Below are 67430 nucleotides of genomic sequence, written 5' to 3'. Positions count from 1 at the left end.
CTACAACATGATGATTGGACTAATATAAACAAGAGAGTGCCTGATTAATCCTCCTAACGGTAATGACACTTTTCTCGTGCTTGAGATATACAAAAACGTATAAGAAAGATGAAAAATAACACTGATAAGTAGATAGATTCCATTATACACATCCATTTATGTTTATAACAAGTTTGGCTGTTGAATGCAATTCGTTGCGAACAAATCGGTAACGACAAGTGTTTGAAAATAAGTGATCATTTTGTATGTGTTTTGCGCACACAGACATAATCTCAATTCGTTCAAGTCCTTCATCTTTGGGGTGAACATATAGGTTTTACCTGGGTGGTGCGGATAGAATCGATTTGGTTGTCAAACTGAAGCCAAAATTTTCTATTGTGCCGGAGCCAAACATTGAAGATTGTGGTTATGTTCGTTTCGGATCTTTTATTGAGGAGTATTGTTATTATTTTGGGAAAAAATAAAAATAAACTATGTTTGAGTTTTGTATTCTTTGTAACAAATATTCTCACATTATATTTCGAGTGGAAAATTAGTGAGAATGCAACTAAAAAGCACTCGTTACGAAATTTCACGAGATTCAGCAGCTGATTGGAGCATGCATGTATGTAAACAATCGTAAAGTCATGTAGAGTCTAGCGCATTTGTGTGCCCTCATGCAGCGTGGAAAGAGAAATTCGAAAAGCGGGAAATGTTTGACAGCCAAGTAACTGCAAAATAATTTTGTTCATGGGAGTGATTTCAAAATATCCTTCTGCTCGCTTGAGCGCAGAAAAGCGGCTCTATCCGCAGCACCCAGGGTTTTACGTGCGCTTAGTGTTCGCCAAGGAAAAAACGGACCTCCTTAGCTATTTCAAGAATTCCTTGGTGATCTATTCCATCAATCCAATGAAATTATTGAATAAAACATTCTCAGAGAAAGTACACCCAAAAAACAAATCTGACAATTATTGTATAAAATCTGGGCATATACAATTCTGTATGCTTTTTTTTACAAATATTGTATAAAAATAATACAAATATGTATTATTTCAATACAATAATTGTATAAAAAAAACTTACAGAATTGTATATGCCCAATTATTATACAGTTTCTGTAAGGTTCTTATGCAGAACTGTATAAAAAACTGTCATCCGCTGGTTGGGTGTAACGTTTTGATTGAGCATGAACATGAGCTATTGATTTTTCCTTTTCCACTTCCCCCAGTATACCTTACATCATTTTATGTTTTGAATAACCATGCAACAATAGTACATGTAATAATCACGGAAGTGAATATTAATGCTCCACATAAAAACCATTGAAACATTTGATTTCTTATCATTAATTTGCAGTTCTAATCTGCAAAAATAGATCTTAATGGCATAACAGTTCTTAGCATTTGAATCTGCGCGGTTATATGAGATGGATCTATAGCAGATGCTAAGAAAATGCACGTTTCAGATTTATATTGAAAATGAACAATCAAAATCACTACCGTTTCAACTCTTACGGACATTTTGGAAATAAGGGACACACATGCTACTACAGTCGAAACCAAACATATTACGTATAAAAGTCGTCCTCACATTAGAGATAATATTCTTCCTAAGAGTATAAATGTGGTATAATGCCAACACTACCCAATTAGTTGATACCGTAGAAAACAATTGTTATCAATTCTGTTTCATTGGAAATCTTTCTTAATTGGAAAGCATTGACGCATATCTTGTTTTGCGAGCTCACTCCCACCTGGTTTGCGCTAGTTGGTTCTCCCGTCAGTAGAAATAATAAGCTTCTCTCCTGTGCAAACAACTCATTAAGGGTCTATAATAAGACTTAGAAACGTGTAAATAGATAGAGTATGGGTAGGAATATTTCCATGGTTAAGGATATATGAAGTGATAATGCTATTTTTCTGCTCTTCTTAACTCGCGTGGGTTGATTTTCGTAAGTTCAGTAGCATAATCATTTCATATAATGATTTCGTATAATGACATAAAGAAAACATACAAGGTAATGACTGCTATTCTTTCCAAGGATTCCATTTCACACACAGACTCAAAAGTAATTGTAGTGAAACCAATTCTACGAAACTCCATTAAAATCCTTTATACAAACATGAACTGAAATTCGTTATTGTTGGATGAGTAAAGCGCTATAGCGTATCGAAAAAACATCTAAATGTGCTGTATGTGACATTACACACCTTCAGTAAACTCGCAAATAGGATGGGACTCGAAGAAAGTTAAACACATTAAATAGTTAAATTGTATAGCATGCTACAGATATACATTATTTTTAAATCTATTTACATGAAAATAAATGTATGTCTGTCTATCTGACCCCTATAGACACGGAAACTACTGAACCGATCAGCGTGAAAATTTGTATGCGGGGTTTTATTGAGCCGGGAAATATTCTTATGATAGTTAAAGACCTCTACCCCGTTGGAAATGGGGGCTCCCATACAAAAAATACCTAACCAGGGAAACCAGCTTTGCATGCGCAGTTCACAACTATGCAGGACAACGTCTGATGGAGAGAAGCGTCGCGCAAGAAGGATTCTGTGGCCGGTAAAATTAAGCCAATTTGGCTACACAATACACATAAGCACACGCACAGAACGTCACATTTAGAGCACAATCTTCACGCCTTTTTTCGTTGTAACTAACGAGGAGCGATCAATGTTTATTAAAGAATAAATTATAATTAACGTCACTTTGGAAAACATTTTTATAACACAAAATTAAAGGAATAGCAAACGCGGACACTTCCAACTTCTTCACTGATCACAATCGAAAAGATCCTCAGATTAAGGAAGGTAGACTCGGACATAATTGGAATTATGTCATTTCCTGACTCCCTTCGTGTGATAGATAATTCACACGATAGTTGTGCTGCTTTGCATTTCCTACCTTTTGAGAAAAACAAACGTCCTCGACCATGAAGAGCTTGACCAATTGACGAATGCCCGCTAGCCTATGTCAAGGGAAAATACTCATTGGCTATTTATTTACAGATTGCCTTTCTTGTAATTTATCTTACGTGAACTATTTACAGATACCATTTTCAGAAAAAAATATTTAAAAATTTAATAGATACATGCCGTTGTAAAAAAGTATAATTGACATAGGTAATCATATAACATCTTGTCGAACAAACCAAATGTAGCATTATTTATTCTTTGGGTTTTATAAATTGTATGACATATGATTGCTTGCTTTCGATAAATAAATCGCAGCAGAAAGTACATGACGTTACTCATCGCCTGTATTTAGAAAATTTGTCTAGACATATGACTTATCCTGTGTTTGCTATCTTATATGGTTTATTAAATATTTGCTCCATTTCAGTATTTGGAGTAGTTTGTTTACATGATAAATTCGCTCTTGTACTCGGTAGACATCCAGGCTCCTGTTGATAACTGTTAAGTTTGTCTTCACGGAATCCGGCTTCGGATGATCACATAGAGCAGAGGGGTATTAGTACTGAAAATGTTCGTTAATATACTTAATAGGTTAATATAATAATAGATTAAAAATTATAGAAACTTAGTGTTCGGAAGGTCTCGAACAAAGAGCATAAAATCGACCTTTTTGACACTGGCGGATTATCAGCAAGAAATGTGATTTTTGTTATAAAGGATATAGTATTATACTCTATGGCAGCGGTTCTCAATCTGGGGTACATGCACAGCAGATATATTACAATTATTATTCAATCTTATTGATAAAGTTTTGACAAATGTTTTTTTTTATTTCAAAACTTTGTTTCGTACATATCTAATATGTATAGCGATCAGCAAATTAAAGCCAATTGAATCATTCCCTTCACAACCAGCAAAGTGTATGAAAGGCTATGGGATAAAACTAATAAATCTAGAGCAACATTTGAAAAGGGCGTAACAGCCAAAATTTATTCCTTCTGGTTCTTGGTCTACATATCTATATCTTCTATCTATCTTCTTATTCTTCTTATATATACACCCGATTCTGTTTTTACACGGATTTTTTTTACACGGCCGTGTAAAAAAAATCCCATACAAAATTTTTGCAAAGTTGCTCCATTTTGCATGATTCGTCGAGAAATCATAAAACTTTTTTTACACGGATTTTCAAATTTTGAACTGAAAACTTTTTTTACACGGAACGCATTCTTCTTCTTCATTGGCATTACATCCCCCACTGGGACAGAGCCGCCTCGCAGCTTAGTGTTCATTAAGCACTTCCACAGTTATTAACTGCGAGGTTTCTAAGCCAAGTTACCATTTTTGCATTCGTATATCATGAGGCTAGCACGATGATACTTTTATGCCCAGGGAAGTCGAGACAATTTCCAATCCGAAAATTGCCTAGACCGGCACCGGGAATCGAACCCAGCCACTCTCAGCATGGTCTTGCTTTGTAGCCGCGCGTCTTACCGCACGGCTAAGGAGGGCCCCTCACACACGGAACGCATCCCCCGTGTAAAAAAAGAATCGGGTGTATATATATATATAAAACTCAATGTTTGTATGTTTGTATGTATGTTCCAGCATAACTTCTGAACCCATTGACCGATTTCAACCAAATTTGGAACACACATACTTTATCTTAAGGAGACGACGATAGGGGGGTTAGGAATGCTATTTGGAAAAGCGGGAAGGTGTGGGGGGGGTGTATTGCTTAGTTATCGATCAACTCTGTGTAACTTCTGAACCCCTTGGCCGATTTCAACCAAATTTGGAACACACATTCTTTATCTTAAGGAGACGACAATGGAGGGGGGCTAAGCATGTTCTTTGGAAAAGGGGGATGATGTGCGGGGAGGGATATTGCTTAGTTATTAGTGTAGCCTCTGAACCCCTTGGCCGATTTCAACCAAATTTGGAACACACATTCTTTATCTTGAGGAAACGATGATAGAGGGGTTAGGGAAGCTCTTTGGAAAAGGGGGAGGGTGTGAGCAGGGGTATTGCTAAGTTATTGATCAACTCAGTGTACCTTTTGAACCCCTTGGCCGATTTCAACCAAATTTGGAACACACATTCTTTATCTTGAGGAGACGATGATAGGGGGATTATGAATGCTTTTTGGAAAAGGGGGGGAGGTTTGGGGGGAGGGGTATTGCTCAGTTATTGATCAACTCAGTGTAACTTCTGAACCCATTGGCCGTTTTCAACCAAATTTGGAACACACATTCTTCATATTAAGGAGACGACGATAGCGTGATTAGGGATGCTCTTTGAAGAAGGGAGGGTATGGAGGGAGGGGTATTGTTCAGCAATCGATCAACTAAATGTAAGTCTTGAACCCAATGACCGATTTGAACTAAATTTGTATCAAATATTGTATGTCCTAAGGAAACAACTTAAGTGGATGTGGGTATTTAATTTAATATTTAAGGGGATGGTGTGAGAGAGGGGTATTGTTTAGTTATCCATCAATTCAGCATAACTTTTGAACCCATTTACCGATGTTCACTAAATTTAGAACCAATATTCTCTGTTTAAGGAAGACTATATCAGACTGGATAGGAGTGTCATAGCTGAATGAGAGAGATGGTATATTTATTAAACGAACAGTTTAGTATACCTTTTTACCGCATGGGTCAATTCAAACCAATTTTGTAAAAACATATTCTCTGCCCAAAACTATTATATAGAGGCTGGGAGAAACTTTTGGAATGCAGGAGGTTGTTGGGGTTAGGTATTGTTCAGAAAACGTCTTAATTTAAAATCCCTCTTATCTAGTTCATTCAATTGTACATTGTACAATGCTCCGAAAACAAATTTCCCGAATTCCTTAAAAATAGCAAATCCTCGACAATAACATTTTCCCGTTAATAACATTTCCCCAAAAATGACTTCAACTTCAACTTCCCTGAAAATGACATATCCCTGAATGAAGCAGGCCATTAACATAACAATATTTGGCTTAAGGTCATTTGACATGAAGGGCATTTGGGATAATTATGAACAGAATCAGAAAAATCTTTCATAGGAAGCATGCATTTGCTGGGTATAGGACAATGATTATTGTTACCCTTCATTGGAATCATGGTTTGCCCAGTGAAAAGCAATAATTAATGAGTTTCCTTCTGGATGGTGGATGTGATTGCTTCTTTAAAAGTAGGCATTTGCCCGGAAAAAGGCAATGGTGAGTGTGATTCCTTCTTTAACAATGGGCATTTGCCCGGAATAAAGCATCGGTGGATGTTTTTCCTTCTTTAGCAAATGACGTTTGCCAGGAATAAGCCTATTCAAACCAACGATCCCTTTTTCTAGATCAGTCAATGCTTCCAAAAGCCTTCTATTAGTCAAATGACGAAGTATCAATAAGTTAACACAATTACTCTGTTGACCAATTGGTTTTATCTTTTTCTGATTGTAACAAACTGAAAATCAAACTGGCAATTCCGAGCAAGGCCGGGTACATAAAGCTAGTATAGCTATATATGTGGACAAAGAATCAGAAGGAATGTTCAAATGTTGGCCTAGAAATATATAAAATTCAACTAATAAAGGAGTTATAGCGCTTGCCGCAGTAACTTAAACTAAATGATTGGAATATTGTTATCATTTAGTCTAAGTTACTAAAACTATACTGCCGCTAACCGCAAGTCGAGCTTATCAGGAAAAACGTGCAAATGAAAAAACCGCTTGCAAAGTTTTTGTAATTTTTCTCCTCAAAATTGTGTATAAGTAATTTTGATCAGCTCTAAACGTCACACACCAAAGATTATTTGAATATTTAATGGAGCATAGTGGCTACAAAGTGAAAAACTCACTTGCCGTGTTGGAAATCGCAATGTGACTGACTTGCGATTACTTTTCATCTCAATGAGAAAAGTAACCGCAAGTCAGTCACATTCCGTCGAGCAAAACTCAAATTTGTAAAAAAAAATATAATGCTCTAATAACAAACATGGTGAAGCATGCAATCTAAACATTTTAAAACTCTTGGATGCTTTGAAAGCCCACATCGCAGATTTTCGTGATATCGTGATGATAGTCCGTGATAGGCAAATATAAAATCGGTAATGTAGTATCGATATCAAAACTCAACAAGTATTTCTTTCCGCAACATTATGCAAGTATTTCATTTCCCGCTTGAAGGAAAACATACCTATATGCTACACACCTTTGAACAAAAACTTTTCCACAAAGTTTTATTACTAACAAATTTATTAAAATCAATTATTTAAAAATCAAAGGATAAACTGATAATCGTGAAGGTATCCAGAATTTTAAAGAAAGTATTCTTTTCCAAAAATTTTTCCTGACGGTCCGGAAGGATTTTTAATCCAAGAAAATTTCTAAGTATTTCTAATCCAAGAATGTCTAGAGGCTCAGGAACCAAGAATGTTTAGGCTTTCCAAGAAATTAAATGTTTTGATGGCAAGGATGTTATGGATCATTTAGTAATCTGCGTTCGACCATTTAGTAGTTTGTCAATAACTCTGTAAAATGGGTCTTGTTGGGGTCTCCAAAATTCCAAGCTTAAGCGCCAGACGGTTCTTATCGTCTGCGAGGAATTGCGGATCGAGTTGCCCAGCTAGCCGTTGTTCAACCCCACAGCAAGACGAATCTACCAGACCTTAAACCCTTATCCCTAACAGGGCGAATCACCAATCCCCAATTTCAGATATTTTATTATTTAATCAGACTAAGGTCGCGGTGTGAACGATGGATGGTTCTCCCAACAGCTGATGCAATTCGTGGTTCATTCGCATCCTCCACGTACCGTCCGCCATCTGCACCCCACCATAGATGGTACGCAGCACTTTCCTTTCGAAAACTCCAAGTGCGCGTTGGTCCTCCACGAGCATCGTCCAGGTCTCGTGTCCGTAGAGGACTACCGGTCTAATTAGCGTTTTGTAGATTGTCAGTTTGGTACGGCGGCGACCTCTATTCGATCGGAGCGTCTTGCGGAGTCCAAAGTACGTACGATTTCCAGCCACTATGCGTCTCCGAATTTCTCTGCTGGTGTCATTTTCGGCAGTCACCAGTGAGCCCAAGTACACAAATTCTTCTACCACCTCGATTTCGTCACCACCGCACAATGGGGAAATCCGATTTCAAAGGTGGAAAAAATTGATAACTTTCTTCACGAACAACTTACAGAAGAGATCAAGAGCTTATTCGAAAGGGAATTTTGCAAAGAATTCAGTGAGTGCTGTTTCATGGACGTGGAATGCTTCTGTATGTAGTTATTTAGCTCGTTTTGCCCTAATGCCCCATATATCGCGAGTTTCCAAACTATTTGTCATTTTATCTTTAAGACATTGTTCTAAAATTGTGTTTATCTCTTCACTGTGGATCCACAGAAGGGCACTAAATATATATTGTTGGTAAAAGTTGGAAATTTAAGGGATTTTGGGGTCAAATAAGCATCAAAGTGCATTTTATGTGCAATTTTCATGTATTCTGTAAAAAATAGTAATATTTACAGATAAGTGCCAATATTATTGTCTCAAAGTGTTGAACAGATGTTGACAAATGTTTGCCGAACAAAAATCAATGAAGTAAATCGTTTCACAAATGTTTTATTTGGTTATTTATTGAGTAAAAAACGATTTTTAAAAACTTTTGAATAGCACCGATGCCAAACATTTCCAAACCATACCCGATAGCACAACTAGACAAGAATAGTCATATGTTATGAGTCTTGATGTGATCATAGATAGGAGGTGATGGGAGATACTCTTTTTTCTTACCTTTTTGCCCAAATTCCCCTATGAAATAATATAGCTCAATGATTCTGAGCAAGAAAATGATGTAGTAATGTTAATTTAATTAATATTTTCTAATGATTTAATGAAAATAACAAATAATCATATAAGTCATTAAAAATATTGAATTATAGGGGATTTAGGGGTCATACAGCTCATTTAATGTAACTTTTTATACAAAATGGGATAACTTTTCTCACGAGCGACTCACAGATAAGGTTTAGGGCTTATTCGAAAGCAAACTTTCCAAGAAATTCAGTGAGTGATGTTTTATAGACATGAGACACTTCTGTATGTAGTTATTGAGATGGTTTTGCCCCAATGTCCTATACACCAAAATTTTTCATATTTTGGTGCTTTTATCTTTTAAAAATTACACTGAAATTCTGTTTTCCCCTTCATTGTAGATCCAAAGATATCACTATACATATTTTGTTGGAAGAAGTTGAAAATTTAAGGGATTTTGGGGTCAAATAATCATCAAACTGCATCTATGGGAATTTTTCATGTATTCTGTAAAAATAATGATAACCAAGAAATCATTTGCACTATATTACGTCGAATAATCATTTAGGGTTAATATACGGTGATTTAAAAACTTGTAAGCATTGATGTAGCTCTTCTTCTTCTTCTTATTGGCATTACATCCCCACACTGGGACAGAGCCTCCTCTCAGCTTGGTGTTCATTAAGCACTTCCACATTTATTAACTGCGAGGTTTCTAAGCCAGGTTACCATTTTTGCATTCGTATATCATGAGGCTAACACGATGATACTTTTATGCCCAGGGAAGTCGAGAAAATTTCCAATCCAAAAATTGCCTAGACCGGCACCGGGAATCGAACCCAGACACCCTCAGTATGGTCTTGCTTTGTAGCCGCGCGTCTTACCGCACGGCTAAGGAGGGCCCCTGATGTAGCTCTACATATGGTCAATTATGGCGAAATCTACAGTCTATTGATTGTTCAGATATTAATAGATAATAGTTGATATTATTGTCATATTTTTTTCAACAGAACTTGATACCATAAAAAAACAAATATCCATATATTACATTAAAGATGGATTTTTAAGGCATTTTGGGACAAATAAGTGAAAAAATTAATTAATTATGTATTTAAAAAAATGGTTCTGAGCCCTGAACCCTTGGATTTTTTTTTTCAATGCAATCTACGAATATTTGTTATTTTTATAGTATCATTGACTGAATCAATGTTACCATTATTTCTTAACCCAGAATCATTGAGATATATTATTTCATAAGGGGAATTTGGGTAAAACGTCATGAGAAAAGAATATTTCCTATCTATTCCTATCTATTATCACATCGACTAATATATTTACTCTCATATAGTTGTGCAAACGGGTATGGTTTGGGAATGATTGGCATCGGCACTTTTCAGAAGCATTTAAAATAGGGGTTTTACCCTATAAATCACAAAACAAAACACTTGCAAAATGATTTACTTCATTAGTAATTGTTTCGCAAACATTCAAACATCAATGTCTGTAGAACATTTTGGGAGGATGATAACATTTTTATTATTTTTACAGAATACATGAAAAGTTCACGTAAAGTGCAATTTAATACTTATTTGACCCCAAAATCCCTTAAATTTAAAACTTTTACCAACAAAGCATGATATAATAGCAAAATATGATAAACTGTGATGTATGGGGCATTGGGGCAAAACCATCTCAATAACTACATACAGAAGTGTCTCATGTCTATAAAACATCACTTACTGAATTTCTTGGAAAGTTTGCTTTCGAATAAGCCCTTAACCTTATCTGTGAGTCGCTCGTGAGCAAAGTTATCCTATTTTGTATAAAAAGTTACATTAAATGAGCTGTATGACCCCTAAATCCCCTATAATTCAATATTTTTAATGAATTATATGATTATTTGTTACTTTCATTATATCATTGGAAAATATCAATTAAATTAACATTACTACATCATTTTCTTGCTCAGAATCATTGAGCTATATTATTTCATAGGGGAATTTGGGCAAAAAGGTAAGAAAAAAGAGTATCTCCCATCACCTCCTATCTATGATCACATCAAGACTCATAACATATGACTATTCTTGTCTAGTTGTGCTATCGGGTATGGTTTGGAAATGTTTGGCATCGGTGCTATTCAAAAGTTTTTAAAAATAGTTTTTTACTCAATAAATAATCAAATAAAACATTTTTGAAACGATTTATTTCATTAATTTTTGTTCGGCAAACATTTGTCAATACCTGTTCAACATTTTGAGACAATAATATCAACACTTATCTGTAAATATTACTATTTTTTACAGAATACATGAAAATTGCACATAAAATGCACTTTGATGCTTATTTGACCCCAAAATCCCTTAAATTTCCAACTTTTACCAACAATATATATTTAGTGCCCTTCTGTGGATCCACAGTGAAGAGATAAACATAATTTTAGAACAATGTCTTAAAGATAAAATGACAAATAGTTTGGAAACTCGCGATATATGGGGCATTAGGGCAATACGAGCTCAATAACTACATACAGAAGCGTTCCACGTCCATGAAACAGCACTCACTGAATTCTTTGCAAAATTCCCTTTCGAATAAGCTCTTGATCTCTTCTGTAAGTTGTTCGTGAAGAGAGTTATCAATTTTTTCCACCTTTGAAATCGGATTTCCCCATTGTGCACCGATGCAAACTCGTGGTGGGTGGCTCACATTGTCGAACTCTCGAACCTCTTCCTATCATGTACTTCGTCTTCGACGTGTTGATGACTAGTCCGATCCGCTTAGCTTCCCTCTTCAGTCTGATGTAGGCTTCCTCCATCTTCTCAAAGTTACGTGCCATAATATCTATGTCGTCGGCGAAACCAAATAGCTGGACGGACTTATTGAAAATTGTACCACTCGTGTTAATCCCTGCTCTTCGTATTACCCCTTCCAAAGCGATGTTGAATAGCAAACACGAAAGACCATCACCTTGCCGTAACCCTCTGCGGGTTTCGAAGGGACTCGAGAATGCCCCTGAAACTCGAACTACGCACATCACCCGATCCATCGTCGCTTTGATCAACCGTGTCAGTTTATCCGGAAAACCGTGTTCGTGCATTAGCTGCCATAGCTGGTCCCGATCGATTGTATCATATGCGGCTTTGAAGTCGATGAATAGATGATGTGTGGGCACGTTGTATTCGCGGCATTTCTGCAGTACTTGGCGAATGGCGAACACCTGGTCCGTGGTGGAGCGTTCGCCCATAAAACCGCCTGGTACTGCCCCACGAACTCCCTTGCAGTTGGTGCTAGTCGACGGCATAAAATTTGGGAGAGTACCTTGTAGGCGGCGTTCAGCAATGTGATTGCGCGGTAGTTGCTACAATCCAGCTTATCGCCCTTTTTGTAGATGGGACACACGACACCTTCCATCCACTCCTGCGGCAAAACTTCCTCATCCCAAATCTTGGTAATGACCCAGTGCAGCGCTCTAGCCAGTGCCTCACCACCGTGTTTAAATAGCTCTCCTGGTAGTTGGTCAACCCCAGGGGCTTTGTTGTTCTTCAGCCGGCCAATCTCCTCCTGGATTTCCTGGAGATCCGGAGCCGGTAGAATTATGTCCTGTGCGCGTTCTCCCAGGTCCATCACCATACCGCCATCTTCGTCTGCCACATCGCCATTCAGGTGTTCTTCGTAGTGCTGCCGCCACCTTTGGATCACCTCACGCTCGTTCGTAAGAAGGTTCCCGTTTATGTCCTTACACATATCATTCTGTGGCACGTGGCCCTTACGTGAACGGTTTAACTTCTCATAGAACTCATGAATTTCAGATAATCTAATTCAAATAGCATAAACGAAATCTACGGAATCAATTGCAATATATTCATCTAATTCTTTATTGGTGAAGTAACAAAGTAGTAGCTTTGCAATTACGAACAAAGTTTAAAAAAAAGAAAATCATCTATCCACAGGCATTTTAATTCTAATTTGTTCCTAGCTCTTTAAACAATCTCTCTCTGTGCGTGCATTTCAAAACATATCTGTCCCTAATAGTGACGTCACTGATCGTGCTTTGGTGGTCAAGAGTTGCAAAGTTATCTTACTTCTAGAATTCACTTGTATAGGTGGTGGTGTACTATTACATTCATGCGGTGTACTTACAGCGTCTCGGCGTTAACATGCACTATTTCTATGGCACCGAACAGACCTGCCAGGTAGCTGTCCGGCAGTTGGCCGACATGCCGGATGGGTTATACAGGACGCAGACGTGCAACCGCCGGTCGATCGAGCGGGCGACGATGTTGGTAGTTGTACGCCGGTGCTCTACTCTCCAACGCTGCGGTTCTAGGTATTAGCGTTGGTACCTGCTGGACGACGCTTCTTCGGTGCATGCAAATTTCTCCGCGATGAAGGCTCGGTGATGGCTACTACATGCAACCCGCGGCGATGTGTGTAGCAATATCGAAGTTTGGCTCACCGGCGGTCGTTGAGCAGCGAGGCTGAGTTTCGGAGCAACGAATCGAGGTTTGACGCTGGCGCGGTATCGTTGGTTGGGTAGCGAGGTTGAGTCTCGGAGATGTTTGACGCTGTGCTCGTTATGGAAGTACGTGAGTCGATCGTGGGGCAATCTCGCTGGCGAGGCAAACTTTCCCTCCTAGTACGCTCGCTAGGTAGAAACCACCGAAGGGTAGTGTGGCAGTGCGAGGCCGAGATTTTTACCGTTGGCCGTCGCTCTCTAAGTGGACCATTACGGCGCGCAGCCGCGAGGCTATGGTTCGCACCCAGGGCGATTGCCCAATCTTCCAAGCACTATAATTTCCGCAAATTGAGAATCGACGATCTTTCGATGCCGACCCAATGCCATCCCAAACCTATGGGACACCTAGGCACGTGGTGCTGTACACAAATTCTAATTAGAATACACTCGCATCTTTAATAAGTTACACCACAATTTACCTTTGCATCAAATATTACTCGCACAGCAGCTACTAGTTATTGAATTTTGATAACTATTTCTGTTCTTCGACTCAAATTGCCTGTTAAAATTATTGGTTTAATTTTCATGGAATACATTTAGGTTACCTAAAACTCACTAGTTTGTAACTCAATTATATCGCACTACTCACGAATTGAACTGTATAATTGGTCATAAAACACCCCTGGAAAACATAATTTTCGTTATTACTTATTGTACGTTATTGCGTACTTTAGTTATTACTTGCTAATTCTTCCATTTTCATACCATTTACCACTTCACTTGAAATTAAACTTTTTCTCCTGAACTTATCCACTCGGCTGACTAGAAGGGAAAGATCGTTTGCGATTTTTCTTTCAGCCAGGGACCCTATAGATTTCTTTTTTTTAGTACTATCTCGTATTACGTCATACTTCCGGATTTCTTGTTCCATATTCTTGGTTCTAAATTCATTGCTGGCCCTAATCAGAAGATTAGCCACCCAGATGCTGATCTTCATTATCTCTATGTTGCACCACTCGATTCGAGCACTATCACTGCAAACTATCATTCTATATTTTGAAACGACCGTTGCTCGTTTCAACTCATTACAGAGGGTTAATTTCAGAATCTGTTATAAGTTGGTCTTCTAGCGCCAAGTTTTATCTACAACTCTGACTAACAGTTCGTTGTTTAAATTCCACTATTTACAGAGCTACAGCGTTAGTAACAGTAGCTTATACTAAATGATTGGATATTTTGTTATCATTTAGTATAAGTACAGCAACTAGCATTTTAACTCCTTCAATAATGTCGAATGAATTCGAACGTCGACTTGTTAGGCAGAGTTGAAGAAAACCCATTACACTAGAAGTCCACCATACAACACATTTTGAAATTAAGCCTTTGTAACGAGTTATAGACAAACTACTAAATGAACACAGATTACTAAATCAACCATAACATCCTTATTTGATGGTTTTATGGTTTTCCTTAAGGTTATTAAACATTTCCAGGAAGTACGCAATGGTTTCTTTTTAAAATATTTCTGGATTCTCGAAAGAATGTTTGGAATTCTATATGACTTTCTGTAGAAAATAAAGATTGTTGAAATCTGCTAATATGATTAAAACCATGTTTATAAAAAGTCTTAGTTATAAATTCTACCAAGTTTAGATAAATTGTTAGAAGTCATTGTAAAACCATAATCATCCCTAATTCCACATATCTTGTCCGAAATAAGACCCGGAACTTTAGAGCATTCTTGAACGATCATAAGATTTCTAAGTAATTTGCAATTCGATCCATATACATTTCTGAGGATTTCTGAAAGGTAATGATCATTTCTTGAAATTAGTGGCTTTGAACTTCTGTGGTTCATGATAATAGCTTGCAGGATGTAATTCATGCTTCTTAAGAATCCCGCTACGTCATGTCTGCTACTTGTCATTTTGTCCCAAGGCCCACCCATGTTTTGGCACGTGGACGTGTCTATAAGCATAACTATCATTAGTTTTTACTCTCTTTGGGAACCTGCTGAGAATACAAATAGTAGCATTTTTACTGTAAATTAACTGGTGAATCTATTGATAAAATCATTCTCAGATTTCAAAAATGTGCTCACCGAGCAACCCGCTTGTGATTTTGAAGGACAGCATCGCGACTCATATGAATAACATTCGGAAATTGGTTGATTGCGTCTTATTCTCATCATTTAATTTTATTGGGTAAATGGTGACAAGCAACGTGTAACTGTATCAAAGCCCTGAAGTAAATCAGTTTAAAATCCAACTCATTATATGGGTGAGAAATTAGAAAGATTTCATTGGTTAATAAGTAAAATGGGAAGTAAACATCACCTTAAAAAAAATATTTATTATCATAATCCAAAACATATTCGAAAGAACAGTTGCTATATGTAGCGTGCAAGTTTCAACACGTTATATTGTGAAAAAAAGTGAAACGATGGATAGCGTACTTAGTACAACGTATATTCCACTATCCATCAATCTTCATTCATATTCAAATTCAACCTAACTTCCAACCACAACATAAACTTAAATGTGTACACAATTTTCTTCCGCATTTTTCTTTCGAAACGATTTGTTTTTGTATTTGAGAGGTGTTCTGAGCACATGTATTGAACAGATATGAACAGATTGTATGACATTTTACGAAGGGAGTATACTTTTACTAGATGTGACTAAATTGCGGTTACTTTTCCATATGGAACAATTTGACTTGGTATTTTTTTCCACTTTTCTAGAACAAACTTCTTGCGTTGAATAGCATAACGCATAGTACATATGAAAATAAAGTGATACATGATAATTACTCAAAATTGCCAAAAATTCAGATGTGCTCGACTTGCGGTTAGCGGCAGTATACCTCCGTTACTTGTGGAATTCAAACAACGAACCATTAGGCAGAGTTGTATAAAAACCTTTGCACTAGAAGTCCACCTTACAACATATTTTGAAAATCAGCTTTTGGAATGAGTTATTGACAAACTACTAAATGATCGAATACAAATTACTAAATGATCGATAACATCCTTAAGAGACCGCCTTTCAAGAGGTTCCGGCCCTCTTTCAAGAGACCCGGAAGCCTCCTTTCAAGAGGCCCGGAAACCTCCTTTAAAGAGGTGCGGAAGCGTCCTTTCAAGAGAGCAGCAGCCGCTTTTCAAGAGGCCCGGAAGCCTTCTTTCAAGAGGCCCGAAAGTCTCCTTTCAAGAAGCCCGGAAGCCTACTTTCAAGAGACTCGGAAACTCTCAATAGTCAGCCCAAAAGCCTCCTTTTCAGAGACCTCCTTTCAAGTGGTTCAGACCCCTCCTTTTAAGAGGCTTGCAAGCCCCCTTCCACGAGGGTCAGAACCCTCCTTTAAAGAGACTCGGAGGACTCCTTTCATTCATTACATTTATTCAGACTAAGACTTGCAACATTGCAAGGTGTGGCGTTTCAGCTGTGGTGTGTGTCGGCACATTGCCGTGCCGTGGTCCTTATTGAGAGTTGAGAGCCGATTGGGGGTGGTGGTCGTGTGGAGCGTGACTATCAGTACGTGGTGGCTGGTGATCGCGTCAGCGGTGGATGCGGTCGTCGGTTCATATCATCGAGTACTGGTGGCTGTGTTGGTGGTGAACATAGTCATCGGTTGAGCTACCACTGGTGGCTGTGTGGTGTGTGCGCACAGCTACAGCAATATTGACTTCTCCAAAGCCAGAATCACCAACACCAATGTCACTGTGTAGGATGTGTAAAAAGAGGCCCGGAAGCCTCCTTCCAGGGGCTCGGAAGCCTCTTTAGAAAAGGCGCGAAAGCCTACTTGTGTACCAATCGACTCAGCTCATCGAACTGAACAAATGTCTGTCTGTCCGTGTGTGTGCTCACGAAAACCGGAAAAAAATATTAGACACTTTTTCATATAGTAATTCTAGATTTTCTCGCAACAAGTTGCATTTGACGGGGGACAAACCCTAGTTGATCACTATTGAATATAACCGTGGTCATTGCGTTCAAAAATTAAGATGAAAATTGTGTGTTGCACCATATAAGGTTGGTTGGTTGATACGCTATACAGCGTTTGCAAGAGCCATAATGTATGCAATTATTTATTATGTGTATCACACTAAGGGGCAAGTCGCGACTCACGTAAAAGAATAACAATCATTATCAACAGGCTGTCAAAGTGTACTGTTGCGTCGCGTCGCGTCGCATCGCACGTTGCGTTCACTCTGGCTTGCCCCTAAGCCGAAACCAAACGATTGAGTCGAGAAAGGCATTGTCACGGCAAGGCGGATTAATCTGGGTTTCTTGAATAATTTCTTTGGAATAGGTCCCCAAGCAATTCTTATAAAAGCTAGCGGAAGGCTTATTTCGTCTTCTCGAACACTTAGTGTACGTAAACTCTATAGGGGAAGGTGGGGAGACTTGATCATCCCCTGTTATTTTTTAGTGTAGATCCTCTAGACCAGTGGTTCTCAACTTGGGGTACATGTAGTAAAGATACCCCTTTACTAGCCCTAGGGGGTACCTCGAACAAAGATTAGTAATGGCGGACGGATTACAATTCAAGACAAAATTTTCAAAACGACTTGTCTGCTTTTGTAAACAAATATTCGAACGTCGATGTGACGAATCTGAGAGCACTCCCACGCAAACCAACGCTATTAAAAGTAGATGAAGGTTTCGGTTACCTGTTGATGGCGTTGATTTGCGTCGAAGTGCAATCAGATTCGTCAAATCGGCGTTTGAATCTTTGTTTACAAAAGCAGATAAGTCGTTATGAAAATTTTGTCTTGAGTTCCAATCGAAATTCATAGATAAGGTTTTGCTAATCGTGTATTTTTTTGTTTTGTACATAATATGTAGGACGATTGGAAAATCCAATAGAATTCTGCCCTCCACAACCAGCACAGCCTTTTCCAAGCAGCTCGAAGGCCTTCTTACAAGATACTTGGAAAACTCCTTTCAAGATGTTCAGAAGCCTTTTTTTAAAAGGTTTGGATGCTTGGAAGTCTCCTTTTCCCGTTACGCTGGGATATGATAAACGTTTGAATCTTTGTTTACAAAGCAGATAAGTCGTTATGAAAATTTTGTCTTGAGTTCCTATCGAAATTCATAGATAAGGTTTTGCTAACAGTGTATTTTTTTTTTCAAACTTTGTTTTGTACATAATATGTATGACGATTGGTAAATCCAATAGAATACTGCCCTCCACAACCAGCACAGCCAGATACTTGGAAAACTCCTTTCAAGATGTTCAGAAGCCTTTTTTTTAAGGTTTGGATGCTTGGAAGTCTCCTTTTCCCTTTACGCTGGGATATGGATACTCTGAAGTAGTGCGTAACGGTGTAAATCCGGCCATATCGCCAGGCTCGGTACAAAACTGAAGCTGACAATATGACGTCCCTAACCCCGAACCCCGTGCCGAGGGGATAAATGGCCTGGGGGGTGAAACAATTAGCCAGGCAGTTAATGGAGCCTGTAATGTTTGGTAGACACTTTTTCGTGCTGCATTACGGATAAAGATCTACCACACTGTGCTCTAGTTCTTACTATTCTTGTAATACTTATGAGTGATGGTCGGAAGAGTATGGAACGACTATAATTTGCTTTTAGATGACCCACCTTTTGCTCATTTTGGATGGAGTCAATGGAGTAAATTATAAAAACGTAACTCAATCTTAGGCTGGTTTCGAAGCCGACGACATGAATCTTCAAGCTCCAGAGCGCTTGGTGGATCTGCTGAACCCTCTGACTAATTAGAGCTCTGTGTAAAGGTGAGATTCAGAAATGCCAAACGCAATGAAATCAGACCTCTGTACAAAAACGAATTCGGAACTCATAACAAGCAAAAATATGTTTGAACTACAGTACCGATGCATGGTCAAAATCAGTATTATCTCACTTATTGTTGAGCCGAAACTGATTGAGGGGCGCGCCTTTGAGAGTTGGTATAAGCCGATTCTCGAAGGGTATAAATGGCGGTACCTTAATCTAAATAGGCCTTACATTAGTGCTGTCCAATGAGCAGCTCGAAGTAGCTCGAAGTTGTTCCCGTCCTGCTCGCTCTTTTTTGCCAACAAATGGGCATGAGCAGGACAGGGAGAAACTTCGAGCTACTTCAAGCTTTCATTGGACAGCACTATTAAGTTTGAGAAATATCTGAATAAAAAACGACTTCTTCATTTCTTCTTAATAGAAATGGAGCAGAAAGACATGCACTAAACAAATGACACGGGTATACTACAAAAGTTCAATGAAATGGAAGCAGTGGTTCATCCCGAACAAAAAAAAAGTCTCCTTTTAGAGGCCTGGAAGTCTTTTTTTAATAGGCCTGGAAGCCTCATTCAAGAGGCCTGGAAGCCTCCTTTAAAGAGGCTGGAAGCCTTCATTCAAGAGGCCTGGAAGCCTCATTTCAAGAGGCCTGGAAGCCTCCTTTCAAGAGGCCTGGAAGCCTCCTTTCAAGAGGTCTGGAAACCTCCTTTCAAGAGGCCTGGAAGCCTCCTTTCAAGAAGCCTGGAAGCCTCCTTTCATAAGGCCTGGAAGCCTCCATTCAAAAGGGCTAGAAGACTTCTTCCAAGCGGCCCGGAAGCTTCCTTTCAAGAGGCACGGAAGCCTCGTTCTAAGAGGTCGAGTCGAAAGCCTTCTTTAAAAAAGCTCGGAAAGCTCCTTTCAAGAGGCTCGGAAAGTTCCTTTCGAAAGGATAGGAACCATACTTTCAAGAGGCTTGAAAGCCTCCCTTCAAAAGGCTCGGAATTCTACTTTCAAGAGGCTTGGTAGCGTGTTTTCAAGAGGTCCAAAAGCGTTCTTTCAAGATGCAAAAGAAGCGTCATTTTTAAGTGGATCGAGAGTAGAGTTTCCATCCCGTGACAAAAAATCCCGGGATTTAGGAAAACTCGGAATTTCCCGATTCCCGAGATATTATTTTTGAAATCCCGAAAATCGCAAACAGTGTTATGTTTCTTCTTACAAAAATTAATTTGTTTTGAACGCGAAACCCAACTTAGGTGATAAACTCATACCATATTTTATACCTCCCATCAGACATGATTTTTTTCCATGTTCGTTTATTTGGTAGGCTCAGGCATGTATACATTGTGTCAGATGTGCCCAAGGTTCTTTGTGATGCACAATAGATATCATCTTATTATTAAATTAGTAAAAGAAGAACAAACATGAAAATATCGGAGATAGTTAATAGAACATCTTCATAAAAATATTAGATTCCCCTATACCACTCAATGGACTGGTACTTTTTCCAGAAGCTACAGCTCTCTAATAATTAAACGACAAGTATCTACAGAACAAGATCAGCTCCATTTATTTGGCACCTGCTTCCTACCCATTTCCCGTCTACAGCGAGGTTGTGTACACGAGCTGATATTCGCCTTGCTAATCTCTTCGCGCCATCCAACATTGAGTCAGTCTTCCTTCTTGCCTCCAAAACAATTCTAGATCCAATTCATGTCCTTTCAAACGACTTTCGTACAACAAACTTTTTAGAACATGCGCAAGTACAAGTGGTCCGACCCCGATGCTCTGCCTAATTTTTTTGGTGTGTTGCTTCGATCCAAATAAACTTTGGTCAACAGGCTGCACATTAGGGTGGTTCAAAAATTCTATTTTGCTCCACAGTGCTCATCTATTTCTTTACCATGTTCTGAGTGTCCTCTGAAAATTTGAGCTCATTTGGATTAAAACTGATTTAGCACAAGCCGTTTCAAGTTTGCATGCAAATTAGTATGGGGAAATTTATTTTTTCATTATACTGTTAATGACGTTTCCCCATTAAGCGCAGGTTAAAAGAAAACCTACATAGCTAAAAGGGATACTCAACAGCTTTCACCCAACGAAAATCGCATGTTGATTAACCGCCCCAATAATTAGTAATCGATTTTAAGACAGGTTGCGAATCTTTAGTCATGATCGTTAAACTTCTTTGAGGGCATCACTGAAATGTGCAGTGCAACATAGTAGCCTGAATTTGTGTGTGCTATCTTTCGCGCCACGAGCAGCAATGTTGCCTGTTGATGAGTTATGCAATTAGCTCCAGAGAACCACGGTATAGATTAAATTCGATTACTAATTATTGGAATGATTAATTGAGATGCAGTTTTCACTGAGTGAAAGCTGTTGAGTATTCCTTTTAGCTATGTAGGTTTTCTTTTTACCTGCGCTTGATGGGGAAGCGTCATTAACAGTATAATGAAAAAATAAATTTCCCCATACTAATTTGCATGCAAACTTGAAACGGCTTGTGCTAAATCAGTTTTAATCCAAATGAGCTCAAATTTTCAGAGGACACTCAGAACATGGTAAAGAATCAGATGAGCACTGTGGAGCAAAATCGATTTTTTGAACCACCCTACTGCACATAATTTGTCCAGTTCTCGGCTTCTGTCAAAATTGTATACCAACTTTAATCGCGTAATCTATTACCCCCATTACCGTTAATTATCGAAATAACTTACGTTAAATTATCGAACTCCGATAATAGTTGAGTTGATTCATCTTTTTTTCGCAGCAAGCGATTACTTTGAACACAATAACCTTTATCGGCGAGGCGATAACGGTAAATTAACGATTAACATCAAGATTACGAAGTGATCTGTTCAAAATTAGGAAGAACTGCAGCTCTTGGCAGAAATATCAATTAGTAGCCTGCCATGGGTTGAAGGATACTCTAGTACAGTAGCCGTTCGATAACTGCAAAATGTTTGCTTTTCAGTTAACGAATGCTGTTCGATAACTGCAACGCATTCTAGACGTCAAACGATTGTCAATCGACGTCAGATGCAATAAAAGTGCATCTAAATGTGCAGCGCAATGCAGCTGTCATTGAGTCGATAACTGCAAAATGTTTACTTTTCAGTTAACGAATGCCGTTCGATAACTGCAACGCATTCTTGACGTCAAACGGTTGTCAATCGACGTCATATGCAATAAAAGTGCATCTAAATGTGCAGCGCAAAGTTTTTAAAAAGCATTGCAGTTAAAAGACTTGCAGTTATCGAACGTCTACTGTATTGTGTTTTCTTTGTGAGGGGGTTCCCATATATCCAATAGGTTATGGGCCCAGTACGATTCTACTGCGCATCTTCCATCTATCGTCATTAGGGTATTGAATGCAATCCCAGCAACTGTCTAAACCCAATGCATATTCAAAACAATGCAAACAGTCAAGCCGACTTCAATCGCCAGCGAACCCATCTTCTCGGACTCGGCGAGCATATATTCCAAAAGGGTACTCTACCTTTCGAGAAAAACGTGAATATTGTTTGCTTCTTGAAGTCGTTTTTTTTTCAAAAGAATCAATTCAAATTAGAATTGAATTGAGTTCCAATTTGAAATCTGTATTATCTGGCCTTTCTAAAATATGAATTTTACCCCTGAACATTGAATAAAATCATTTTTAAATTAAAAAAATAAGTTTTCTAAGGAAACATCGAAAAATCCCGGGATTTCCTGGGATATACGAATAAGTTCATCCCGAATCCCGGGACAACGAAAATGGCCGGGAAATGGAAACTCTAATCGAGAGTTGCCATTGAAGAGGTTAGGAAGCCTCTCTAGAAGAGAGCTTCATATAAAGGTTCTTTTCAAACGGATCAGAAAGCTCTTTACAAAAGGCTTGGAAGCCTCCTTTCAAGGGATCAGAAAGCATCGTTTTAAGAGGTTTGGATGCCTACTTTTAAAAGACTCGGAAGGCTCCTTCAAAAATCTCGGAATGCACCTTTCAAAGGGTTCTAAAGATTTCTTTCAAAAGGCTCAGAAATATCCTTTCAAGTATTTCTACATTCAAGATGCTTGGAAGCCTCTACAAGAGGCACAAAAACCTATTATCAAGAGACAAGGAAGCCTACTTTCAAGAGATTCAGAAGGTCATTTCAAGAGGCTCGGAAGTTTCCTTTCAAAGTGCTCGGAATTATTCTTTCAAGAGGGGGTACCTCAATTAATGCAATAGTTCGAAGGGGTACCTCTCAAGAAAAAGGTTGAGAACCGTTGCTCTAGACAAATGACCTTTATGTGGTGAGTTATTTTTTTGGACAACCTTATTTATTCGCAGGGCGGTTTGTATGTTTTGACGTTCCCAAAGATTTTTTCATTGGCCACGCAAAATTTGAATAACTTTCCATAACAATGACCAAATACTTTCGTTTTTTGATAGCACAAAGCCATAAATACGCTTAATGATCTGTACTGATGAAAATGTCAACATTCCATCAAAGTTTTAGGATATCTGGTTTTGAAGTTATTGCCTCAATATGGGGACACTTGATCCTCCATTATTCACCCATACAAAAATTTGGCGAAAAAATTCAAAAAATATAAGTCTGTTGCTTCTATTTTTTTTGTAGATTTGATGAAGAGTTGGCAGGAAAAATTATTTATTGCATAGATACCATAGAAAAGGAATCAAGCCTCCCCAAATTAAAAATTGCATGTGCTGTCGAATTCAATAACAAAAATGGTTCATGTATTCCTACAGCAATTCAAAAATTCCGCGTACTTTGAAGGAAAAATGTTTTAAAAATCTGAGGGCACCTTTCTAATTTTATCAAAGCAAGTTCTTGGAGAGGGATCAATTTCCCCCGAATATTTTAAAAGTCGATGTATCAATGTGTCAATGTATGATGATGTATCAATAACAACAATAGTTTAAGGACTGTCATGTATCAGTAAAGTGAAATACTATATTTCTTCGAGAGTCTGTGTGGAAATCGCGTATGATTATTTATTTTTGGCTGTGATACATCGGAAATCAGAAAAGGGGATCAAGTCTCCCCAGTCTCCCTTTTCGCCCACAGATGATTCTCTTTTTTAATCTTTATTAATGTGACCCAAAGATGAACTTTTAAGGGAAAAATGGGACATACAAGGTTATAAACTAATTGACTCAGTTTTGCGAATTAAGTTGATGTCTGTGTGTGCGTGTTTGTCTGTAATTTTTAGACACTTATCCCGGACCCAGTCTACTTGTCTTGCATTGCCAGGCGTTCCGGAAAACGTTCCGCATTCCGTGATGAATCTGCTAAGTCTGAAGAATCTATGAAATTTGTAGCAAATGGGATGTCGCTAACATATCCGCATAATCAGAAGAAAAATGGAAACCCTAGGCGACCTAGGGGGTCTATTGAATTTGGAGAATGAAGGTTTGAATAATTTTGAAAATCTAGACAACATCTGTAAGTATTAAAAAATGTAGGCATTCCGAGATATCAACAGTTGAATTGATTTGTCAGACTCGAACATATCTGCTAAAAGAATGACGAAAATCCATTCAGCCCAAGATGAATACAGTACTAGGTGCTCCAATCTGCCAAGTTTGTGGAAGAGAAGAAGGCGGGGGTGAAAAATTCATTTTTAGTGCAAAATGAAAACAAACCGGCTGGCTCTCTCATATTAGAATCCAAGATGGCTAACTCGTGAATTTGGCAGATTGGAACACCTAGTGGTGTATTCATCTTGATCCAGCCGTTTCGAGTTATGCGGATACGAACACAGACCATTTCATTTATATATATACAGATAAGGTGTCCCGGATTGGCCCAAATAAAATCTAGTCACTTTACCGTAGAACCAATTTCTAGAGCGACATTTAGGTACTAAAATTAACACAATCATCATTTCCACATCCATAATACCTTTTTAATTGGAAATGTTATTTCACTGCAATTTCCAATTTTCCGACCACCTGTCATTCGAATGACTTGTATCCGAATGAATCGCCTGCTTTGAGCGTGCTTACAGCGGCACACTAGGAGTTAACTTTCTGAAATCAGTATGGCGAAAGGCATCTAAGGTTCGATTTCTCAAAATTAAGCACCTTCATCGAAAAAATATTTGGTAGGCGTAGTAGCGGACACCTTTCTACATAACCGGTACCAAATAGTTTTTCATGAAAAGTTCCCAATACACCCAGGTTTTTTTTTACACGGTTGGATTTCATTAATTTCTCGGTTAACCTGAACTTTCACAGTTTTTTAAATACCCCCTGAATTTTCTTTGATTTTTTGTGAATTTTTTCGTGGGGTTAACTCATTGCTTCATTGACGCTGAAGGTCTTAAACGACCAAAACCAAACCGTGTAAAAAAAAACCTGGGTGTATTGATAAAACCCGCATTAGATGTCTTTCGCCATACAAATTTCTGGCGGATAACTCCTGCTGGCTATTTTACGCATATACTATAGCGCCTGGATGTGGTAGCGGCGAGTAGAAAATCAGCCACTGCCAATAATTCATTGATGGAAAAAAAATCTCCACTGCTCAATGAATCGCCTGCTTTGAGCGTAATTACAGCGGCACACTAGGAGTTAACTTTCTGAAATCAGTATGGCGAAAGGCATCTAAGGTTCGATTTCTCAAAGTTAAGCACCTTCATCGACAAAATATTTGGTAGGCGTAGTAGCGGACACCTTCCTACATAACCGGTACCAAATAGTTTTTCATGAAAAGTTCCTAATTTTGAGAAAACCCGCGTTAGATGTCTTTCGCCATACAAATTTCTGGCGGTTAACTTACGCTGGCTATTTGCGCATATACGATAGCGCCTGGAAGTGGAAGCGGCGAGTAGCAAATCAGCCACTGCCAATAATTCATTGAGACAGCATGGAAAACGACAGGGGAAAATGGCTGACTAGATTTACGTTTCAGCTTACAAATGGATGAGCAGTGCTACTAACTTGTCATAAGGCAAGTGATGATTAATAAACATGAAAACAAAACAAAATAGGTACCAATTCTCAAATTTAGTTTTATTTAAATATAAGTTCTTGTCAACACTATTCCTAATAAAAATAAACCTCTTCAGCCTGAGTGAATTATACATTTTTGTTCTTAGACGCCGAAAATACACACAAAAAGCATTGTTAATCCACATCATTCAAACATGGAATTCTAGTTGACGATTAACAGTTTACTTAGTTTTATCACATTCGTTGTTCAAACCAGAATCGTCCAACTTCGATTTATCGCCCTACAATCGAAACAAAAGGAAAAATTTAAAAACAAATATGAACTGATGAAACTGCAGTGATTTACCTTAATTTGGTTACGCGCCTTCAAGGCCCACGATAAGCTCATTAACCTGTAGCGTTCCTTTATGCGGCCACGTAGCTTTTGCGGGACTACCAGCATTGTGGTTGTAGTATTTCCGATGAACAGGATCAAGAATAATAAGCTGAGAACCGGAATCTGTATTGAAGAAGTGGAAGTTAAAAAAGTGATCATGCTTACACCGAACCTATTAAGAAACGCACCTGCCAGGGTGCATCTGGATGCTCGGCCAGTTTGTACAACGTCCATGCATTGTACGCTTGAAATATGTAACCCATAAAAAGAAACGGGATTAAGAAGCTTAACCCGCGCCACATCCACGAATGGAAGCCTTCAATCGTGATATCCATATCATGTCGTTCGCCAAGAGCTTTAAGTCTGTAGAGTACTCCTTTTTGATAACCGAACTGCAAGTACTGCACCAGGCTGATGTACACGTTGAAATACATAAACTGCGCACGGAAAAGCTGCCAAGTTTCACCTTGAGGCCAAACTAGTAGCACACCCGCACACACCGTAGATATAAAATGATGCAACCTCCACCATCCTTTAATACGGGATCCATTGACCTACGATGAAAACGCAATTGAATGTAACACGTTTATCGTTTAACGCATTTCACGCTTATCTTTTTTTATACATAACTGATAGGTAAAACGTTTTGAATTTTAGTGATAATTCAGTCCAATTTAGTGCAATAAACCTGGGCGACCTAGGTTCAGAAGATTCGATTCCCGACAAAGCTTGAGTGCAAAACGAACATTTGTTTGTTGTCAAATCGCCGATTAAAATTACTTAATTCGATATCTTTTCGATCGTTTTAACGGTTAAAATAACAGGTCGTATAGCAGAAAAATCTTACTGTGGCATCAAATCGAAAACATTTCTTGCTATCGATGAGAGCAAATCAAAAACTTATTTTTTATTGGCGTCCGATAAACAAATAAGTACACAGTTTGATGTCATATCATGTGATTTAGAAATCTACAGAAAACGATATCAAAATATGTAATCAATCATAATGATTCATATTTGAAAACAAATTATGATTTCAATTTGATTTCAAAATCAAAATATGTTTTCTATATGCTCTCATTATCTTTTCAAACTTTGCTCGGGTTCCTGAGCAAAGTCTGATATCATAAATAGAGCAAATTGAAAACATACTTTGATGTCGACATCAAATTAAATTCATGATTTGTATTCAAATTATAATTTTCGGGATTGATTATATCTTTTGACGTAGAACTACGTCTGTGTTTTCTATATTGGGGTACACTTTACGATTGCAAAAAATTGAAAACCGTCACGAAAATATGATAGACTTCGATCGTTAATATCTCAGCCGTTTCTCGATGGATTTTCAATTTTCTTGGACCATTCGATCAAGGAAGAGTCAACGCTTCATACCTGATGTACACTGAAGTCGTTTGTTACGCGGTAATTTTTACAGGAATAGTTTTTTATGCGATTTTTTTCACGCGAGTTTCTGGATTTCCGCGGTTCCTTTAGACATACTTACGGGATTTACGCGTTTTTTTACGTTGTTTTAATTTACGGGGCCCATATCTTCCGCGTTAAAACCGACTCTAGTGTGTTACAATGTCTATGTATAATAATATTTACTATTAAAAACTTGCTAACAGTTTATAGCGCTTGGTTTCGGTGAATCAGTCAATCTCGTAAGTGCATCGCAAGCTTCTTCTTCAATAGCACTACATTCCAACTAGAACTTGGCCTGCTTTTCAACTTAGTAATTTATTAGCATTTCTTTAGTTATTCATTAAAAGTTTTTTTTTTATGTCCGCCATTGCAGGGCTTTTAGCTGGTGCAGTTCGTTTATGCTAACTTAAATGTGCGTTTTCCTTGGAAAGTTTAGGGGCGTTTGACGGTAGCTTTTTGCTTACGTCTGTTGATGCCAGTAGAGGGGCTCGGAATCTTCTTCGCTGTTGCAGTGAATGCGTTCTGGTAAAATTTCTTTGGCTCGTTTTGCTGATTCGTATGTGTCTGCCGGAGTAAACGCTAAGTCCGACGCAATTCACGTGAAGGAATAATTATTATTATTAATAACGCCGTTGACAGCCCCGCTTTCGCAATGGGTTTTTCTGTAATGAGCCACCAGGAGTTTAGACTGACTTAGCGACGGGTGGTAAGTCTCTGTAGCAGTTTGCGTCGGTGATGGTTGCAGCTGTACACTATCAGCCAGGCTTGTGCTTTTCAAATTGTGTAATCGATTATCATTTAAAATAATGTAAACCTAATTAATACCAATTTAATGTCAACAATTAAGTTCAATCGGATTTTTGGCATTGTTACCAATGCTTCGAATCGAGATACAATTATCGAATGATTCTTACTCTCTAGCGAGTTTTTATCAATTGGTAATTTGGATATGTGAACGCTTGAGAGTATTGTTCATCCTCGAATATTTGAAAATTTTATTTTTATCCTCATTTTCAAATGTTGGTCCAAAAATTATATACATCACCAGTTATGCTTGTTTGGTCTGCATTCACCTTAAATAGATATGATACCTATCGCTTATAGCATCCCACCACGTGTTGGCTTCATTCACGACGAGCGCCCATAAAGGACACTCTCATATGACGATGGTTGACAACGAAGTAGGCGAGGCGCGAAACACGCTCACCCAGCATCTCTATCGTAAACGTCAACGGAAGCACACGTTTGAGTAAGTAATTCGCCGTCACTTTGATACGGCAGCAAAGCAAATGGCCGATCTCACAATGCTCACTCAATCTCAGGAGCATAGGATAAACATCGAAAGCAGATTCAGGCTGGGCTTGAAAAACGCTTGCTTTGGTCTCAACGCACAGAATAGTCGAAAGCCTGTACATTACATACAGCTACGTAGTTCAACGTCACCTTTGCGTACAACCCGATTGGGCTGAACCTTTGAGTTTTTATTTCATTTTGCTAAAGATTTCTAAATTGTATGATATGACATAAAACTGATTACTTATTTTATTAACGAAAACCAACATCAACATTAATTTTGAATTTGATTTCATCGATAGCACGAATAATTTTTGATGCGATGTCACAGTTAGATTTTTCTGCTACACGTTTTGTTATTTTAACCGTTAAAACGATCGAAAAGACTTCAACCTGAGTTATCAAAATTGGGCGATTTCATAACAACAAAATTAGTTATCGATTTGCTTTTAAACTTTGCGCGGGTTGTTACTTCGGTTATAACATGGCGCTTCAAATAAAATGAAGTAGGAACATAAATACGAAACATTTCTACAAAAACTCTGTATTTCTACCAATGGTGCTACTTCCACTAAGGGTGCAGTTACCCTACATCAGTGATGCTCAGCATTTTGGACATTTTTCCCCTCTACTTGTCATACAATAAATATGAGCTTTCGCTTACAAGTTAGGACTTGAACGAAAGCTTTCAACTATATCTATCAGCTGAGGATATTAAAACGAATTTTGTTGTTAAAATCACTGCGTACGACTTGATGAAAGCCAAAATAATAGTGCGGCCCCGGCCCGCGGGACGCACCTTTGTTTTGCTTTGATCGTTTCGTACCGAGTGAATTAAAAACCAATATCCGTTTCATTACCCTCAGCAGATAGATACATTTAAAAGTTTTCCACCAAGTACTAATTTGTATGGTCAAAGCTCATTTTTTGTGTGAGGAGCAAATCAAGGAGAAAAACGCCCAAAGTGCTGAGCACCACGGTACTACGTGTTCTATATTTTTCCTTCTTACATTCGGTTGAACCTATATAAATGTAATATATTACCTTCAAAATTGACTCCCGGATTGTCAACGTGCAATAGTACCACACCGATAGAAAGATAAATGCTAGTTCAAGAGCCCTGAAAAAAAAAGAAAGTTCGTTACATCGTTCAACATGTTGGAAATATTTACAATATTCACTACACCAACTTGAATTCTTTGAAAAACACTTAAATATTTAATTGGAGCATTGCAGATTATTCAGTTTTTTGACACTTGTAAACATAATAAGTATTCGTTCAAAAAGTTCAAGTAAAAAAAAACAAAAAAAAAGATCATTTAATGGAGACACTCCAGTGACTTTCATGAAGTATCAAAAAGCATCACAACAGATCACAGTTATACTCTATTCAGTATAATTATCGTTTGCATGAAATATATGAACAGAAGATGTGCTCTTATAAAATGATTTTTTTACGTACCCCACAAGATTTTTTGGTTTTCCGAATATTTTGTATCCTAAATGTATTTTTCAAAGATCTTGTTTGCATGCATATAATGATTGGATAGATGATTCGTTATGTCATAAATATGAATTATTTTAATATTATGTTCTACTTATATGACTTCATAAACATGAAGGTATACGATTTCCTTTACCCACTTGCCCTACTGTACCTTAACTGTAAACAAACGATTTTTTTTATATCTTTATTGACGAGATTTTCAGCCCTAGAATAAGTGTCATTAGTCACTTATTTCTTCAAATGGCGGCATAAAAAGGCAATTTTCGGCATAGGTTCGATTTTTGCCATATTCAACTAAACTAAGGCAAATTGGTCATTTTTCGGCTTGCAATATGCTTGTTTGATGGTGGATTAAATCCTATTGGCCATATGAAGGTTTCATATACTGTTGATGTCATAGAAATGATCAAAAAATCACTATTAGATTCTGGTGTTAAAAAGGTAGATTTTCTTTAACAGCCAAAGGAAGGTAAAATAGATTCAAAATTGAGTTATTTACGAAGATTAGACAACCTGCAACCAAAATATGTTGTTGTTATTAATGCTTATAATCTAATCAAATACTCATTTCGATATCAAATTAAGAATCTTATGTTTTCAAACTTATTTTTTTATTTATTCGTTTATTTAGAAGCTCACTCGCCGTTTAACTGCTTAACAGAGCCGAGATCCATTTAATAATATGCTCAATACTACTTTTTTATTCTTCCCATTTTAATTTCTCGAAGAAGTGTCCATAGCAATAGCATATGTCTCATGACCCGCGTTGTGGAAACACTGATCGCCGCACACTTTTTTTTGTTCCACCATCAATACGCTTTGTTGATCGCCGGCGTTTGTTCGTCGTCTAGATAAAGTCCTTTGATGAGTTAGATGTTCCGTCGTTGTCGTCGTCGATGTCAGTCCATTCGTCGGTGATATGCATACTATCCGAATACCTCGCAACTAATAATATGTATTTGAGTTGAGACATTTCCTTTAGATAAATGAAATAAAACTAAAAAGAATGCAATCGACTTCGTGTCATAGCACGGTTGATACTTACTGACGCTGCCAACACTGTGTTACCACTAGTGTCGTGTTTTTCTAAAGCTATTTATCGCAGTTCTCACACTTTTTAGAGAAAGCTAAAATTGTCAAAGTTCCGACGATTAGCTATCGTAGTCAACATACGAGCATATTCCAGTGATTTATTCCACCCGCGAGTGTTATCACGGAAGAAAAATCAAAAAACAATCAACTGAATTTCGGATTGTTTTCGTCTACTCGCCGGCCATTCGTCATTAATCAACTCCCGCGCCGTCTTCCGTTTATTCTGTAAGGCAACGGCGGCTTGTTTACAAACAACCGCAATGACAATGACGAAAAAGTGTGACGGCGATCCGTGCTTTGGCGCTTCTGCTCGAGGTGGCAGAGTAGAATGCATGAAATGCCATAAGCAGTTCCACCTAAAGTGTGTCAGTTTAACTAGAGGCCTGAATAAGAGAAACGCGGATAGGTATGTGCCGCCAATCGAACCGTCAAAAAACAGCAGCCAATCGAGCAGGAGACCTGTCAAGCATCCAAAATGTTGGCTCAAATACTGAAAACGGCCAAATTCGATTTTATGCCAATTTTCAATAAACAAAATTGAATGTATTTTACATTAGTTTGCAATAATATATGCTAGTCATTAATAGAATATGAAATGGAATTCCATTGTTTATTGGATTCTATTATTATGTGATGTGGACACATAAAATAGCGGATTGTGAGATTTTATCTACATAAACCATTTCTTCCTTTTCATGTGTTGTTCTTTGATGAAGAAGATTGAATGCAGTGTTGGCAGAGTCATATTTTCTATCCGCGTTTCTCTTATTCAGGCCTCTAAGTTTAACCGGGAATCAATACAAAGCAGTACGTGATTGCCCCGGAGCTCTCTGGTTCTGCATGGTATGCCGTAACAGTGTTATCACAGCTGATAACCGCATAGGCGGCTCCGACGACTGCTACGCACTCATTCTCCAACGTATCACATCAGTTCTCAAGTTGGTTGGTGCTCAGATCGATGTTTCTCGTTCAATCTGTCGTGCCATCGGCTCATCCTTTTCTCGACCCAGCCATCAGAATGCTCGCACCCGGCCAGCCGTCAGTAACTCGACTAATTTCAATGATGAGCTCGACAGAATGCAGTTCGAATTCACCGAAGTTTTCAACTCATTTATCAACGACGCCTCCCCACCAACCGCAAATGGAGCTAATAAACGTGACCGTACTTCCAGCTCAACTTCATCATTCCCGAGGACCGACAAACGAATGAGAGTTGACGTTTCAATTGGTACGTCTGATCATACGGATGTTATAGTTCCTCTTTTTGCAGATGTCGCTGAGCTTGGCGTTCCAACAATTAGTCCAACCAATGCATCTCTATCACCATCTCAACATACTACCTCCACCGCCACTGCCAATGGCGCTATAACCGCCGCAAACACCGCTACTGCTGCTGCTGCTACCGCAATCAACGATCAAGCCTCCTCCCCCAATGCCATACCCGTCACTTCTCCCCAATGTCAAGCCATAAATCAAGCTCAAAACGAAAATATTGCAATTCAATGCCCAACTATCGCTCCACCGCGGTGCACCGCCAGCATATCAAGCCCCTCCGCCACAACAAGCCACATCAACGAACCTGCCGACCAGTGTTGTAAAATGTCATTTGCATTCGTTTGTATAATTTTCCCAGAACTTTTTTCAGAAGGTAGCTATCAATTCATGTTGTATGACGAACTTATAGCGGTTAAATGGGCCTACAACTTTGTCTAACGAGACTTTGCTGTAAATATGTAATCTGGGGCGTGGGAGGCAAAATGTCATTCAAATGACATTATGTCAAATGACACGTGACATTTTGGAGAGTTTTCACTCTCCAGCCTTTGATGTTATACTTAGAGCAATGTACCCTTGGACAAAAATATAACCCTACTCAAGCGTTATGAGTACATTCAAAATTATGGAAGAAATTTTGCTTCTAAAGAAAGTTATGAACAAATTAGTCAAATGACATGCAGATGACATTTTACAAGCCTGCTGCCGACCAACACCTCCTCAATCGCTCCGTTACCACAACAATCAACATCTACTCAACTCAACTCAAGATTCAAGTGTCCTGCCGCTGATCGCACTATCGTGCCTACTGACCGACCCGTTACCCGGGTAGAAGCCGTGATATTGATAACAAAACATGATATTAACTTGTTTGAAATAAGAGTAAAAATAACAAGCGAAAATAACAAAAAATTGCACCGAAATATTATAAAAATATCAGATTTTGCTATTAACAAGAACAAACTAATGGCTCAAGATATTAATAAGTTCTTGTTAACAGAGTCTCTTAATTCTCGTGTATACATGGATGAGACAGTGTGCCATGAGCTACAAAAGCTCACGTAGCACCGATTCTGTGCGACGAGAGAAGCTAGCGCGCGCATAAAATAACTGAGTGAGCGTGTCTCAATGTACGTCTCATGAGACTCATCTCATGCGCTAGGAATGCATAGTTGGCGTTACTTAGGCGACGATATTATTGAATGAAAATTTCCCGCCCAAGCTGTTTTACACACCTCCGCTGTTGTTTGCAAAGGTTTGCCATGGCAAACAGCGCATGAGCTGATCGCATTGAGATGTCTCAATGCGACTCACCAATGTTAATGTGAGGTACACAAGCTTCGTGAGACTCACGTGCGCTAAATTTTATGTGCGCGTAGCAGTCGCTGCTCAATCTCATCCTTTTTTGTACGCGTGCATGATGTCTGCTTGTTAATGGCAAAACCTGATATTTCGGTGCAAATTTTTGTTATCTTCGCTTGTTATTTTTACTCTTATTTCAAACAAGTTAATATCATGTTTTGTTATCAATATCACGTTTTACTGTTAATGACCAATTTTCGTCTACCCGGGTATATTAAGAAAAGTGAGTTACCCAAACTTATCACAGCCATCTATCAATTCGATCCGCCAAAATAATTTAAGAATCAATTCGAATCACAATCCTCACACTACAAGTGATCAGGGTTGCCACATATACAGATTTTTCTGTATTTTACAGATTTTTGAGGTAAGGTTGTGACCAAGAATCTGTATATACAAATATACAGATTTTTGGAAAATTTACAGATTTTACAGATTTCTTGAAGATATTAGTACGAAAAATTATTGTAAATTACTTGTATGCTAATCTAAAATAATCTTATTAAGAATAATTTTGAGATTTATTTATTTCAATTTGAAAATACAGAACACGTGGTCTCTGGCAGGTTTTGTTCTTAATTGGCAATTCATGCAGATAAATAATTTTGAAATTCTATCAGATTATGTTCCGGAAAATGTTCAGCCTATATTTTAATACATGTGGTCTTGGAAAATGCTCTAAAATAATACTGAAAAATCAGGTCTAACAATCGTAGATCATATATGAAATGCTTTGAAACAGTTTATAAGTGCTTCTATTCTGCGTGGCTGTCCAATAAAGTTGTTCTGTATATGGCTATATTGGATCCGTGGCATATGTTATTCGTTAATATGCCACGTAAATGATCAAATATTAAACCTTGAAAAAGCAAACATTGTTTCTTGTATTCCTTCATTTGTGATCCTCGGAAAGAATTGCAAAAAAATTGCTAAATATTGACATGTCTGACTTGTAGTTCCGCTTAGTATTTCCGGACTTCATCTTTTCAAAACTAACTTTATTAAAGACGAATTTGATTTGGTTCAGATGGATACAGATTTGCAATATAGATTTTTTGACTGAAGATACAGATGTAAAGGTTTTCTTAGGCAAAAATATAGATTTAAATGTGGCAACCCAGCAAGTGATGTAAACAGAATCAGAAACACACACACAATGCCTTCAACTACACCTAGCCTTTCCGTCGCTCCACCATCCACACCACTTCGATGGTACTACCTAACACGGTTCCAGCCCCACGAAACTCCCAATAATATAATTGCGTTCATAAGGAGCAAAATCATTTGCGATCACAATTCTATCATCTGTCACAAGCTAGTGCGAGGCAGTCGCGATGAAAGTGTGCCACTGACATTCGTGTCTTTTAAAATCAATGTTCCTGCTGCTGCTGAACCAGTCATAACCGATCCAAATTTTTGGCCCGCTGGTGTTACAATCAAGCCCTTTTCCATGCGTAATCAAATTTTTTTTATTGACACGACGCAACAGACTTGCAGTACAGAATACTCCCTCCCGCGGCAACGTGTCGCCTCAGATCTGAATCCGCACCGCCAAGAACAAATGATTTCATCACATGCGCTACCTCGTTCTCGATCGAACCGAATTGTGTCCCCACTAGTCCTGAATCAACAAACTCGAGCTCCAGCCCAATTATTCCCAAAAACCACTCTCGACAATGGTATAAATCATAAATTAGGGTAACGGTACCAATAGTGGAGGCATTAGTAGATCCACAAAAGAAAATATTTTTTAAAAATTGATAATTATGGGAAATTTACTGCTTTATTATCTTAGTCAATAGATAAACTATTAAATTTGCTAACAAAAATGAGATAGATGTCATTTAACATTAACAATTACCAAATATTGCTTGCACCACTATGGGTACACTGTTCCTTTAGTGGCGGTAAAAATTAATTTTGGTTCCTATAGTGGTGCTATCCATTTGTTTCTTATGAGACGCGCCACTATTGGTACAGTTGCACCACTATAGGTGCAAGGGAGTCAATTTTATTAAGGAAAATCATTGTTTTCAATAGTTTTTCAAGCGAAATCTTAAGGTAAGTTACATTTAAAAGGATATTTAAAGAACGACGCATCAACTGAAACCATCGTAAAGTCTATAAATATGGTAAATCTCATTAAAACCCCACTACCTCCACTACTGGTACTACCTCCACTAAGGGTACGGTTACCCTACTGATTTATTACCAAAATGTTGGAGGAATCAATAGTAGCATATCTAATTATCGTCTCGCAACATCAGATGCTAGTTCAATCAAAGTTAATTGCCTATTTCCGGGGATTAAACCACCCGACTTGGACGTTAAATTACAATGTTATGAAAACTCATTTGTGAATATGTACGTTATGTGGAAGATATTGATTTGGAAAATGTATTGGAGGTAACCACTTTCCCTTCGATGGGACTCGAACCTATGACCCTACAGTACGCTAGACTGGTGCTTTAACCAACTAAGCTACGAAAGACCTCCGTCGGCCTTCGCAACCTAGAGGCTACTGAACGAGCTCGAGATTCCCAAATTGGACGCATAGTCAAATCACTCGCAATCCATTTCTCAAGCCAATACTTCCACATGTGTTTTTTCTGTTTTCTGGGGAATGGTTTTCTGGAGAACGGTACATTCTGGGGATTGGTTTTCTGGGGAATGGAATTCTAGGATATGGTTTTCTGGGGAACGGTTTTCTGGGGAGTATTATAGAACCAATTCGGTGATGATGTTTTTCTCGAAACAATCGATGCTCATCGCTTCAGCGTAATAGATTCTAGACTAAAATTGCCTACCGTAAGGCGTTTGCCTACCCGAGTAGAAGCCGTGATATTGATAACAAAACATGATATTAACTTGTTTGAAATAAGAGTAAAAATAACTAGCAAAAATAACAAAAAATGCACCGAAATATCATAAAAATATCTGGTTTTGCTATTAACAAGAACAAACTAATAGCTCAAGATATTGATAAGTTCTTGTTAATGGCAAAACCTGATATTTTTATGATATTTCGGTGCAATTTTTTGTTATTTTAGCTTGTTATTTTTATTCTTATTCCAAACAAGTTAATATCATGTTTTGTTATCAATATCACGTTTTACTGTTAATGAGCCATTATCGTCTACCCGGGTACGCTTTCTCCATAAATAAATGATTTTTTTTGTTCGGGATAAACCACTGCGTCCATTTCATTGAACTTTTGTAGTATACCCGTGTCATTTGTTCAGTGCATGTCTTTCTGCTCCATTTCTATTGAGAAGAAATGAAGTAGTCATTTTTTATTCATATATTTATCAAGCTTAATGTAAGGCCTCTTTAGATTAAGGTACCGCTATTTATACCCTTCGAAAAATGGCTTATACCAACTCTCAAAGGCACGCCCCTCAATCAGTTTCGGCTCAACAATAAGTGGAATAATACTGATTTTGACCATGCATCGGTACTGAAGTTCAAACATATTTTTGCTTCTTCTTATGAGTTCCGAATTCGTTTTTGTATAGAGATCTGATTTCATTGCGTTTGGCATTTCCGAATCTTACCTTTACACAGAGCTCTAATCAGTCAGAGGGTTCACCAGAACCACCAAATTCGTATCCGCTTCTTTCCTAATTAATCAGCGCTCTGGAGCTTGGAGATTCATGTCTTCGGCTTCTAAAACCAGCCTAAGGTTGAGTTACGTTTTTACAATTTACTCCATTGACTCCATCCAAAAGGAGCAAAAAATGGGTCATCTAAAAGCAAATTATAGTCGTTCCATACTCTTCCGACCATCACTCATAAGTATTAAAAAGAATAGTAAGAACTAGAGCACAGTGTGGAAGATCTTACTCCGTAATGCAACACGAAGAGTGTCTACCCAGCATTACAGGCTCCGTTAACTGCCTGGCTAATTGTTTCACCCGCCAGGCCATTCATCCCCTCAGCACGGGTCGCCTGACATCTTGGGATTCGGGGTCAGGGACGTCATATTGTCAGCTTCAGTGTTGTACCGAGCCTAGCGATATGACCGGATTTACACCGTTACGCACTACTTCAGAGTATCCATATCCCAGCGTAACGGGCCGATACATGATTGATCAAAGTTGCCCCAAATTGAAACATCAAAAAACTCGACAAAAAACATTTTTAAATCAAGTTTAAGATTATCAAATGATCAAGAGCAACAGCCTTAAACGTTCTATATGTAGCAGTACTTAATTTAAAATTACGGACTCAATTTAAAAAAAAATATCAATTTTCCCCGGATTACGGTATTAGGAAATTGACAATAAAGAAACCAGGGTATGAGCAATATAAATAAATATAAAATCTCTACAAATAATGCAAATATTAATGTATGAACAATTGAGAATTTTCCACAAAACAAAAATAAATTGCAATTATAGAAGAATAATTTTCCATAAAAAAATCATAATGTTCCACAAAAAATCCAAAATTTCCATAAACAAATCAATATTAGCAATGAACAATTACAAAATATTCCACAATTTATTTTCCATAAAAAAATCCACAAAATAAGCAGTAAAGAACAACAAAACTTTTTCAGAAAAAATACAAAAAAAAATCCATAAACTTTAAAAGCTTTTTACGAAGGGGTCATCTATGGAAACTTTTATTGCTTTTTTATTTTTCTTTATTGTAATTTTTATTTTTTTTATTACTCTTTATTTTTATTGATTTTTTTTGTGGAAAGTTTTTATTTTTCTTATATGTTTTTAATATCTATTTTATAGATATTTTAATTATTTTTTGCTAATATTGATTTTTTTATGGGAAATTTTTCTTTTATAATTGCTATTTTCGCTAATATATTTTTGTTTTGTGGGAAATTCTTAATTGTTTGCGGAAAATTTGCATTATTTGTGGAAATTCTATATTTATCTATTGCTGATACCCTGAAGTCTTTATTGGCAATTTCCTATTTTTATTAAAAAAATTTTATGGGGATTTTTATTTTAATCTAATGCTAATAATCTAATACTTCTCATTTCCGCTACCTCAATAGTTTTAATTAATATCGCGTACACGAATCCAAGTTGGAAAAAGAGAACAATTCACAGCATTAACATGATTAGTGATTTTTGATACTCACCTATAATTGAATACGATGTTCAGGAATGATAAAAATAGACCAATGACGTTCAAAATTAGTTTGAACTTTTCGTAGTCATCTTTGTAGCGCACTTTATCGCTTCGATTCAAAATGGAAACATTGACATCTCCAAGGATGATTTTTAAATAAAGACTGTTCTTCTGCGGCAAACCTTGCTCTATTTCATATAATTGAGCTTTTCGCTTTAGCATGTTTTTGTCCAGGTCCGCCAAGGTATCTTTCTCCTCTGGTGTGAGCCTCTTGTTCTTTGTGCATCTGTAAAAAAAACATCATGAATACGACATAGAGGAGTAGACGGAGATTTGAATGAACTAAGTGAATTTCACGTAGAACTGCGTCTGTAGATTCTATATTGAGTTACCTACACTCAGAAATAGATAAAACCTGTAATATCATACGCGGCCCATATCATCCGCGTGAAAACCGACTCCAGTGTGTTAAGATATGTTTTGAATATGTTTTGCAATTCCTGATCATAATACTTGGTTTACAATTTGTCTTTGAGTGATAAAACGGCCTATTTTTCCATACCAACGGAATGGGCATTTTAATTACCATTATGCAACTCAAATGGATTGCATAAATTCATTATAGCACGCATTTCCACGTCAATGCTTTCTTCCAAATTTTCAGATGCTTCATACAAAAAGTGTCCTATAGGGGGGAGGGGGGCTGAAAATGGATTAGAGCAAAAACTTTACATTTCATTTTGGTATTTAAAATCCGATTATGTATTTTTCAAAACGTCCTCGACCTTATAAAAAGTTTAAAAATAATAGGTTTTCGATGATTGCACGACACTTTGCAATAAAACATTCCGCGGTTAACCATTTCGCGGTCTACCATTTCGCGTTCAGTATCATATCGCTGTATAACATTTTGCGGTTTATATTATTTGGCGGTATACCATTCCGCGGTTAGTACTATTTCGCGGTCAAAACCAATTTGCAGGTTAAATTTTACTAATGTTACAAATAGTTCAATAATGTTTTTTTAGCTTTGTAAAGCCTCAAAATTAAACTGACCAGATAAATTATGGGTGAGTGCGGGACAAAAAAGGTCATAATTGAATATGTTTCAGAAATGCATGTAAAGCAAAAATCTTTCATTTTTTCAGAACTTATTTGTTACCAAGGTTTAGTTGCTAACGGCAGCTCATTTTAGAAGTCAAAGCTTATTTCAAGGGTTGAATGTACAGCGCAATGTTGTAGCTGTCATTGAGTTCATGTAGTTTTGAAGTTTAGCGGTCCGAGAACTGCAAAACTGTTGCAATTGCAGTTAAATGACTTTCAGCTATTGAACGGCTAGTGTATATCTAAGTGTATATAATTGTGTTAGAGTATTATTTTTAGTAGAGAAAAATATTTTCCGAATAACCTAAATAACATTAAATTAATGATTTCGTGTGTGTTACTTCTACGTGAAGTTAAACGATTTACAATGATATGGAAATGCTAATATCATCTTCCAAACTTGGACGTACATGTTCATGATAGAATTAGAGGCGAAAGTATAGAATTGATAGTTCCGTTAGGATACGGCAGGTGTCGTGGCCACTGGCAGCACTGCCAATATCCCTCCGGCAATCCGGCTTTCACAACCAAGGTATACCGCAAACGTCACCCGTCACTTTCGACAGCGGTCTCTTGAATTACGAATGCGAGATAAAGGACATAACAGATGACAACAAACTAATGTGCTCAGAACGTGGATTCATCTCTCGAGAATATTTGATTATTATTATAAAATCCTACCAATTATTATTATTATACTTGCTTGAATTTGTGATTCCGTTAAAACTCTATTTGCTCAATTAATCTACGAATCAGATCGTAAGTTTCATATCGTGGCCACTGGCAGCACTGCCAATATCCCTCCGGCAATCCGGCTTTCACAACCAAGGTATACCGCAAACGTCACCCGTCACTTTCGACAGCGGTCTCTTGAATTACGAATGCGAGATAAAGGACATAACAGATGACAACAAACTAATGTGCTCAGAACGTGGATTCATCTCTCGAGAATATTTGATTATTATTATAAAATCCTACCAATTATTATTATTATACTTGCTTGAATTTGTGATTCCGTTAAAACTCTATTTGCTCAATTAATCTACGAATCAGATCGTAAGTTTCATATCGCTAATTTCAACCGTAAATTCATTGATCCATTGTGCATATTTAGATAACCTCATAAGTGGGTAAACGAGATTCCTAGGAATTTGTTGTAGCAGTTAAGAGCATTTCTACCCCTGGGCAGACTAACTGGCCCTGTAAGTTAAGTTATGGAAGATTCGTCAGGATCATAATTCTTATGAACAAAACTGAATTCATTATAGACCTATCGCCTTCATTAAGGATTGAATTAGTTGGACTTGAGAAGCTCAAGAGGCGACCAAATGTAAGTCAACCTAAAATTTGCTCATCTAATTCACACTAATAAACCTAATCAACAGCTTTAAGATACGCAACAACAAACCGGCGTTTCTATAAGGAGGTCCGAAAGAAACGAGTCTAACAAAACTTAAAGATTTGCCTGAGTGCGGTAGAAAGAGATGCCTGAAACGGAGCTCTACGATTGCAACATATGTCGGAAATCGAACAGCGAAGACGACATGGTATTTTGCGCAGTATGCCAAGAGTGGTACCATTACCGCTGCGTGGGAGTGACATCGGCTGTAGCTAATGTTAGCTGGATGTGCGCAAGGTGCTCGGGGCTGCCTTCATCAACACGAATCGATGAGTTGACTGGAAGCGACGTTGCGGTGACTGAGGCCCCTAACGCGTCAGCCTCGGTTTCCAACGTGATAACGACTGGAGGCGCTGTATCGTTCTCGAGCGTACCGTCATATTCTCCCATGGTGTCGCTGACAACGAACATCGGAAATCCACCGTCCGCTTCCGAAGCGCATGCCGCCGCGTCATCGTTCACTTCATCTGGCCTATTTCCTGGTATTTCGGTGGTTCCACCCGGATTTCAACCGATCACCACGACAGGTGCGACAAGCTACGGTCAATCGTTGCTAACGGAAGAAGCTAGAGCAAATCTTCTTTGGGTTCAGCAACAGCGAATATCACTAGAGCTGCAGATGGAGGAAAACCACAAAAGGGAGTTGGAAAAACAGAAGGCAATACTGGCGCAAATTGCGGATAATGCAATGCAAGGAGTCATCACCGGCGCAACAGTTAAGGAGCAACCCGTGGCAGTTGGGACAAATAGCAGAGGAAACTGGCTGGGAAGGATGATAGGCGAGATGGGAAATCTGTCTATCACACCAGTAAGCATGGGAGCAGTGGTAACTACACCTGATATATCCCTGCTGAACAATAGTTCTACTCCGACAACTGCGGGCTTAGCTAATCGGAATATATTTGATCAGACTCTTCCGTCAGTGATTCTGGGCATTCCTAGTAATGTGAGAGAGATTTCTACAGATCCTTCCTCAGCTAGTGTTCCCACGACACCATCTACTCATCTGCAGGGATATCCGCAAACTGCTACTGGCCCAGCTCGTCAATGTAGTACGTTCACAATTAATAACCAAACTTCTCCGATGTACGGGTTAAGAAACACTCACTTGACAAATGTAGTGACAGCCTGTCCCACAGTACCAACAGCTTCGATTCCGCAAGCACAATCCTACTGTGGACTGCCGGTAAGCAGCAATGTTCCCAGGTCTGAACCAGCACCCCTTTTCTCCCAGGCTTATTTGGGTGGGAACCCTACGGTAAACCCCGCCCTACTATTCCCGTTCATGAACGCGGCGGCAAGAGCACCTCCACTACCAATCGCGGTGGGCCCTACGCAAAATCAGCTGCTGGCAAGACAGGTAATGCCAAGAGATCTTCCCCCATTTCGTGGAGATCCCGAAGATTGGCCGTTATTTTACAGCGCATATGTGAATTCGACAAATGCGTGTGGGTATTCTGAAGTAGAAAACTTGGCACGCCTCCAACGTGCACTACAGGGTAAAGCCTTTGATGCAGTGAAGAGTCGTCTTCTTCTACCGGCGTGTGTTCCTCAAGTAATGTCTACGCTGTATATGTTATACGGACGACCAGAACTAATCATTCAAACGCTTCTGGACAAGGTACGCGATACTCCCTCACCGAAGGCGGATAAGTTAGAGACGCTGATCACATTTGGAATGGTGGTCCAGAATTTATGCGACCACATTGAGGCAACTGGTCAAGTAGCACACCTGTGTAACCCAGTCCTTCTACGTGAATTAGTCGAGAAAATTCCTGCACAGCAGCGTCTGAACTGGGCCCTTTACAAGCAACAGTTCCTGGCGGTCGATCTACGCACGTTTGCGGGATTCATGTCTATGCTGGCAGCGGCTGCCTCCGACGTTACAGTTACTTCAGATACCAAGCCGACGAAATCGGGGCGAAATGAGCGTAGTAGAGACAAGAACTTTCTTAATACTCACGCTATAAGCGATTTGCCAAGGAAAGAGTACAAACAAGAAGAGGAGTCGGATAAGAAGGAAATTAAGGAAGTTCGTTGCCTGGCGTGCAACGGATGTCATCACAAAGTAAAAGATTGCACCGTTTTCAAGAAATGGGGAACTGAGAGCCGATGGAAGACTGTTCAAGATCATCATCTTTGTCGAATATGTCTAGGGAAACATGGACGACGACCGTGTAAGTTGCAGACTGTTTGCGGCGTGGATGGGTGTCAGCAACGACACCACCAGTTGCTACACAATGGTGCTCGGAAACATCAACCCCCACCTAAGGAAACCTTGAAGTCAGTTAAGCAAAATGAACAGTCTGGAGATGGTTGGAACGCGCATCATGCAACCAAGCAGTCAACGTTATTTCGGATCATTCCTGTGAAGCTTTTCTGGAAAGGGAACTCTTTGGAAACTTACGCTTTCCTAGATGACGGATCAGACATGACACTGATCGAGCAGTCGATTGCAGAGCGATTAGGCATAGACGATGGTGAACCTCTCCCCCTTTGTCTCACGTGGACAAGCAATGTCACTCGACAAGAACCAAATTCTCAACGTGTACAGCTTAAGATCTCCGGGGAAGGAAACGGTGGAAAGTTTGTTATGAACGACGTAAGAACAGTTGCTAGTCTCAATCTGCCTAAGCAAACCCTCAATTATAAAGAGCTAGCGCGGCAGCACACTTATCTCCGAGGGCTTCCAATCAGTAGCTACGAAAGGGTCACACCGGGTATTTTGATCGGCTCGAACAACGCCAGTCTTACAGCAACACTAAACCTACGTGAAGGTCAATTAGGTGATCCACTGGCTTGCAAAACTCGTCTCGGTTGGTCGATCTACGGGTACACAACTGAAGGAGAGAAGGCGATGAACTTCACGCTGCACGTGTGCGAGTGGCGACGAGAATGTCAAACCGATCAAGACCTGCACGATCTGGTCAAACGACACTTCACCGTTGAGAGCATCGGCATTTCGGCAGACAAAGTACCAGAATCAGAAGAAAACAAACGGGCTCGATGGATGCTGGGACAAACGACAAAGCGTGTTTCGAACAGATTTGAGACTGGTCTATTGTGGCGGCATGACAACGTGGAGTTTCCCAACAGTTTTCCTATGGCAATGCGTCGCCTAGAATGCTTTGAAAGGCGGATGGACAAAGACCCTGAGCTGAAGGACAGTGTGCAGCGGCAGATCAAAGAGTACCTGGAGAGCAACTACATCCACGAAGTAACTCAGCAGGAAGAAGAGTCTATTGACCCACGCCGTGTGTGGTATTTGCCATTGGGTGCCGTAAGGAACCCAAAGAAGCCAGGCAAAATAAGGCTTGTCTGGGATGCTGCGGCGAAAGTCGGAGGTATCTCGTTGAATAGCATGCTGCTAAAGGGACCAGATTTATTAACTCCCCTCGCTTCGGTGCTGTGCAAATTTCGGGAGAGACCACTAGCTGTTTGCGGCGATCTGAAACAAATGTTTCACCAATTCAGAATTCGCCAACAAGACATGCACAGTCAACGATTCCTTTATCGCGACCACCCGTCGCAACCTGTGAAGACATTTGTGATGGAAGTTGGATGTTTTGGGGCTACCTGCTCACCCTGTCAAGCACAGCACATTAAGAACCTCAACGCGCTTGAGCATAAGGCAGAGTTCCCAGAGGCTGCGAAGGCAATAATTGAAAAGCACTATGTCGATGACTATCTCGACAGTTTCGATACGGTAGAGGAAGCAATCAAGGTAGCACTCGAGGTAAAAAAGGTGCACGCAAGGGGAGGATTCCAGATCAGAAATTGGCATTCAAACTCCGATGAACTTCTGCAACGAGTAGGGATACCGAAAAACCACAGCTGAAAGTAATTAATATCGATGCAGAAGGTGAAGTAGAACGAGTCTTAGGCCTTTTGTGGATACCGGATGAAGACGTCCTTGCTTTTTCTACGGAGCTTCAGCTAGACGGCATCGTACCAACGAAGAGAAACATATTGCGTTGCGTCATGAGTCTATTTGACTCGCAAGGTATTCTTTCACATATTACTATTCAGGGAAGAATGCTTATCCAGGACACATGGCGCGATCAAACTGAATGGGATGAAGAGATTACCGAAGCTGTACGTGCGCGCTGGTTGCGGTGGGCAAAGTTGTTTAAGAAGGTAGGTCAAATGAAACTTGTTCGCGCCTACTTTCCAAAAATTCTCTTCCACGGAGATCGGTATGATGGAACTACATGTTTTTACGGATGCGAGCGAGGAAGCATATGCGTGCGCGGCTTACTTCCGAGCCGTGATTAACGGAGGACATACGTCACGCTAGCTATGGCGAAGGCTAGAGTAGCACCGTTGAAAGCATTGTCAGTACCACGACTGGAACTGATGGGGCAATTCTAGGGCGAGGCTTGCCAGGTCAGTGATGGAATACCATACGTTACCAATCGGCAATCGTGTAATGTGGACGGACTCGAAAACCACACTGGCCTGGATTCAGTCACAGCACCGTCGGTACCGTCAATTTGTAGCATTCCGAGTAGGAGAAATCTTGAACAAGACGGAAGCAAAGGATTGGAGATATGTGCCTACTCAGCTAAACCCGGCCGATGAGGCAACCAAGTGGGGAAAGGGACCCAGTACTGATTGCACCACTCGATGGTTTCGAGGGCCCGATTTCCTCTACCTACCGGAGGCTGAATGGCCAGGGCAAAAATCTATGAAGTCGCTCGAGACAGATGAAGAGATACGGCCTTGTATGCTACACCAGCAACAACAATTCGAGGATATTTACCAGTTCAACAGGTTCTCCAAATGGGAGCGGCTGCTGAGAGTAGCAGCTTACGTTTACCGTTACGTCGAAAATTGCTATCGCAAAAGTAGGAAGCAAATGCTAGTCATCGGTCATCTAAAACAAGAAGAGCTGATAAAAGCAGAAAACAACATCTGGCGCACTGTGCAGGCATCAGCTTATCCGGACGAAGTCGCCATATCGAAGATCCACAACGCGCTTCCTAAGAAGGAGATCGAGAAAACTAGTCCAATTTATAAGCTATCGCCATTTTTCGACGAGCATGGGGTCATGCGAGTCGACAGTCGAATTGGAGCCGTCCCGTATGTCACATACGACTTCAAGTTCCCAATCATCTTACCTCGCCACCACCATCTCACCAAGTTAATTATTGACTGGTACCATCGTCGGTACCTGCATGCCAATCACAATACGGTTTGCAATGAAATTCGGCAAAAGTTCCACATTTCCAATCTTCGCACTGCAGTCCGTCAAGTGGCAAGGTCATGCCCTACCTGTAAGGTCAACAAAGCAGAACCAACAACACCCCGGATGGCTTCTCTACCAGAGTCGCGCCTAGCAGCTAAGGTGCGCCCATTCTCATACGTCGGGCTGGACTATTTTGGCCCCATTCAGGTTCGAATTGGTCGGAGTTGCGTCAAAAGATGGATTGCCTTATTCACATGTCTCACAGTGAGAGCCATACATTTCGAGGTCGCGCATTCTTTATCTAAGGAGTCGTGCAAAACGGCAGTTCGCAGATTCGTAGCCCTTTTCAAATTCAATTCGATAACGGAACAAATTTTCATGAGGCTTAGTCGAGAACTACGCGAAGAGATCGAAAAGATTGATAAAAGGTTGGCTGAGACCTTTACCAACTCGAATACAAAGTGGGTATTTAACCCACCGTCCGCGCCGCATTTTGGGGGCGCTTGGGAACGTCTCGTAAAGTCCGTCAAGGTGGCTTTAGGTTCTCTATGTAGCGATCGAAAACCAGACGATGAGACTCTGTTGACGGTTATTGCTGAGGCGGAATCTATAGTAAATTCTAGACCGTTAACTTCAATCCCCCTTGAAAGCCCCATCCAGGAAGCATTAACACCGAATCACTTTATCCTGTTAAGCTCGAACGGTGTCGTCCAACCTCCAATAACGCTAGCGGAGCCAACAAGAGTGACCCGAACTAACTGGAACATGGCTAGGCAGCTCATAGATCAATTTTGGCGGCGATGGATTAACGAATATTTGCCGACAATTGCCAACAGGACCAAGTGGTTCAGCGAAACGAAAAATCTGGAGAAGAACGATCTTGTACTGATTGTAAACGAAGGTCATCGCAATGGATGGGTAAGAGGCCGGGTCTTGACGACAATCCCTGGACGCGACGGCCGAATTCGTCAGGCTCTGGTACAAACCACACAAGGCGTGCTTCGACGACCAGTTTCTAAGCTTGCAGTACTCCAGGTGCAAAGTGAGAGTAACGCAGAGTCGGAAGATACACCGTAAGTGCGTTACGGGTAGGGGGATGTCGTGGCCACTGGCAGCACTGCCAATATCCCTCCGGCAATCCGGCTTTCACAACCAAGGTATACCGCAAACGTCACCCGTCACTTTCGACAGCGGTCTCTTGAATTACGAATGCGAGATAAAGGACATAACAGATGACAACAAACTAATGTGCTCAGAACGTGGATTCATCTCTCGAGAATATTTGATTATTATTATAAAATCCTACCAATTATTATTATTATACTTGCTTGAATTTGTGATTCCGTTAAAACTCTATTTGCTCAATTAATCTACGAATCAGATCGTAAGTTTCATATCGCTAATTTCAACCGTAAATTCATTGATCCATTGTGCATATTTAGATAACCTCATAAGTGGGTAAACGAGATTCCTAGGAATTTGTTGTAGCAGTTAAGAGCATTTCTACCCCTGGGCAGACTAACTGGCCCTGTAAGTTAAGTTATGGAAGATTCGTCAGGATCATAATTCTTATGAACAAAACTGAATTCATTATAGACCTATCGCCTTCATTAAGGATTGAATTAGTTGGACTTGAGAAGCTCAAGAGGCGACCAAATGTAAGTCAACCTAAAATTTGCTCATCTAATTCACACTAATAAACCTAATCAACAGCTTTAAGATACGCAACAACAAACCGGCGTTTCTATAAGGAGGTCCGAAAGAAACGAGTCTAACAGCAGGCATGAAGAATGTTTTTATAGAAGTCGATTTGAAAGCGAGCGGAGGGCAATATTTGTGATGGCACATATCACACGACCTTCCTTCTGCCAAGCTCCCGTATGAAGGGGGAGGGAAGAATATCAGTGTGGAAGCTGATATATCTCCACTGGCCAGTCCAGTCCAGTCAGACGAGGCGAGAAAAGTGCTTTTAAAAACGCGAAATCTAACGTGTGCCGCTCGCAAAAGTTGGTCGAGAATCGTATGGCTGCAATTTGTGTGAAGGAAGAACCGAGTGAGACTGAACCAAACTCCGAAATTATTGCGAAAGTGAGAGCGGAGTATTCGCGCAGTGATAAATGGCCATGCAGGTACTGTGGACGTAAAGACCATTAGTCGGTGACCGCGACAGTTGTCCGGCGAAGAACGCGAAGTGTCGGATCTGTGGAAAACTGAACCATTTCGCGAAAGTGTGCCGTTCGAGGAGGAATGAAGAAGAAGAGAATGGCCAGAGGGTGGTTCGTTCCAGACAAAACCGTACGGCAAGAGTGAGAACGATAGATGATCAGGGCGAAAGTAGTGAGGATTCCGAGTATATTGCGGTTGTAGAGAATGTGAACGTGGTAGAGAAGAAGATCACCACGGAAGTGAAATTTGCCTACGAAAAAGCCGATCCTAAGGCAATTAAGTGTCAGGTAGACACAGGCGCATTGTGATTTCGGCATCAGCTTCATAAATTGGTGGGCAGAGCAGTCGACTTGGAAGCCAGTGTAACCAAACTCAAAGGTTTTGGAGGAAATATGATTCCGTCGATTGGGGTCGTAGTGCTCCGACACCAAAGCAGTGGAAAAAAGTTTAAAGTGGCGTTTCAAGTGGTCGAACTTCCAAAGGGAGTGTTGCAGATAGGCTTCAAAACATGCGTAGCTCTGGGGATTATTAGTGTGCACGACGTACACTAAATGATCTGGAAGGAAGAGGAATCAGGGTGGCCACTGAAACTCGATTTTCAAATTCCCGTTTTTTTCCCGCTTTTCCCGGTATTTTTTGTCAAATTTTCCCGGTTTTAATTTAACTTTAAAAAAATCAAGGTAAGAGTTTTTATACCTTTTATACTTAAATTATTAATTAACTAATTTGAACAAAGATTTAACCCGAAGACAATCTTCGTTTCCGACCAAAATAATGATTCAGTTTTCTAAAAAAGATTTATACATATTTTAGGCAATCAAAACATTCGTAATTTATTCAATTTTACTTTTTTAATTTCTAGAATTAATGTCTAGAAGTAAATCTTGGATTTTTTTTTATTGAAATGTTCTAAGCTATGGAACCTATTCATTATTTCCCGTGTAACAAATTAGAAAACTATCTTAGAGTATCTTTTTCACCATCATAACCTTCTATTATATTAGGTTAGTTGTGGAAAAATATACTAAACTATGATGAGTTCGGTGGTCTAGTGACTACCGCTTCGCCTTATAAGCAGGAGGTCGTAGGTTCAATTCCAGACTCGTCCCTTTCCTAATTTGTATTTCTATCTTAATTCTTTCTGTGTTTTATGTTCTACCAAAACGATTTCTACTGTTAACAATTTCTACACATTAACAATTCCAAAACCTCCCGTGGCAACTATGAGAGGTCATAGAGATCTCTGCATCTTTCTTAAGTAGGTGTCCAACTAGCCATCCTTCCCCCTCCTCATCATTCACAAGGACGTGGCTAGGACAGATCTCTTCTATTGGAGAGTGTATTGCTTTCATCTAAGAGATGATGATTAGTCCCAAATCAATATCTGTGGTAATGGATGAAAGTAATGCTACTCTCATACAAAAGTCTTGGATTGTATCACCTACGAATTTGTGCGAATTGCTCAATGCTAATGCTAGTTGTGAAAAAATACTAAGCTAAAGATATTTTACTCTTTAGAATATTACAGACATATTCACGAAGTATTAAAAAATTACCATTTTCAATGATTTGTAGAATTTTCAAATATAATTACAAACAACTCTTGAACATGTGTTAACATATATACTATTTACCATATTCATTTTTTTCGAATTCTGTGCAATTGGAAAATACATACAAATAACAGAAGTACATACAAAGGCAAACTTAGACATTAAAAGAATAACTTAAAGATGAAAACATTCATTTGAAAAAACGAATATTTCGATATTCGATTCTATGCTTTTATGTTGGTAGTGCGCACCACAATGTCTTATAATATTTATGAAATATGGTAAATTACTCATATTTTTGCCCAAGTTTTTGTTTAACAGATTTAATCAATCACAAATCGTTTAGGTTCTATACTAAAGGATATCCCTCAACCCCATAACTGAAGATATCCTACAACAAATGTACGCATACGCACAAAATATCGCAAGTCAGTCAAAAAGCCGATTACTCGAAATGGGAATCAAAATGTAGAGGCAAATGGATCTGGAAAAAACTACTTATTTTGTTTATACCTCACACATTATGTACTAAAATCAAATAACTCAGTTAGAATGCGATTGAAAAATAAAAATTAAAGGGTAAATCTTTCCATTTATATCAACTTTATTGAAAACTTTGAAGAATTTTGAATGTAAGTTGTCAAAAATTTATTTTTTCCCGGTTCATGTTCTGAATTCCCGGTTTTTCCCGCTTTTTTCCCGGTGACTTCAATTTCCCGTCTTTTTCCCGCGTTTACCGTTTTTCCCGGTTCGGTGGCCACCCTGGGAATTATAGGAAAAATGGGGCAAACAACTGAATGGACAAGCAACATAGTGATTGTAGTGAGGAAAGAAAAAGTGCGAATTTGTGGAACTAAATCAAGCGATCAAACGGCCGAGATTCCAGATGACGACGCTAGAAGAGATCTTGCCTGATCTGCACGACGTAAAGGTGTTCTCGACTTTCGATGTCCGCAACGGTTTCTGGCACGTCGAATTGAATGACCGAAGCAGCAAGCTGACGGCGTTCTGGACTCCGTTTGGCCGATACGTCTGGAAGAGGCTGCCGTTCGGACTATCCTGCTCGCCGGAAATTTTTCAGCAAAAGCTATGCCAAGCACTCCAAGGATTGGAAGGAATTGAAATTCTCGCAGATGATATACTGTGCGTCGGCAGAGGAAAGACCGAACAGGAAGCGATGGTGAATCACAACCAGTGTTTAACCGCTCTGCTAGAACGCTGCAAGCAGACGGGAATAAAACTGAACCGGACGAAGATGCGGTTGAACCGATCCGAAGTCCAGTTCTTCGGTCACGTGCTTTCGAAGGATGGTTTGAAACCAGATCCAGGTAAGACTAGCGCGATAAGTAAAATACCTCAACCTAGCAACGCAGCGGAGCTGCAACGATTTTTGGGCCTTGCAAACTACATGTCGAAGTTTATTCCGAAACTTTCGGAGATGAGCGTGGAACTCCGAGATGCATTGGCGGAAGATGCGTGGTCTTGGGGAAAACGTCGCAGGGAAACGTTCGTGGCTTTAAAAAACCAAATTGCGCAGATAACATCTCTCAAATATTACAACCCTAGGATCCAGACAACGATCCAATGTGACGCAAGCAGCTACGCTGTAGGAGCTGTTTTCATGCAGCAGGGACAACCGATACTGTTCGCCTCACGCATGCTGACGAAAACTGAGCATAATTATGCGCAGATAGAAAAAGAAACTCTGGCAATTTTGTTCGCATGCAAAAGGTTTGATCAATATATTTTTGGAAGTCGGCACGTGATCGTAGAGACCGACCATCAGCCATTATTGGCAATCTTCAAGAAGCCGATAGCGTCAGCACCGAAGCAAATCCAAAGGATGGCTTTGAGTCTCCAACGGTATAACCTGGATGTGAAATTTGTGAAGGGAAGTAAGTTGTTTCTGGCCGATACTCTCTCTAGGGACGTGAACATGGTGCAATCAGCGGATGACGAAGAAATGGACGCCTTGTGGAAAGCGGTTGAAGAGGTCAACACACTGCAGAATCTCGAGATACAGGATAATTTGTTGAAACACATCAAGAAGGAAACGGAACAGGACGAAATTTGCACAACGCTGAAGTGCTACATAATGAATGGATGGCCAAAGGACAGGAATTCGGTAACGGAGGGCGCGAAACCGTACTATCCGTTCCACAGCGAGCTGGTGATGCAAGATGGGATAATTCTGCGAGGGGAACGAATTGTGGTTCCTGCGAAAAGTCGAATGAAAGCGTTAGATCTACTACACTACAGTCATCAGGGCGAACAGGGTACACTTCGAAAAGCGCGAACGGTGGTGTACTGGCCCAACATGAACGACCACATCCGGAACTACGTCAAGAAGTGTGAGGCGTGTAACAAATTCAAACCTTGTCAAGCCAATGAGCCAATGCAGAGTATACGAATACCGTGTTTTCCTTATGCCATAGTGTCGATGGACCTGGCAGAAATTTCGATAGTGGCGAAGAAGTACATTCTGTTGATCACCGTCAATCACTTCTCGAATTTTTTCGACGTCGACGTAATCACCAATCAAACGACGAAGTCGCTGACTGATTGTTCGAAGCGCAATTTTAGCCGTTTCGGAATTCCCCGCCTAGTGATCACGGATTCGGCTAAACAGTTCACTAGCGAAGAGTGGATGAAATTCATGAGGGAGTACGGCATCCTGCATTCAACCAGTGCTACATACCACCACGAAGCAAACGTGAAGGCGGAATCAGCGGTCAAGATTGGAAAGAACGTGATAAAGAAGGCTCTAGAAGAAGGAAAGGATACAGGGGTTAGACAAAAAGGTTGAGATAGGTAAAATTATGTCGAAATTCAAATCATCATAACTTTGCGTAGAATGATCCGATTTTGATAAAATCAGGACCATCAGAACCGGACGCTTTTCTAGTATATTGCCCTCCTGCAAAACCTAGGATTGGCCCTTGGTCACCGAAGATGTTCCGGGTTTTCCGAAGGTATGTTCAAGATGCATTTTTTCCACTGCTTGTCATTTTATGTGACGTTTACTTTCATCATGTTTTATGCTTTCTCCAAAAATTAGAACTAATATGCCGGCCAATGGTGGCTGTAGATAGAGAATCCATCAAAACTACGCAGAGATATAGCCATTTCCGTAAAAACGGTTCCGGGAACATAATGAAATGATAACAGATCGAAATAATGCAAAAATGGGTATCTATCTTCATGGCTTTGCGAGACGATGATTACAGAAACATTTCCAGAATGATAGTGTCCACTGCCACCCTTATAGCAGGTTCCAAAGGCTTTCCAGGAGGGGCCGGTTTTGGCATCGTCTGGAACTATGCGCATATGGGTGTCAAAATTCATGTTTTCCCAAACCGATGAATATAGGATCCTTATCAAAGATACATTATGGTAACTGTAAGACTCTCTGGCCAATTTGTAACAGGTTCCAGGTGTTCTGCGAAAGTGACATTTGTTCAGGGTGTATGGCCAACCCCGTACTGATTTTACGAAAATGGCCATATCTTTGCGTATACCAAACGAATTTTCGATCTGCAGCCAGCATTGGTCAGGACATTAGTTCTAGTTTCCAGGGAGAGTGTAAAACATGATGGCAGTAAACGTTCGATAAAACGACAAGCAGAAGAAAAAATGCATTTTTAATATATCCATGGAAAACCCGGAACATCTCCGGTGGCCAAGGTTTTGCATGGGGACAGTATACTAGAAGAGTTTCCGCGTCCGAAGGTCCCGGTTTCATTGAAATCGGATCATTTTACGCAAAGTTATGCTAATTTGAACTTCGACAAAATTTTGCCTATCTCAACCTTTTTGTCTAACCCCTGTATATGGCTAGCATTGCTGGAATGGCGTAACACTCCGCAGTCCGACGGGTACTCTCCAACGCAGAAGCTTATGGGCAGGAAAACCAGAGGGATTTTTCCAGTTCCGCAACACCAACTGCAAATAATGCCGGTGGATTCAAATCGAGTAAGAGATGCCATAGAAACAAGAAAGGTGAAGTCTAAGTTCCATCACGACCGTGAAGTGCAGGAGCTGCCTAAACTACAACTAGGACAGGAAGTGTACGTACAGCTGAAACCAGAGTACTACGGAATGGACCAGAGGCAGGGTAGCTGAAGTTCTTAACGATCGGGATTACCGAGTGCAAGTAGGAGAAACGACGTATCGTAGAAACAGAAAATATCTGCGGGATGCGAACACGTCTGCATTCTGTGGATACCAGAACACTGCAGAATCGCACAACAACAATGAAGATCGCCAGGACGAAACATCCGCAGACAGCTTCCTCAGTGCGGCCAGTCGAAGAGATCAACAGGTACAAACACCAGGAGCCAATAAGTCGTCTTCAATCAAGTTCGAACCATCAGGAGAAGGCCACAGCACTCCTTTCGGGCATATAAGTGCTGTATCCATCATCAGAGGCCGATCAACATCGCTCATCAACAGTGCGCCCAGATACCCCCGGTCGTCCGAAGCGCACTACCCGACGTCCGCTGTGGCAGGGCGATTACGAGTTGGAGGTCTTAGCAGTATGGTGAGAGCTATCTTGAAGCAAAGGAAGGTGTTATGATATTGATTTTACCCTAAATTGATTATTTTGAATTTACCTTGTATACCTATATAAATGAATAAATCTGGCATCATTGCCATTCCTTGGATGTACACTAACCATCAAAACAACCGTTTTCAACGTAATAAATATACAAATACTAAAACTTTGAAAATAGCCTATTTTGGAAGGATACTAGTGTTGAATGTTAAGGAAAGAGGGATCGATTTTGTTTGCTTTGCAGATCAATGTTTTCATAACTAATCCAGGGTTGATGATTTTTATGATATGTACAACTAGGTACGAAAAGATTAATATGTTTCATTTTGTAGATTAAGAATCATATGAATCCCTAATAATGTAAGTAGCACAACCCATATTTATTTTTATTTCACTTTTTTTTAAATTGTTCACTAATTCTTTTATTTTTGTGAATATAGACATTCGTAGGGGTGATCGGGGCCACCTAAGGAAATCGTTCCGAAAAGTGAAAATCTAAAAAAAACAGCATTCAAATGTAGTTGACTTATACTAGAAAATGTTACCTTTCATATTACGTCGTTGCGTTTGGAAATTGTTGGAATGCACTTGTGTACCCGACTATACGGGGCAATATGAGCCACCCATCCAAAACGTTTATTTAGGCGAAAAAAGTATCGTAATATGGAAGAATATGATATTTCTATAACAGTATGGAGTATTCCATACCAAATAAAATTAATAAACCGCACAACAGCAGACTGAACCGATTTGCCACTCTTCACCGTTTGAACAGCCACATTTCAATTAGTCAATGGCGATTTTTTATGTTTCGATCGCAGTAAAGCGCTGTTGTAATTTTTCCGTAATGAATCTTTCATATATGATAATATTCTTGTATTTGACTACTGAAATTTGAACTTGTTCGCATTTTAAGGCCTGATATTTTGCTCTGTGCAGGTATGCCCATATTGCCCCATAGAGACTGATTTCGGAAAAAAAAAGTTTTGTGATAAATTCAAATTTGTATCAATGTATCAACAAACATGTGTGCACAATATCCAATTTTAATATATCTTTTGATTTTGGTGTATTTTTGATTTGTATTTTAATCAGTTGTGTGTCAAAACTTTATTTATAAACTTAAAATCTTATAATAATTTTGCCTATGCAGCGAAAATTTACATTTTCAAGTGTATTTTCATGTTTGAATTGAATTTTAATGCGGTTTTCACGTTGAGGCCTATGTGGAGCATCCTCTTAAAGATCATATAACTTTTACATGATAAAACTTGTCAATGTGCTCAAAATTAGGGTTGCTCATATTGCCCCGTATGTTCATATTGCCCCTACTGCCCCTATTCCAAGCTGACTCTGATAGTGAAATCCATAAAACTAATTTTAAGTAATACTGGATTACATTTTGTTTCATCAAGGATCATTGCGTTCATTTTTTGTAAAATACAGTATGAACCCGATTTTGTCTACTCCCGATTTTATCACGTTTGTGACCCGATTTTATCACGCTTTATTCGATTCGATTTTGTCACCGCAAACAAATTTGAAAATTTCTGTTTTTTTTTAATTTTTGTAAATTATATCGCAAACAACAATGACTTTAATGAAATTCACCGCCTGTGGTTTAAATGACTTCTGAGTAACCTGTGAAAAATTCTGTAAGTATTTTCACCAAGAAATAACGGGTTCTAAGGCATAAACTTATTCATATTCCAAGCTCTATCTGGTAAAAAGGGCGAATGTCGCAAGAGCGACTTCCCTTCTTTTGAATAAAAGTGACAAGCAGAGGATTTCTTTTCAGTGTATCACCTTTTTTGCTTTGTTTTCTATCGTTATGAGGTGATAAACGACGAATAAATCTGCTGCTTGTCGCTTTTATTTTAAAGAGGAGAAGTAGACAAAGAGAATCCTCTCTTGCGACATTCGCCTTTTTTCCAGCACATGAATTAAAAAATCGAAAAAAAAATTTCTTATTTTGTCACATGCCCTATTTTATAAAACCAAAAATAAGTGCAAAATTGACAGAAAAAAATGCGTTAACTATTATTTTATGGCTATTATTTCACAAATTTGAATTCATGATTTCTAGTGTTTACCTCTATAGACTGGCAAGTGCTTAGAGGTCACAATCTCGAATGAACGAAGAGCCAATTATCTTATCAGCGAGCGTATGGTGCGACTAATACCGAAATGATTGAACGTGTATGAATTTCGTAACAGGTAACGACGGCAGAATTTAATCAGAGGATCAGAGTGGCGATAAATTACCGAATTCGGACTACTTACAGCTTTATGTTTTTTGAAATTTGCTGCATCCGATAACGCTGATGTTTGATTTGCTTCGTACATTGCTCCTGCAGTTGTTCTAGATTTTCCAATAAGTCCAAGTATGTTGAATTTGTTGTCTGAAACAGTTATAAATGCATGGTACCATGTTAATTATTCCAACTAAAACCTAACATATCAGTATATTCTATTAATAACTTAACTTAAACTTCACTAACTTAATTTTAATTTATTGCTGGAATTCTTGCCTCAAATTGTACACATTTTAATCCCTGTAGCTAACGCAAAATTTTCATTTTGGAGCTTGAGTAAAATTAAATAATTAGCAGAGATAAAGCCATGTTTTTAAAAAACTATTGCTAAAAGTATAATTGCCATAACAGGATATCGTGTTGTTTCAAATGTTTTATTTTAGTAGTTTTTCAAACGCTTCCTTGACCCGATAATGAGAAATCCGGCTATCGTTCTCAATAAAAATTACAATTACAATACAAGAACATTACATTTTCTATTGCTATTCAGGCAGAGCATATGTTTAGATTAGGCAAACGAATTGAGCAAGTCTTGTAAGGGAATTGAACACCCTTTCATGTAGATTGAAATTGAGCTTTCCTGATCTAAACGCTATAGCATAAAACGGCTTACTTTCAAGTTTTGAACCACTGTGTTATACATCTAGCTTACCTCGAGATTTTTGCACTCGTTTGACAATTCGGTCCACTCTTTCGCGTACTCGTCCAGGTTTACTTCCATGATGACCTGATAAATCTAATTACGTGCTTTTCATCGATGTCAATATGTTATAGCAATATTTTTAAATGAATTCACATCAACATGATTTTATTCCACACAACACCGTACCACGCACCGTACTCTGCCTATCGTACCTATTTGATGAATGAGAATGAATAAAAATTTGAAGGTTCAAAGGTACGAAACTTCGATGCTGTTTTCGGCTTTAGGTGAGAAAAGGCCAGGTAGCTATTTCTAACCAATTTACTGCGCATGCAGAACAGAGATAGGTGATGCAAATGACATGCATTCCTTTTCGCACACACTATTTCAAGTTTGTTTTCAACCACGAGCCGCTGTACGGGGAATCAAATAGGATTATTTTCAACCCCAACCGTGCGTTCGTGTTTGTGACTTCGTGAAACATTTCGGCGGACCCAACACGCTTAAATGAAATATCTCAAATATTAAGTTCAACATACTTACACCGTTAAAGTAAGTACCTTATTTTATGGTTCTTTTTTTCCTTAGTTGATACTTTTTGTTGATACTATAGCCAGTGTTGCAAAAACCTCAAAACTCGTGGACTATATTATATTTATCTTATTTTACTTATTTGTTTTATTTGTCGTATTTATCTTATCAGTCTTATTTGTCTTATTTGTTTTATTTGTCTTACTAGTCTCATTTGTCTTATTTGTCTTTTTTTATCTTATTTGCCTATTTGTCTCATTTGTCTTAGGGAAGATCCAATAATTCCGTAACGCTAAAATTTGCCATTTTTAACCCCCTCTCTTCCCTATGTCACACTTTCTGTATAAATCATTTAATTATTTTGTATGGATTGTCAAACTTCAGGCAACCACCTCCCCTCTCTAAGCGTTGCGTAATTTATGGATGCTCCCTTATTTGTCTTATTTGTCCACGAGCCAGTGGTCACGATTTCACACTTAAGATCCATTCTGCGTGGCTCTTTAGGGATCGTTCAAAAATTACAACCATCGCTTTTCGGCATTTTCATCCCCCAAAAGGGGGTACTCTTGTCACAATCTGTGGCAAATAATTGACCTCCCTCCCTCCCCCTGTACGTACACTGAAAACCAAAACTACCCAAAAGTGGGTTGTTTGCACTCAAAACCGTGGTTTGGGCCAATAACCCAAATTTGAGTAAAATGACTTTTCTGACTCTAGGTAGTTTGCCTTTAATCCCATGTAAACAATTTACCCAAAGCTGAGTTTAATTTATCCAAAGCGGACCTTGATCAACCCAAAATAGAGAATATTGAATTTACTCAAATTTGGGTTATTGGGCTGAGCAACCTCGGTGAGGTGTTTGCATCTTGCTCTAGTTTTGATAGCAATCATGGGAAAGAAAGGGAAAACTACCCAAATTTGGGTAAATTTTTTCTGCGATATTCTCAATAGTGCGTATATTGAACTCAAAGTTTGGGTTGATTTATCTGTCCGTGTACAATTGTAATTTATATAATGTTTCGTCTACTCCGTACAGCATTTTTACACGAAACTTAGTGAGAATTAACTCCCCTAACAGCAAATTTAAATATTTTTTAGCTACCCGGATAAAAATACAATAGAGATGCAATAAGTTATCATAATAAAAATACAATACATTTTATTGATGAGCATTAAATTCTATTGTTTTTATATCATACCAATTAATGTGCCATATTAATGTTCTAATAGACGTACAATAAAGTCTATTGCCAGTAAAATGTTGAAATAGAATCAAACTGTCACACATTCTAGACCCCCTCACCCCCTAAAAGTTTGGACGTAATTTTTTAACAATCCCCTAATATCTGAATAGATTCGAAGGCTCCTTCAAGTTTCTTAAAAATCCATTTAGGGTAAAGTGACCAATAGTGGACCCCCAACCAATAGTGGACCCTACAGCCATTTTTGCATTATTACAGCACAATTTAAACATTGTGCTATGAAATTCTATCGGGAGAACCTGCCTTACAGTCCTATGATTTGATTACATGAGTTGGAAATGCTTTGAAAAGTCAAATTAGATGATTTTTTACAATTCTATAAAAAATAAACACCAGAGTGTCCATTATAGGAATATTTTGGGGGGTCCATAATAGGGAAGGAGAACGTCCCGAAACGGGACATGAAAATCAAATGAAGTGTCGACTATAGGTAAGCAATTTCCTATTATGGACCCCCAGGGGGTCTACTATAGGGCGAATTCAGTTAGACATTAAAATGTTAATTGCAACGAATAACGTCGTGTATTTGGGTGTTTTATGTATGTATCGCGAAAAGGGGATGCAGAGCTTATTGTTAGATATCAAGCACAGCTAATATGTTGAAAATTTCTAAGCCTTATGACAGGAAGAGCAAAATTTCGCTACTAGGGGGTCCACTATTGGGCATTTTACCCTAGTTTTAGTAAAAAGCTAACTGAATCTACTGAGTAACTAACTACCCGCTAAAAGCTAGGGCTCTAGAGCAGCGGTTCTCAACGTGGGGTACATGTACCCCTGGGTGTACCTTCGCTGGCACCTCGTACAAAAATGCGTAATGGCGAACGTATTACAATTCCATTTCGAAACTTATTGAGAAAGTTTTGATAATTGTGTATTTATAACTTCAAAATTGAATGAATGAAATCTACCTGATCTAAACGAAATGTTGAAAAATATGTTGAGAGTTGAGAATATGCTTTTGAACTAAAATCTAGAATCTAAAGGTTCGAAAGCTTCCGTTTAAAAGGTATATTTCCCATCCGAAAACATCCTAGACCGGACCGAAAATCGAATTTTCAATCTCCGGATTGGCAATCCTACGCCATTGCACGCAAGGCTAATTGGAAACCCCGGTTAGTTCGTTGCAAGAGGAATAGAAGCATACTTCTACGCTTCTCAGAAGCCATCTTCCAAGCAGCTAGAAGGCCTTCTTGCAAGATGTTCAGGAACATTTTTTCAAGACGTTCAGAAGCCTTATTTCAAAGGGCTTGGAGCCTCCTTTCAAGATGTTTGTGATAAGTACTGCAGAGGGAAACTTTCGGGATAACACCTTGAAATAATATCTAAATCGGTTGACGTCCAGAACAGGAATGACACCAGTTCATTACTGTTGGTTTATATTTCAACTCAAATTGCATACATATACATTTGTATATTTATATACTGACGCTACATTAATAGCTTGTCAAATGACATATACATTACACACTAAATAATAATGAAGAAGCAAAAGTGATAATTCAGCACACTGTATGTAATTCATCAGTCTATTTCAGAACGTATCTCATATCGAGACACAACAACTCCTTTACCCTTACGCAAGTTCTTCTCTAACTGTCGCTTTCAATCCGAACGGACAATTATTCACACTTCAAACTCTAATTAAAATACACGAAATCCGGATCGGTCTTGCTCATCCTAGATCGTTTCGAACGCCTTAATTCAATAGGCGTTGTGCTCTCCATCCTTCTCTTCCGCCTCGAGCGAGTTGGCTTCCCAGCATCCGCTCCAGGATCTTCACAACTAATGTCCGGTGTAGGCATCTCAGCTGCCTCGCCGATTTCTCTAGTCATACTACGAGTATTCGTCATAGGGAGCATCAAGTTAGGTCGATCCGGCACGGTCGGTTCAATAAACGGTCGAATTTGTGTGCGATGAGCTGTTGTTCGCACGCTTCCAATTTCCACCTGGAAAACATGTCGAGAAATTGGCGCTATAAATATTGCTTTTAACCATCTGGCTGGGTTATGAGGATTATGGTTTTTATACCATATAGTATCGCCACTCATCAAATTTGCCAGAGGATCATTTTTGTTCACCCGAACTGGGTTTACTAAGGAATCATCATTTGAGTGATCAATTTTATTTGAAATTTTATTTTTTTGGTTCATCTTTGGATTAATTAGGTCAAGAATTGTCTTTGGCTTGTATGATAAAACTTTTTCGGATGGAAATTTCTCATCCTCCGTTAAGCAGGTATTTCTATAATTAAACAAAAATAAATTAATTTGGTCCTCCAAATCTAGTTGCATAACCTCTGGATCAAATAAAACTTTTTAAAACTTCTTTCACTGTCCTAACCAGCCTTTCGGCTTGTCCATTGCTTGCCGGGTTATAGGGTGGACTTTTAAGAACTTCTATGCCTTGTTTTTTCAAAAAATACAAAGAACCAGAATTGAATGGAGGACCTCCATCAGATACTAAACAGTCAGGCAATCCAAAACGCGCGAAAAATGCTACTAATTTCTTAACCACCTTTGGACAATCCGTTCCATTTCTCATCCAATCTACTTCAATCCATTTAGAGAAGCTATCTACTATTAACAAAAATGTATGGCTAGAGAAAAAGAAAAAATCCACGTGTATTCTACTGAAAGGCCTTTTGGCAGGTGTCCATTTAGACGTTATTGTTTTCTTCGGTACTATTGCCATACAACCACATGTTTCACACTGAGCCACAAACTTTTCTATGTCACTATTTATGCCGAACCAGTACACCGTACGTCGTGCTAATTGCTTCATTTTAACAACCCCATTATGATTGGCATGAATTAATTTTAGTATGTCTTTATGCATTTTACGTGGTATAACCACTCGCCCCTGATACATGAGACATTTGTCTACAACTTCCAAATCACGTTGATTGGCAAATACATTCACAAACTGTCTTTCGACTCGCTTTGGCCAGCCATGCTGCATGAAAAACATAATTTTTTTTAGAAATTCATCCTGTTCGGTCTCATTTGCAATTATTATGTAATCAATTGGAAACTCATTTGAGAAATTTATGTTTTTTACATGTTCAATATCGTAACCATTTGGTATCGGTTGGTCCAGGGGAAATCGAGAACAAAAATCCGCGTTCCCCATTTTCCTTGAAGGTCTATAAAATATGTCAAAATCGTAAATTGAACATTCCATAACAAATCGCTGGATCCTAGTCACAAATATAGAATTCTTCCCTTCCTTCCCGAAAATTCCAACTAGGGGCTTATGATCCGTAAAAACTTTAAAATGCTGGCCATAAAGATATTTATGGAATTTTTTTATCGTACATACTAACGCCAGAGCCTCTAAATGAAGAATAGGGTACGATTTTTGAGCAGAATTCAGGGAAAACGACGTAAAGTACACAGGCTTTTCAATTCCATCCACTTCGTGAGCAATAACTCCACCCAGTCCATAGCTCGAAGCATCCGACACTATGACTATTGGTTTCTTCGGGTCATAGAACTCCAAAAAATTTGCTTCCAGCAGGGATTTTTTACCAATCTCAAAAGCCTTGTCACAATTTTCATCCCAATCATACCTAACATTTTTTTTTAACAAGTTGTATAAATAATACAACTTGGAAGAAAGATGAGGAATAAATTTATTATAATAATTTATTAATCCTAAAAAGGATTTCAATTCAGTAGTGTTTTTAGGGGCCTTTGCCTTTTGTATTGTCGAGATTTTATCTGGACATGGAGACAAACCCTTCTCACTTAAAACGTGACCGAGATACTCAAGCTCTGCGACAAAAAATCTGCATTTCTCCCAATTAACTTTAATGTTTGCATCTTTTAACCTTTGTAACACCAATAAAAGCTTTTCTCTACAGTCATTAAAGTTAACACCTGCTATTAACACATCATCTAAATAACAATAAACGTATTTCAAACCATTTAACACCTGATCCATCACCTGTTGAAATATGGATGCACTCGAAGAAGCTCCCTGAGGTAACCTGTTATACATAAAAAGGCCTTTAATCGTATTTATTACCATGAATTTCCTAGACTTTTCACTTAGAGATAGTTGAGTATATGCCCCTTCCAAATCAAGTGAACAGAACATCTTGCACCCTGCCAAGCCAGCAAATAAATCTTGAGCTGTGGGCAAAGGGTACGAATTGGGTATGATCAGTTTATTTATCGACACTTTACAATCTATTACAAGTCGTATGTCATTGTTCCTTTTCATAACAATGACAATTGGAGATGCCCATTCACTAAACTTGACTGGAGTAATTACACCTTCTCGCTCTAAACGATTTAAATATTCAATAACTTTGTCCCGTAAACGATAAGGCACATTATAAGCCTTCTTGAATATGGGTGATTCGTCTTTCAATACGAGCTCTGCTTCATATCCATCAATGGGTGTCGAAAAATCTTTTATAAATACATTTGGAAATCTCTGTTTCACTTCATGTATTGTCGCATATGCATTGTGTTCCGCTAATCCATTTATTGTCAATGAGCCTGAAAAAAAATCTCTCCAGTTCCCAAAAAATACGTCAAGCCAGGTTCTGCCCAGCAATGGAATAAATTCGTTCTCGCAGTTAATAACCAAAAGCTTCAGATTTGCCGATTTCCCTCTAAAAGTAACTGAAACATTTGCTTCCCCCATAATGTCCAACTTATTGCCGTTTACTACCACCAATTGTTTCTTACACTTGCTCAACGATTTATTTACACTCCGTAAATATTGATTTTCCTGATGACCGTGACCGAAGACCCGCAATCTACCTCCATACTTAATTCTTTACCCTGGACCAATAAGTTCACTAAACAAGGATTGTTAATTCTATTGATTGAAGAAACCATCATGCATTTAAATTCACCTGCATCCATGTCGTCGTCCTCACTATCGGATTTATCAGTCTTAAGCCGGTTGAACAGTCCGCTAATGCTGGTGTCTCCATCTTTATCAATGTTGTTATCCGTTTTCCATTCATCCACAAACTGTACAGAATCCCTTTTTAGGTTTTTTAATTTAAAACATTTACGTTTCAAATGCCCTTTCACGCCACAAAAATCGCAAGTTCTGTCTTCACTGAATTCTCTGTTTTTCGGGGACCCTTTGTTCCAGCTTAATTGTTTCTGACGATTATACGGTCGCTGCCATTTTTGTTGCTGGTATCCTAACCGACTCTTTACTGGACCCCTCGAATGACTATGACCTGCTAGCTGATATGCTTCAGCAAGCTTTTTGAATGCTAAACCAGCTGGTCCCTGCTGCCGAAGGGAAGCAATCTGTCCGAAATTGTCACTAGACCCTATCTTTTTTGCATTGCTGGATGCCATTTCCCAAGTAACCACCAGTTTTTCGGCATTCGGCAATGTTAAATTATCCTCACTCAACAGCCTTTGCTGTAACGCTTTATCTTTAACTCCTGCTATTATTCTGTCTAGGATGGCTTTTTGTTTAAAATTTTCAAATGAGCAAAACTCCGCCTGCAGCTTTACAGAAAGAACAAAATCTTCTATTGTTTCATCTGGCTGCTGCACACGGTGGTTAAATTTAAATCTCTGAATCATATCCGATTCAGATTTGTCAAATCTACTTTTCAACTTTTGTATCATTTCGGTATAATCGATATCTTCAAATTTATTATTGGGAAATAGCAATTTAATTTCACTGTACACAGCTGGTCCACACAAAGTGGCGAAATAATCTTTTATCTTCGTCTTTAATTTTATTTAATCGAAAACAGAGGCCAATCGCTCGGCCCATTCATTAAAAGGAGTACCTTTCCTATATGGCTCCATAATGGTTGTCAAAGCCATCACAAAAGCGATTCAAATAAAAATGCGCAAAAATAAGGAGGTAGCTTACCAGATATCTGCCAACTTCAACTCGCACTAGCCAGTTAGCTAGCGAATAGGATGCGGCGGAGATTTGTCCAACCACAGTTTCGTCTATTCACCCGATTTTCACCTGTCGCCTGAGTCCTTATCGCCGATGACCAAAGCTCTCGCCACTGAGCAGAGTGTATGGATGCCAATCAGCGTCAACTTCGGCGTTAACGTACACTGTTCCTATTAACGATACAGAAATAAAAACGTTAATACTTTTCTATTACAATTCTTCAAAAAACAATCGTTTTTGTTTAAAACTTTTTTTTTTTTATAAAGTTCGCTAACTAGCCGCGTAATAAAAAAAATGGCAATTCTTGTACAACAGCTATTGTTACGTTATTGTTACACTACGGCTATTGTTACACCACGGCTATTGTTACACCACGGCTATTGTAACACAACTTATATTGTGTCAAACAGTTTCTATTGTCTCAAGGTCAATTTACATTAGTTTTTTATCATCACTTGTCCGAAAATACTTCTATGGCGGCAACAAGCAACGAAAGATAGTTCGTAGATATGAAAATTAGCTTAACTTCCACTTTACTCACTTTCGCGTTTCAATGGCCACCGACCCCGCCGAACGAAACTTCAACAAATTAGCGGCAGATCAACTTCAATATTAGGCGAGATAATAGGTCCTAAACCACTGCACCCGAAATCAGTTCGATCCGTTCTTTTTTGTTGTTCGATGACCCCGTATATACGCCGTAGTTATGCAGATTATCCTCCGGGCCACCGCACCAAAATCACCACTAACCAAAGTTGCTCAGCGTTCGTCAATAAGCACGTTTCAATAACTTTTTACCTCGTCGCCACTTGATAAGTACTGCAGAGGGAAACTTTCGGGATAACACCTTGAAATAATATCTAAATCGGTTGACGTCCAGAACAGGAATGACACCAGTTCATTACTGTTGGTTTATATTTCAACTCAAATTGCATACATATACATTTGTATATTTATATACTGACGCTACATTAATAGCTTGTCAAATGACATATACATTACACACTAAATAATAATGAAGAAGCAAAAGTGATAATTCAGCACACTGTATGTAATTCATCAGTCTATTTCAGAACGTATCTCATATCGAGACACAACAGTTTGGAAATCTCCTTTCGAGAGGTTTGGAAGCCTCCTTTCTAGATGGCCTGCTAGCGTCCTTTCAATAGGCCCGGAAGCCTCGTTTTAAGAGGCACGGAAGCCTTCTTTCAAAAATCTCAGAAGGTTCCTTTCAAGAGGCTCGGAAGGTTCTTTTCAAAAGGCTCGTAAGCCTACTTTTAAGAGACACGGAAGCCTCCTTTTAAGAGGGTCGGGAGCCTTCATTCGAAAAATTCGGAAAGCTCTTTTCAAGAGGCTCGGAAGCCTATCTTCAAAAAGCTTGGAAGCATACTTTCAAGAGGCTCAGAAGAGTCATTTCAAGATGCAAAGGATGCCTCCTCTTGAGTGACTCGAAAGCCGCCATTCAAGAGACTTGAAAACCTCTCTACAAGACGCTCAGAATCCTCTTATCAAGAGCATCGCCAGGAGCCGCAGGATATGGAGTTGGGAGCGGCCATGATG

General features: G+C 39.0%; 2 protein-coding genes across 3 annotated transcripts; both read right to left on the bottom strand.

Annotated features, from left to right (window-relative positions):
- Positions 1-25868: 25868 nt before the first annotated feature.
- Positions 25869-58441, bottom strand: LOC134205259 (transmembrane protein 120 homolog). The gene is made up of 7 exons (XM_062680352.1): positions 58192-58441; positions 57508-57626; positions 39270-39545; positions 29971-30046; positions 26394-26759; positions 26176-26328; positions 25869-26110 (listed from the first exon to the last, which is right to left on the bottom strand). Exons 1-7 carry the CDS (start codon positions 58258-58260, stop codon positions 26051-26053), a joined length of 1119 nt encoding a protein of 372 aa, XP_062536336.1. The 5' UTR covers positions 58261-58441; the 3' UTR covers positions 25869-26050.
- Positions 58442-61279: 2838 nt separating this feature from the next.
- On the bottom strand, positions 61280-66937 carry LOC134205265 (uncharacterized). Of its 2 annotated transcripts, XR_009978104.1 has the most exons (3): positions 66412-66937; positions 65838-66040; positions 61280-61921 (listed from the first exon to the last, which is right to left on the bottom strand). XR_009978104.1 is itself a non-coding variant. In XM_062680360.1 (2 exons), the coding sequence occupies exons 1-2, from the start codon at positions 65303-65305 to the stop codon at positions 61863-61865; spliced, it is 522 nt and encodes a 173-aa protein (XP_062536344.1). In that variant the 5' UTR covers positions 65306-65496; the 3' UTR covers positions 61280-61862. The 2 variants fall into 2 exon arrangements, 1 of the variants encoding a protein (XP_062536344.1); XM_062680360.1 differs by lacking the exons at positions 65838-66040; positions 66412-66937 and adding an exon at positions 64843-65496.
- Between the last annotated feature and the right edge of the window lie 493 nt (positions 66938-67430).

This window comes from Armigeres subalbatus, chromosome 1 (assembly GCF_024139115.2).
Source record: "Armigeres subalbatus isolate Guangzhou_Male chromosome 1, GZ_Asu_2, whole genome shotgun sequence".
NCBI lineage: Eukaryota > Metazoa > Arthropoda > Insecta > Diptera > Culicidae > Armigeres > Armigeres subalbatus.
This window is presented reverse-complemented; position numbering and strand designations above follow the sequence as displayed.

Excerpts from the sequence above, each read along its gene's own strand:
- LOC134205259 (XM_062680352.1), bottom strand. The coding sequence starts at position 58,260 with ATGGAAGTAAACCTGGACGAGTACGCGAAAGAGTGGACCGAATTGTCA. Across the intron at positions 57,627-58,191 it reads ACGAGTGCAAAAATCTCGAG|ACAACAAATTCAACATACTT; the intron begins GTAAGCTAGATG and ends TAACTGTTTCAG. Across the intron at positions 26,111-26,175 it reads AGGCGCGTAACCAAATTAAG|GGCGATAAATCGAAGTTGGA; the intron begins GTAAATCACTGC and ends TTTCGATTGTAG.
- LOC134205265 (XM_062680360.1), bottom strand. The coding sequence starts at position 65,305 with ATGGCATCCAGCAATGCAAAAAAGATAGGGTCTAGTGACAATTTCGGA. Across the intron at positions 61,922-64,842 it reads GGACGACGACATGGATGCAG|GTGGAAATTGGAAGCGTGCG; the intron begins GTGAATTTAAAT and ends CATGTTTTCCAG.